The sequence below is a fragment of the Toxorhynchites rutilus genome, chromosome 2, assembly GCF_029784135.1.
Source record: "Toxorhynchites rutilus septentrionalis strain SRP chromosome 2, ASM2978413v1, whole genome shotgun sequence".
Classification (NCBI taxonomy): Eukaryota; Metazoa; Arthropoda; class Insecta; order Diptera; family Culicidae; genus Toxorhynchites; species Toxorhynchites rutilus.
Window position 1 is genome coordinate 147,834,381 of NC_073745.1, and position 72,089 is coordinate 147,906,469.

A 72,089-nucleotide genomic window follows, 5' to 3' on the forward strand; every position below is an offset into this window, starting at 1 on the left:
ATAAAATAAGTAAAAACAACTTTTTAAATTAAACGGTTTAATGTACTAAGAGCTAGAAAATAATTTGGCAAGTGGCATGAAGTAGTTATCACATCCATCCCTTCATTGATCTAGGGCAATTATGAGACTAACATAAAATCGTGGGGTATATGATGAAACAAGTAACTGTGGATAATGAAAATCCAACGTTTATTTCTTACCCAATTTTCTACGGAATATTTTCATGGTGTACTGTATTCTATTAGTCAAATCATTTCATTTGCCCGGTACAGGTCGGACTCGATTATATACAGACTCTATTATATGTGATTCGATTATATACAGTTAGGATTTTTTTTTAAATTTTTTTTTCATATATGACTTATTTCATATAACCTTTCAACGTTAACGTGAAATTGAAGTGACTATTACAAGTACAGTGGGGTAAAAATCTTGATTTTGGAATATTTAGCTTGAATTTTCTCCAGCAATTGTTATATCGATATTGCAGCCAAATTAGAAAGATAGAAGTTGGGCGTCAGAGAACAAATTTTAGAGCAGTTAGAGAGCTTCAACTAATTGATAGAAACAATCTAGTTAAATATAAATATAAAATAATAATAGAATCAACAATAACACATTAAAAATTATTAAATTTTAAGTTTTTTTGTTCCGAAATGTTATTAAAATTGACCAATTTAGATGTTCCACTATTATATCCTATAAATTTCCTCATCTTTCAAATGAAAGTAACCGAATCGTCTTCCGTAGCGTATTTTTGTATGTAGAGCCAGTTTGAGGTAACAGAGTATTAAACAAACAAAAAAACTTCTCTAACTCTGCCATTGTTGAAATTGGAACATATGCATAGAAGAATTTTTTCCATAGAAAATGATCGTCTATCACCTCCTGAGAGAATTTGGATGAAATTATTTTCTTTGGATGAGAAAGGTATTTTCTGACCTTAAGGGGATGAATCAAAAATGAAATACATGTTTTTTTTAATAAAAAAATTAAAAATAAATGCAAAAAAACGGATAAAGAAATTTTTTTTTGACTCGATTATATACAGGATTCGATCATATACAGTGAAAGATATCAGAAACTCTATCTAATCGAGTCCGTCCTGTATTGAGGGAATTGCAAAACATACATAGTGAACCATTTAGTGGCGGCGACCTTTTTGAATTTATGTTGTTTATTATGTTTCGAGTTCTCCATGTCAAGTCATTCAGCAATTTTTTTAGCGATGGCCAAATTGAATTTTTCAAGATCATAGAATACATAGTTTGATAATGATATATAACAATATATATATATATATATATATATATATATATATATATATATATATATATATATATATATATATATATATATATATATATATATACATATATATATATATATATATATATATATATATATATATATATATATATATATATATATATATATATATATATATATATATATATATATATATATATATATAATATGTTTTGTAGAGATTTAATATGTTTTCAAAAAAGGTGCCTGGGGAAATCGTCTTGCAAGTACGTGTATGTCTGGGACATACGATTAATTCTAGCAAATCATCATATCTCATTCCACTTCGGCTTCTTCTATCATGATATGCATCATCCAACAACTAATCACCATCCTTTTGCCATCATCAGTCGGTTCTAATAGTGGTGGATGTAACAAGCAATACCAAATAACCAAACCAATCGTGGTTCAGTTTTAAAGAACCGTTGATCCTACGCTCGTTCTGACGAACCAGCTCAAATGAGCGGCTCGTGAGCGCTCGCCCGTCTCTACGTACAATAGACCTTGTTCCTGAACCCCTTAGGTATGTTTACATATGCCTTAGCAAACTGTAGTCGTTTTTGTCATATTCACCTTTGAGATGAAATACTTTCCACGACCAACACGACCTTTCAGATTGTTCCTGTATGGTACTCTCCGGACAGTGTCTGTGGTGACAGGTCTTCCAATAGTGCCGGTAATTTCGGTAGTCAATTTAGGAATGTTGGTTTTAAGGTTCTTTCGCAATGTTCGCACAATTATTCGTTCATCATCAGAAGATAGGATCCGTTTGCGTCCTCTACCCGGGAGACTTTCCATGGTTCCTTTGCATTTCCACTTGATTATGATTTTCTTTACTGTAGAGTAGGTTCATCCGACAGAAGCTGCTAAAGGGTGCCTAACATCGTCAGGGAGCGAATTTTAATAAAATTACAACGCTCTGTACGTAAGATGACCGCTAATCTCAATGTTTCGCAACCGACAATGTACAATGTGCTCAAAATAGAGCTGGGATGTCAATCTTTTAGGAAATGTTATGTTGATGGAGCTTCGGAAGATTCGAAGAAGAAATGGTTTGAAAAGGCGGGAAATGGCAAATGAAGGCTTCTCCTTCATTCCGTAGTTCCGAAGCGCAATCAGGGATGTGATTTGCGGAGGTAATTTCAAACGCGACAAACTACCACTTGTTTTTATTGAGAAAGACGTTACACTTAATGCTTTATATTAGAAAACGGATGTTTTGCAGAGTGTCGCAAAATCTAGCATGGAAAGATTGTACGACAATGATCATTACGTGTTTCGGCAGGACGGAACGCTTTTTTCATACTGCACCCAAAATAGAATTTTAGCTCATGTTTTGTCATCCCGATTTATGACATTAAATGAGACATAACATAACAGAAAGACAAATAAGCTTTCCGCCTACTTTGCCACATACACGGCCCAGACCGAGATAGATATTGTTCTCCTTCATGCGCTCCTTTTTTACTCTTAGACAACACTTACCAACTTCATTTTATAATCAGGTGCAATATTATCACGTATTTGCTAAACAACTGCTGAAGCATCATTAGCCATGTGGATAACGGTCGTGTAAAATAGCTTCCAGAATTCCAGCCGGCCTTGGTTCGATCCCCATTGACGTCGTATGGATTTTTTTTGACACAATACTGTAACCGTTCGAAGTCCCGACACGCGAGTTTAGCTAAATCAGGTGGCTTTAGCGCCACTCCCAAAGGGAGACCACCTGTCGTGTTATTTACCCGACTAACTATTGGAATTTCTCTCAGGGGTAAGCTAGCCTCGAACGACCACGCACGATATAGGGAAAAGGTCACGGAACCTACGTGAACTTCCCTGCAAAAATGCGATAACCCAAAACTCCGATTTCCGTGAATACCTGAATTTTCAGGAACCTTCCCAATTCGATTAGGTAGCGTTAGGAGATGGAATCAACCAGAAAAGATTCCGAATAAAAATTAACCGAAACGAAATATTATTTCGTGAAAGAAACAAAAACTCATTTACTTCCCTATTTACAATTTATTTCCTTCTCCCTTCATCTTCCTCTATTTCCCTACTCAAATCCTAAACTCTCAACAAAAGCTCTCTCTTCCCAACACACTCAATAAAACTTGAAATTTAGTAGCGTTACGTTTCTACGCTATGGCCATGCGTTCACTTTAGTCACCTACCTGCGCGCAGGGTTTCTACCGGGCTGATAGCGTGCGATGAAAATGAGCTGGATACAGTCGCAGCTGAATTTGCTGACGGTAAGCAACCGTTGTTGCTTGTTGCTACCAACCAGGATTCCGCGGTCAGGAAACTCAAAAACGCAGCGTAACTGCACCAATGGAAAAATCTAGTTACAATAAAATAAACTGATTACACTACTTTTTTTCTATTAACGAAATACTATTCCACTAAAATACCTTTTTGTCCTTATTCGCACTTAAAGAAAAACGTTCCGCTCTCTGACCGCTTCGCAAACGAAATAGCCGAGAGTTCCAAAAAATTACAGGTTCTAACTGTGGTATGCCAAGTGGCCATTGATTTCCGCCCGTGAAATTTCTTGCAAAGAAATTCGCCGAATATTCCCTTCTCGTTTGCAATTATTTGAGAGGAGCTGGATCCCAAAGAAATAGTTGGGAATTACGACGCATAGATGGCATTGCGTATTATTAATTCCGCACTGGTTGCTATAATTTATTCATTTAAATTTTTCATTCATTTTTATTTATAACAACCGGAAAACGTTACATCACCCCTCACAGTTTTATGAAAGTTTGATAAAAAAAAATGAACAAATTTTCATAATTCAAATTTAACTTAAATATTTTTTTTAACATTGTATTTTCAATCACATACTTCAAATCAATCACAAGGTTGTATGCTACAATAATTTTAACGACATATCTCATAACGTAAACTTGACTAAACTGAAAACTTTCTCACTGTTATTCGTATGAACTGAATTTTTTCCATCGAATTACTACTTTTCGATCCATCCAAAATTCTATGTTCTTCGAAGAAAACTATCTACTAAGATTGATAACCAAATTTTGAATACTTAAATTCTGCTTATCAAATATCGATTTGACCTAAATCAGAACGTAAACTAGAAAATACATACAGACTACTTTACTGTATAATTGACAGCATAACTTTATGCAACCCTGCGATCGAAAAATGAACTGTCATTGGTACAGCTGTCATTGCGTTACGTGAAAGTTATTTGGAGCTCTGGAGTGATGCACATGCCTATAAGGAAATTTTAAAATTTGAGAAATATTGTAAAAAAGGTAAGAGTTCTATTTGATTATCTGTATCATTGTGTTTTTTTTATGTTTACTAATATCTGCTTTATTTTTCAGATCTTTTCAGGTTCTCTTTTCAGGTTTTTTTTTCATATTTTTTCAGGTTTAGAACAAAGGGGATGGCGTAATATCGACTACATCGATACTATCAAAGAACACAAAAAAACATGGACATCGACTATATCGACACTTTTGTTATGTTTTCATGTTCAGGTTGGTGAGCGATGCTAAAAAAGTGATAAGATTAGATTTGCATGATTGATATTGTAACGATGTTTCGCTTCGGCGATGATATCGTTAAGGTTAGGCAATGTAAACAAACAAGGCTAACATAGGTTTACAAATCCAATTCACTCAATCTACCTGACATATTTTCTTTCTTTCTTGTACATTTCCATCTTTGGATAATGTCATAGCTTAATCAACTTTATCTAAAACTTTTTTAAATAATTGGCATGAAATATACCAAGATTTTTATTATTCTCGTCTACCAATTCATAGCTATCTCCTAAACACTTTCTCACAAATGCTACCGTGTATTTTGGTCCGAGTTTCGCACAGTATTCGTAATCTTTGGCTTTGCTTGATAATATTGTGGATCTTTTAATATTTTCTCCCCCACCTGATATGTTGGTGCGTTTTTATTCGATCTTAGATTATAATATTTGGATTGTTTTTGGTATGCTTTGGCTAAGTTCTTCCTGACATCTGACAGAAGATTATCCTGTTCTCTGCTATCACCGGAGATTGGTCTCTCTTATTTTCTCATATTCGATTCCATTTGTAATCTGATTGCGACCGAACATTAGGTAAAAAGGTGAGTATTTTGTTGATTCATGCACTGAGTTACAAAGCGAATTAGAGATTTGTTATAAATTGTCGGACCATCGTTTATGATTATCTTTAATAGATGCTCGAATAGCAGTCGTTATGACTCTATTTATTCGCTCGCTATTATACACCTGTGGGTGGTAATAGGGTGTGAGCCAATGCTTCACTCCATAATGTTTCAGTAGATTGCTGAATTCTTTTGAACAGAAATGCGTTCCGTTATCTGACAACACAACCTCTGGGACACCGAATAGGAGGAATACGGATTGCTCGAGATATTTTACCAGTGAAGAAGCCGAACCATTTTTAAGCTTTTAAAACAGCTCATTATTTGCGCATTTGACTCTCCAGCATCCAGCAACGAAACATATGCTGTAAATGATCAACATAATATTACTATGTTGATTTATCAAATAGATCGAATAGATAACGGTGGTGGGGGAACAAACATGTAAACGCCGCTACATGCCTTGACAATAAGGACACAAAGTGCAGCACATTTCAAGCCGGATGTAAAGAAGGTATTTTTCAGCAGTAAGAGCCAGGGCTCGGCATAGCCATAGTCAACTGAGGATAGTCAGCTGACTGTCTGTCTGACTATATTCATATTCAGTCGGAAATAACTTCTGCTTCTTCACGCAGTTTCTCCGCCAAAACGACTAAACAGTCAGTAGGGTGTTTAGTCGCTATCTCCCTCTACCGACTCGACTATATCATTTAATTCTTCTCAGTCAATTTGTCTTTTTTTGTGTACACGAAAATTACTCACACGTATAGAATAGCGTGCAGTATGTGTGCGCTATTTTGCACGCTATTAACTAATACTAACGCAAGGACCTTTATAGCATACTTGAAAAATGTCTAAGTTCGTTGGTTTGAGTTCACGATGGGTAGACAATAACCGTCCATTGATGGGGTAACTACTTTTTTGCATTAGAAATCAAGTTTTCGTTCTTCTTTATATGGACGTAAAAATAAGATTGCGTACGTGGGTATCAATTTAGTTCCTAGGGGATTGAAGCATTGAAGTCAGAGGCAGATTTGTATTCATTAGTCGCGTCAGTTAGAATAACCACTGACTGGACTATTTCAACAGTCATCCTCACTGGTCCTTCGCTCCGGATTTTCTGTTGCCGTTCTCAGTTGTCTTTGAAACGTTGGAAATGTATTTTTGGTAAGAGATACTGAAAAACTACTTGGATATGAGATAAGTTCAGTGTTTCAGACAGCGAGCGCCCAACTAGACATTTCAATTCTGAGAGTTAATTGGAAATTTAGCTCAAATTGGCGTTTTATTGCTTCGCGGGATGTTCGTTCACCTCACTCATTGAAAGCATACTTCGCCCCTTGTCAGTGCTGTATTAAAGAGGTTCATTCTTGACTATAAACTTACTATGAACGGTTAAAAATACATAGTTCTACGTTAACCATGCGGTCGTGTCTTGGACACCATCCTTCTTTTTTTTTTGCGGTCCGCGACACATTGGCTAACACGTGTTTGTGGTCCCTATGAAAAAAGTCACAGAAGGGTTGTGTCTGAGACACGACCGCATAGTTGACGTAGGATTCCGTTAGGCTATCTGTTGATTTTGGATATGTTTGAAGAATTACATCGTTAACCTCTTTGATAATGATTTGGTGGCCTCCTGGAAAGAGCCGTTTTGTTTGGTTGTTGGGTATTGGTTGTTCACTCCACCAGTTTTTACCGAGTGATGATGACAGAAGGATGGTAAATAGTCGTTGGATGGTGCGTATCAGATAAGATATCGAAGTGGAACGAGATATGATGAAAACCGCCCTCTGTCTAAACGAGATGCCTCCTGTGTTATGTATGGATGAAATAAAGAAAAAAAAAACTCACCAATGTAATATAAGATAATTACCAATACCGAACACAATTATCAATTTTTCTCATCAGTAAAAACATGTTACTTTAATATAGAGAAAACATATTTGAAATGGAAAAGGTAATTTTCTTTTATTATTTTTACTTTCAGAGTGTTTATTCAACCCAATGCGAATTTTAATTGGACCAACAACACCTAATACTATAAGTACAGCAATCACTTTTTCTAATATTTCTTAACTTTTAAATTTTTCTCGCCGTATAAACTTTCCTTGGGTGAAAATGAACACAACTAACAGACAGCTTAAATCGAACGACCCGTTCTCGTGCGGGAACATACCTTGGTTTTTATTTATGACAATTGAAATAAATCGTTTTATATATCAAGTCATTTTTAACACAACTGCAACCATATACAATTTCACACTTACGCTAAACTTTTCACAATACACGACCGGTCATTGATATGAAATTTCACGAAGCAACCAACATTAAAGTTCCAAATTTGAATTTTATTTGCTAGAATTAATCGTATCGCTCACCTAACTTGCAATATAAAATGCCCCCGACTTTCATATATTTGCATTGTCGATTTCCCCCAGGCAGCTTGGTTTTGATGTCTCTTTTGGGGAACACATTCCGGTGGGAGCAAAATCTTTCCCTACTTTTATGTATCTGCAATGCCAAATTACCCCAGGCAGCTTGGTTTCGATGTCTCTGTTAGGGACCCGTCGCATGTGTCATCAAGCTCGACCAATCAGATGTGGGTATTTCCGTTAGGATAGGGGTTGAGATTTTTCAGTTGTTCAATAGTTAGTTTCATGACATATATTATTTTCTTCACTATAAACAATTGTTATGGAGTGCCGAAATCGATTGAAGCAAAAATTTTATCAATCCATCATGAAATGACTGAGCAATAAGCGTTTGAAATTGGACAATTTTCACGATGTGCTCGATTTTCAATTTGTACCCCAATGTGTTCCCGAAAAACATAATCCTACGTCAAAAAAGAAGAGTACCACTGTTCTGAACTAATTGTTGAAAAAAGTGTTCACGAAACTCATTTATTGATATTGTGCTAACGTAAGAACTGTTGTACACACGCTACACGCGGGACACGACAGGACACAACACTTATACTTCTTACAAACGTAAAAAGGACGTGTTAATTTACTTTTTACCGTCCTTTTCACGCTTATAAGTACTACAAGAGTTGTGTCCTCTCGCGTCCCGCGGGTAGTTTGTGTCCACAAAATATGAATTCTTAGAGGGTACTGCTAACTCCGAGACGAGTTGGCGCGAAATCCATCATATAGCAGAATTATTTTCTTTAAAATCTTCATTTCTAAAAATAATATTTTGTTGTTCATTGCATTGATCAATTTCGCCTTCTAGTGGCTTGAAAAAAATTGAAAAATGAGAGTCATAAAAAAAATATCATCCGTTGCTGTGTTTACCATGTTAACTGGTCTCAACGAGTCAAAAGGGTTTCTACCATCATTATCCACCATATTAAACATAGCAATGGAAAAACCCTATTCCATCCCAGAGAGTAATTCGAACGAACTGCTCATAACCTGCCACCACATCGCATCGGCTGATTTAACCCAAGGATCCTGTTCCCTGTACAAAATGTTCCATTCCTACAAATATTAGTTACCAGTTCGATTCAAAAATTAAAGATAACCATGAAATGCCAATTCCATACAATACCTCCGAGCTAGGTTCGATGGAACCCGGTTTCGGAGAATTTGTCAATGCTGGCGTACAATATTCACGATCAGAGATAGAAAGTCAAGTAAACCCACCCATTATCCGCCCAAGGCAGGGTTAATTATTCTTGCCTCTTTTGGCCTATCCACGTGCTGCTGCTGCTGCTGGATTTATTTATCTTTTCTTTTTCTGCCTCGAACAGCCTAGCGCCAAGCATCGACGGAACGATGGCACTCTGCTCCGGCAGAAGTCGGTCCGTGGGTTGGAACTTATTATCATCACAATTGGAGAGGTGATAAGGTGCGGCATATGACAATGTTCTTCTCCGCTAATGCCGGTTGATTTGTTGCCTTTCAAGAGTTCATTAAGGGCTTTGTTAGATGTGTCATGGCGGGCGGGTAGTTGTTCAAGTTATTTCCAGGGCGGACCGTGTTCTTCAGTGGAACTCCTGGAAGCGCTTGCGGATGCCCGTATGGGTTGTTAGGAAATTTGAATGATACCCGCTTATTTCAAACTAACGGGAATACCTATGGAGTTGTTGAAATATTGAACACTGACCGGACAGATCTACTTATGATAGTAAACGAACGTGGTTAGCATAATTCTAGAGAACAAAAAAAAAGTTCCCATTCGACATTTCTTTGCTCTTGGCACAAATCTAAAGTGACAACTACTGTAATTACATTACCGGTGAACAAGTTATCAACATTAAGAGCTTGTATCACTTCTCATTCGTTGACCGGTCCATTCAGCATTATAGGCGAATGGTCCAGGCGGTCAGTACCTGGAGGAAAAAGATTCCCCTTCGGGAGGAAAGTGAAATAAGATCTGGCCGAGGCAAACATTTGCATTCAAATAAGCCGTTCGCGAAGAATCCCTATGCGGGGGAAGAAGGAGCGTCCGAACATCGTGCAGCCCACACACGATGTCCCACAGAAAGAGCATAAGAATAATCGTGTAAGTACGAGTGAAGTGGATACAAACGTAAAGAACATGGAAATGCAGCGCAATCGATCTGTTGCAACGTTGGTTTGGGAAGCTGTGGGGGAGCAATAAGCAAAACGAATGGGAATCAATTTTAATTAAACAGATGTTTATTCGCTGTTGCTCTTCGAAGTGTGGCACCTCTATCTCGTTGTGTTTTTATGTTTTTACCCGGATGTAAATGATTTGTTTATATCGAACGGAATAATTATACATAACGAGCAGCGTTTATTGGGTGTGTACGATTCGGCTTCGGTGTGAACAGTAATGGATGATTAATTTGATTCCAATTGTAGAGAAAATTATACTAATTTTATCCCCATCCGTTTGAATTATTGGTTTGATAATTGAATTCGTCTGTTTAAAGAGATATTGTGAAACATTGACAACTACGAGGACTAATCATGAAACAAGGAACGATTTGGAGCAATCTTCTATCATCTCTTACGACTCCCCCAAATTCACTCCCTACCCGACCAAATCCATCAATCAGCAATACAAACAAACTCATTGAATCCGACAAACCGCGAGTTACAATTTACCACTCCTTCGCCCTTTGGCGTGCGGTGTTAAACGCACATTACCTACACGTCGGCATTATCCCGGTTATCATGCGGAACAATCATAAATCTCGACCTCGTCACGTTATGGAAATGTAGCGCTGCCGAAGTTTGCCGCCGCTGTAAATGTAAATATACAATCCCAAAATTATAGGTTTGCTCGACAGTGGGAGCGGAGGCGCACCCCTTGGCGCCATTTGTAACGTTTCGCAAACAAAAACAACGCTTCCAACGTCCCGTTCACGGGTGCTACGGCTACGGGAGCCACCGAGATTAGCTGTGATTTTCCGGTAATTTTCCACTTTGCTTAGTGAAACCTTCCCGACTTCTGGCGTGGCGACCGCGGGGTCCTCGGCCACACAAGATGAGGAGACGTGTTGATGTAAGATTTATGCTGCTTTTCCTTTGCTAATTGAAAAATGAGCACGAAGCTTCCACGGGTGTGTGGAACGAAACCTAGCGACCGCGAGGACGATGACTTTCATTGTCGCCAACGGAACTCATTAGGCGTGTAAGAGTGTTCGTAGGTGGTTTCTACATCATCTCGCAGCAATTTGTTGGCAAGGGTATTAAATCTGTGATTTTTTTTGAGTATTAAATCTGTGATTTCAAACATGACAATTGAAAATTTTCGGAAAACTCTGAAGGAAAATGGGAAAATTTCAAAAATTCAATTCGTATGTGCTCTACGATTACATATTGACAAGCGTTGTTAGTTCATTTGATGTTTGCGGTAACGAAATTCATTTTCGTTCGAAAGTAGAAATGGATTTAGATGTGATGAAACGCACTCCTATATCATCTTCTATCTATATAAATGAAAATGGATCGCCAGATGTGTTGATAAGAGCAAAACCGAAGAATGGAATTGTCCGATTTAGGGCTGTCTTCATTCTACCATATTTTTTGTATCCAACATTTATACCATACCATGTAACGGAGAAACATGTTATTTGCAAGTGGATGAAAAATCTTGCACGAGAATTGTGTCTGAAAATAATTTGATATTATAATGTCGAGTTTTGATAGAAGTACTGAAATTTTATAGTAAAAAAAAACTATGGGTGGGTTATACCTATGATATAACCGCAAGCTTGACGTAGGACTGCCGTTGGCTTAGTAATCATTTGTGTTTTGTCAGCTATAGCTGCGCAAAGCTATCTTTTGTGTGTATTGATTGAATTATTGATTAAACTAGTGAATGAATGAAACAATTTACGAATTCAATTGAAAACAAATCCCAATTTAGGTCAATTCATGCATTATGGCAGTGGTTATCGCAACAAATTGTTATCAACATTTTGCCTGATCATCAAACGGTATGTCACATAATGTGAGCTGAGCTGACGACATGAAGGGATATCTTCCAATGTAGCCTTGAATAACCCAGCCAAAGCGTTGTATTTGTACTCGCTCACTTTTGTAGACCGTGTTAGCAAGACGACTTCTGGAGTGTAAATAAGCGTGGGAGTATAAAAGTACTGCCGACTTGCATGTATCTGCAATGCCGATTTTCCCGATTTTTTTTTCGACTTCTTGGTTTCAGAATCTGTGTTGGGAAAACACATTCCGGTTTGCAAAAATGCAAGCGAGTACAGAAGTACTCGCAGCTTGCATCTAATTTACAATGCCAATTTCCCCAGACTCCATGGTTTTAAAGTATGTGCTAGGGAAACTCATTCCATTCGGCAGAAATGCATGAGAATACAAAAGAACCCGCACCATGCATCTATTATGCAATGCCGATTTCCCTTGGGTCATTGCTTTTAATATTTGTGTTGGGGAAACTCAAACTGGTCCGCAGAAATGCATGCGGGTAGAAAAGTTCCCACTCCTTGCATCTATTTTGCAAAGCCGATTCCCCCTGGCTCCATGGTTTTCAAATTTGTGTTAGGGAAACATTCCGATCTGCAGAAACGCAAACGAGTACGAAAGCATCCGCAGCTTGCATCTATTTTGCAATGACAATTTTCCCAAGCTCCGTGGTTTTGAATCCTGTGTTAGGGAAACATCCATTCATTCCAGCGATCCTACCTACATCGTTGCGCAATCATAACTGAGTGGATTTCCGAGCGGTGCTCGCTTATATACCGTTTGGTGGTATTTCAATAGCCTGTTTTGAAAGCAATTCTAAGACTATTGAAACAAGTTTTTAGATCAAAAGGTGACATGCATATAACGCGTAGTCATTTTTTCTTTCGAATGAAGTATTTATCATACCATTTCGTTCAGTTGTTTAGGAGGTATTAACGCTCAAAATCTCGTTGCTCCGGCGTAACGCTTTCATTTTCGAAACTTTGAACTTACACCCCAGTATAGAAATGAAAGACGTAGTCCTACGTCAAAATAATTTTCAAAAGATCAATCAATGAACAGTTCGGCGATTGGACCCATGAATGTGCGCTTAGTAAGAAAACAAGGGGGTGGCAACAACCCATAAATTTTGGGCGGGACGAAGTTTGCCGGGTCAGCTAGTTTTCCTTATAAAATTCGAAATACGTCAAAATGTCGCGTAAACCTAGTGTTGAATTTTGCAATGGATGGAAAACCGCTGTGTGCTAATTTCAGAAACGTTGATCGCTGTCCTCTGTTTCACGCACAGTCAAAACTTTTGTAAGTGTCGACACTGTGCTTTCGGTACCTACATCAGGGCATACAGTGAGCGACATCTATATAAATGGAATATTTCTGAAACGGCCAAATAATGTTGAATATAATCATTGGTGATGTTTTTGTATGTGAACATATATATTTATTTCATTGCTTTCATTACTTTCATTTTGCAGTTCTCCAACTCCCTGCTGCACCGATTCTTGCCAAGTCCTGCTCCACGTGGTCCAACCACCTCGCTCGCTGGGCTCCTATCCTTCTTGTTCCTACCGGATTAGATGCGAACACCATCTTTGCAGGGCTGCTGTCCGACAATCTTGCAACATGCCCAGCCCATCGCACTCGTCCAGCCTTGGCGACTTTCTGGATGCTGGGTTCGCCGTAGAGTTGTGCCAGTTCGTGGTTCATTCTCCTTCTCCATACTCTGTTTTCCTGTACACCACCGTATATAACAACCGGTCGAATTAGGGATTGGTACATGGTACATTTCGTACGGGGTCGGAGTTTGTTGGACCTCAAGGATTTGCGGAGCCCATAGAAGGCACGACTTCCATTGACTATGCGTTTTCGAATTTCACGGCTGTTGTTGTTGTCAGTTGTTATCAACGAGCCAAGGTAGACAAATTCCTCCACCACCTCGAGCTCGTCGCCGTCGATCACAACTCTACTATCAAGAAGAACTCAGTTGCGATCAGTCTCTTCAGATAGCATGTATTTAGTCTTAGTCGCATTGATCCCAAGCCCAATCAGCCCTGCTTCGTGTTTCAGTCGGGTTCGTCCATGATCCTCCATAGCTGTCGTCGGTCGATTGTATCATATGCGGCCTTGAAGTCGACGAAGATGTGGTGTGTAGGGAACTGATACTCGCGGCACTTTTGGAGGATCTGCCGCAGTGTAAAAATCCGGTCCGTCGTCGAGCAACCGGGCAAGAATCCGGCCTGATAACTTCCCACAAATCTACTTACTATTGGCGATAGACGGCCGAAGACGATCTGAGACAAAATTTTGTAGGCACCATTCAGGATTGTGATGGTTTTCTAATTCATAACTTTGGAACTCCTGACCAATTTAGACGATCGGCATATCGAATTGAAGTCAACGAGCTATTCTTTTTAATAGAAGAAATGCGATATTGTTTTCGTGATTATTGATTGTATTTGTTATTTATAGTTTACATGGTTAAAGATAGGGAGCGCTATATTTTTTATGTTTTTTTTTTGAAAGCTGAGGTTTTTTACATAAGATCATAGATATGATATTTTTCAGTTTTTGAGTTATGATTTTTCAAAGTTATGTAAAAAAAACTTCAGCTTTCAGAAATAAAACAAATACAATCAAAAATTACAAACACAAAATCCAATTTTCTAAAAAGGAATAACTAATTGGCTTTAATTTGATGTCGATCATCTGAATCGGTGCAGTAGTTCTAAAGTCATTAGTTTTTGAAGAAAATGTATTTTTGGAAAATGAGGAAAAAGTTGATTTTTCGGACCACCTCAAAATGAAAATGCGCACCCTAATAAAAAAATTAAAAAAATGCGGGTCTAATATTTTTCAATAGGAAACAAAACTTCTACTTTTCACGAAAATCTGAGAACCACTATATCGGCTTGGCATGGAATGGCTGTATAATGAGAGTTAGTGTTCTACACAAATGTAATAATAAAAAATTGCATATATGGAAAAAGTTCCATAGGGAACGTTAACGCCATTCAATATATAATATATGGAATTATATCTCACAGAACAAATGTTCATAAGAGTTCAATCAATATTTTATTCATCAACCGACTTGTTTTGAACATGATTTCTTTCATGAAACAAGGTTTTTGTTTAGGGGCCTTTACGTTGATTGAAAGAATCACTAATGTAGAAACATAATAATCTGAATAGATGTCGTAGTTCCAATGCCATTCAAGCCGAAACTAAATCCCTAAATATCAATATGAATCGTATCATGTTTTCATTTACATCATTACCCTCCACTCACGTCAAATAAACATTTGCTGTCACTCATCCAATGATGAAGCTTCGTTAATGTGACCCTTCACCCCAGAAATGTCTCTCATGATGATAATGTTAGTTATGAATGGATGAGGAAATATGCGACATTTACAAATCGCAAGAGCAGATGCATGTGATTTTAGTGAGTGGGGAAGCAAGCATTCATTGATCACGATTTCGTTTATAGTTCCATTTATGATGAATTAGAGACAATCCAGATCAGGGTCACATTTGCTGAGCACACGATAACAATTAACGAGATTGGAGATGACATGAAAATAAAGTAATTGGAAAAATAGTCAAGTGTATGAGTAACGTGTGAGTAACAAAAGTTGTCCGACAAAAGCAATAAATTGTCGATTGCTGAACATTCCGCACAGTGTATCATCCTCTGTCAACACACGTTTGTCCCATGACTAACATCTTCCCCATTTCCGGACGGTTATTTCGCTACTCGCGCAACCGTCATTAATACCTATCATCGAATTAGCCGCCGCACCGCGAAAAGGTTAACCAAACTAAAGCAATAACAATTAATAACACCAAATCCATAACGCATTCCGACCGTTGATACTCCCCACACAATGTGAGCCTCTGGATGGGAGTTTCGCGTGGCCTGTGTTCGGAGCCGGAGTTCCGGAATTTTATTACCGTCGATTAATATCTGTCATTACAACAGAATTAGCTAAATGGACAATTTAACGTTTACTTTTCCGAGAAGCACTATCGTAAAAAAAGAATTGCCCCACAGACTTTGTCGTGATCGGTTCGATGTGCTCCTCTGCTGTCGTCTTTATGAATCATGCCATTGGCGCTCTTCGGGAAGGTTCCGCGGATCCGCAGAAAACGATCGCACGAAGCACAACCGCAGAGGCGGCCAAAAAGCTAGCGATTAAAAAGAAACTAATGAGAAGTGGCTCCTTTGTGGATTCGGCCGGCCGGGAGAGCTAATGCGTCATTCGATTTATGATAGCTCCCGGACTGAGGAGGGGAGTGCAACGGGGCGAGGGACGAGTAAAAGCGCAATAAATTGAATTTCGATGCGCCCTGTTGGAGTTTGTCCAACCTCTCGGAGGGTTTCCTCGTGCAGAAGGTTCTATTAAAGTTTTATATCACTGCTGGGCATGAATCGGAGTCTAGACGACGGATCAATCGATCGATCGATGTATTGGAGGATACCTCCCCAGGAGGGGCCTATCACCGAAAGAGATTTTGTTAGCGGGAAAAAGTGCAATTATTTAATTCCACTTTCGGTCGGCTGTTATATGATTTACGACGGCCGCGAGATTCGAGTTGAGCACGAAATCGTGTTATGCAATATAAAATGATAAATTACTATTTGTGTGGTATCACGATTTTGATGGGATAATGACGCGTTTAGAAAAGTCTGGTTTTTGATAGCGGCACTTTTCCCTATTGATTAACGTATCATGCCGTGCAGTTTATGGCAGCAATTTCTGTCGATAATTTGTTCACAAAACAAAACAAATTGGAACGTTCCCAGCTTGCGTCTCTCTGTTTGATTAAATGTATCAATGATAGATGTGTGAGATTCAAGCTTTTTCCTTTATTGAAAATTCAACTTTCATTACATCCAGTAGCATCGAAAAAATGTAGCCGACGATGAGATGAAATTCACTTCAAGTCTCCATAGCGACCGGTCAGAATGAGCCAATTAGCGCAAATGGACGCACCAATAAAATCTAAGTACACTTTGTGCCATAAAAATAGAGAGCGAGTCGGGAGAGAATTTCATAATATCGAAACTCGTAAAAAGATATTCATATTAAAAAGTTTCCCATGCATTCACACAGTCTGCCAAAGTTTAGCCAGTAGATGAAGCTGGGCAAATTTCTGCTCATTTTTTTCATTCTCTGTTGGTACCGAAGCATTCTGCAAATCACCATCATCATCCTGTCTGATGGGCATTTCTTGACGGGCCGGGGAGGGGACCGTAATAAGTGCTTCCACACTTTAAGGTTCTATCTCCCGCCCACACAAACAAAGTTCTCAAGTGCTCGGCTGGAACGGTGCAGGTGACGTAGAATGACTCCTTCCCTCCCACCATCGCCATTGGTGCCAAAACGGACAGCAGCTTGAATTAATTTTTTCCTAGGGAGGAAATCCAATTTCCTAGTCAGCGGGTTTCGGTACGCTAAGGAGTTGATAGCCGAATGGAGCTCGGCGAGCTATTTCTTCGACTATCCTAGGCTAGGAGCGACAAAAATGAAAATATAATATTGATACTCTACACAACTTGCTAATGTAGCGTGTCTAATTCAATTATGCAAATAGAAATGAGAGCTCCTTATTCTGGAAGAAGCACTGTTCGGTGCACAAAAAGTGCTATACTTATGAATTTGTCACTTCCTCTACTCCTACATCATGTGCCGTTCACCCAGCAAGACGGTAAAGTAGACAGTGTCAGACCTAGGATCGATGCTGTTTTCCTATTGAGCTGCTACTTTTATTTCTTTTATGCTTATAGTGAGTATTTTGATGTACAAACTATTCACACTTAGAACTGAAAGACAGAAAGGAAAGAGTATTTCTACTACTTCAGTTATCATCGTGGGAAAACTTTAAACAGGTAAACTTCGATATAACGTACATTTCACTTTCAAAATTGGGCGTTGTATCGAATTGTACGTTATATCGAAGTATAATAAAGTACTCACAAACGTAGTCTATAATACATTATTGTGTTGCTGTTTTAGTAAAGTAAATGAATAACTTTTATCAGAAGACGAAGCCAGCCTTTCTCATGATATTTCCCTTCGTACTGTTGATTAAAGCTTGATTCATTTGGAATCACAAAACCAGCTGTATTTCGGAATTGATTGAAGGCACAAAACTTGTTTTAGCATCACAATATGGATAATTCATTGTTCTATCAGAAAAAAAGTATTGAAAAAAATGTTCTTCCACACTTTGGAAATGTGTACGTTATATCGAGGTAAAATGTACGTTATATCGAGTGACGTTATATCGAGGGTACGTTATAACGAGGGTACGTTATATCGAAGTTTCCCTGTATGTAGGATGATAACTTATTTTACAAAACTGTACTAATACAATTGTTATCTATTTTAGTTATTACTAAGGAAAGATTTCGACGTTTAGTTTTTCGTAGATCAGTTAGTATTCCTTCATCCTTTATCTGATAGTTTCAAGGTATAATTGCAAACTATCCACATTCATCATCGTAAATGTCTAGGATTTCATTGGACAACCCTTCTAATTGAGTATGTTCAAACATGGGATCAGGTGGCCGTTAGTATCATTGAATATTACAGGCTAACGATATTCGAAGGGTTCCACAAATCATTATCTGCAGAGTGAAGCTTACTTCTTAATTATTTTGATAATATTATATATTATACTTTTTTTTAACATTTTGTGTCATTCTAACCAACCCTTTCATGCATAGCTACATAATTTTTAGAAGCTAGAATACCTCGCATCGAGGTTGCCAAGTGTTATTCAACAAAGTTTAGCTGTTGAAGAACAAACAGTCTGGATTTTCTGTATGTCTTAATTTTTAACGTTTTCATTATCTGCGCTTTAAGTTGCGATTTTTGTTTGAATACTTTAAATATCTGCACGATGCAACAACAGATACATTTCATGATGAAAAATTAATGACTAGCTTCTCCAAGACAGCTTCAAATAATGTCTATGATGACATCATATTAAAAGGAAGTATCTTCTCTACCAGATCTAGTCTATTTACTTCGGCAAATAATCTTGAACATTTCTTTTTTTTTCGTTGAAATATAGTTTATTTATTAGCAGTATTTACATCACAGATTTTTATACATGATTAGTTGTTTAAACTCAAATAGAAATCAAGTTCGTTGACATCAATTTCATGATTGTTATTAATATAACTTGTGTATTTGATAAAAAGCGTTAAATTTTCATTTTTTTTTTGTTCTGATGCTACGTTGCCCAGTACCGGCCGGAGGAGTTCATAAAACGTTAGTCTCTGCCACCCATTGAGTACTGTACTTTTGTTGCATGCGCCTCCATGCTCTCATTATCTGGGACACTCAGAAAATTCATGCATTAGTGTCTCAATTTGCGTCCGGAAGTGCTGACAATATGGGTCTTTACTGCCGTAATCTCGCAAAGTGACGCAAGCGTCAACATTGACATTTTACGTTTTTTGTTATAGATCGATAAAGAATACCAAATCCGTCCAAACAATTGTGAAAATTTACAGAAATGTGAAAAAATGACCCCGTAAAAGCTTGAAAACGGAGTGGCGCAAGCGCCATTTCCACTGTGATGTGGCGCAAACGCCATTTCCCCTATGATGTAACGTAATTTGATAGTGATGCGATGTGATTTTTTGATCTGTTCTGATAGACGGGCAGGGACTAGGATTGGGCGATCTTTATAAAAAGATCGATCTTGACGAATCGATTTTCCAAACGGCGTAGGGATCGATCCACTGATTAAATCGGTACCAAAGAATCGATCTTTGCCGAATCGATCTTTGAGAAATCGAAATCCTTTTTTATCAAATTTATCTCCTTATTCTATAGGAGTGTCGTTTTTTTTCAAATGGGGAATGCAAATTTCATATTTATATTCAAACATCAAAAACATTCTGTTTTGTTCAGCAGCATGCAAGCTAAAGTTCAGAAAAATACACATGTTCCAGGGCATTCGTCTTGTGCCGTCAAGGAGTCGTTTTAATACATTAATACATTAATTGAAAAAGTATTATTAGAAACTCAACAACTGGTATCCGTCCAGAACTCAGCTGACAACGATCCCATAAGCCAATCGCGCCATATGCCATGTCTGCCTGTCGAAGCCGGTTCAAACAAACAAGACTACGCCTGGAATTGATGTTAACATCTAGTTCGGTGATCCTATGAGCCACTGTTTACAGTACATCCCCTCAGTTCTGTCTCTGTCAGCATTTGCACGGAAGTAAATCGTAGAAGATGCGATCCACATTAGAAATAGAAATGAGAGCTCCTTATTCTGGAAGAAGCACTGTTCGGTGCACAAAAAGTGCTATACTTATGAATTTGTCACTTCCTCTACTCCTACATCATGTGCCGTTCACCCAGCAAGACGGTAAAGTAGACAGTGTCAGACCTAGGATCGATGCTGTTTTCCTATTGAGCTGCTACTTTTATTTCTTTTATGCTTATAGTGAGTATTTTGATGTACAAACTATTCACACTTAGAACTGAAAGACAGAAAGGAAAGAGTATTTCTACTACTTCAGTTATCATCGTGGGAAAACTTTAAACAGGTAAACTTCGATATAACGTACATTTCACTTTCAAAATTGGGCGTTGTATCGAATTGTACGTTATATCGAAGTATAATAAAGTACTCACAAACGTAGTCTATAATACATTATTGTGTTGCTGTTTTAGTAAAGTAAATGAATAACTTTTATCAGAAGACGAAGCCAGCCTTTCTCATGATATTTCCCTTCGTACTGTTGATTAAAGCTTGATTCATTTGGAATCACAAAACCAGCTGTATTTCGGAATTGATTGAAGGCACAAAACTTGTTTTAGCATCACAATATGGATAATTCATTGTTCTATCAGAAAAAAAGTATTGAAAAAAATGTTCTTCCACACTTTGGAAATGTGTACGTTATATCGAGGTAAAATGTACGTTATATCGAGTGACGTTATATCGAGGGTACGTTATAACGAGGGTACGTTATATCGAAGTTTCCCTGTATGTAGGATGATAACTTATTTTACAAAACTGTACTAATACAATTGTTATCTATTTTAGTTATTACTAAGGAAAGATTTCGACGTTTAGTTTTTCGTAGATCAGTTAGTATTCCTTCATCCTTTATCTGATAGTTTCAAGGTATAATTGCAAACTATCCACATTCATCATCGTAAATGTCTAGGATTTCATTGGACAACCCTTCTAATTGAGTATGTTCAAACATGGGATCAGGTGGCCGTTAGTATCATTGAATATTACAGGCTAACGATATTCGAAGGGTTCCACAAATCATTATCTGCAGAGTGAAGCTTACTTCTTAATTATTTTGATAATATTATATATTATACTTTTTTTTAACATTTTGTGTCATTCTAACCAACCCTTTCATGCATAGCTACATAATTTTTAGAAGCTAGAATACCTCGCATCGAGGTTGCCAAGTGTTATTCAACAAAGTTTAGCTGTTGAAGAACAAACAGTCTGGATTTTCTGTATGTCTTAATTTTTAACGTTTTCATTATCTGCGCTTTAAGTTGCGATTTTTGTTTGAATACTTTAAATATCTGCACGATGCAACAACAGATACATTTCATGATGAAAAATTAATGACTAGCTTCTCCAAGACAGCTTCAAATAATGTCTATGATGACATCATATTAAAAGGAAGTATCTTCTCTACCAGATCTAGTCTATTTACTTCGGCAAATAATCTTGAACATTTCTTTTTTTTTCGTTGAAATATAGTTTATTTATTAGCAGTATTTACATCACAGATTTTTATACATGATTAGTTGTTTAAACTCAAATAGAAATCAAGTTCGTTGACATCAATTTCATGATTGTTATTAATATAACTTGTGTATTTGATAAAAAGCGTTAAATTTTCATTTTTTTTTTGTTCTGATGCTACGTTGCCCAGTACCGGCCGGAGGAGTTCATAAAACGTTAGTCTCTGCCACCCATTGAGTACTGTACTTTTGTTGCATGCGCCTCCATGCTCTCATTATCTGGGACACTCAGAAAATTCATGCATTAGTGTCTCAATTTGCGTCCGGAAGTGCTGACAATATGGGTCTTTACTGCCGTAATCTCGCAAAGTGACGCAAGCGTCAACATTGACATTTTACGTTTTTTGTTATAGATCGATAAAGAATACCAAATCCGTCCAAACAATTGTGAAAATTTACAGAAATGTGAAAAAATGACCCCGTAAAAGCTTGAAAACGGAGTGGCGCAAGCGCCATTTCCACTGTGATGTGGCGCAAACGCCATTTCCCCTATGATGTAACGTAATTTGATAGTGATGCGATGTGATTTTTTGATCTGTTCTGATAGACGGGCAGGGACTAGGATTGGGCGATCTTTATAAAAAGATCGATCTTGACGAATCGATTTTCCAAACGGCGTAGGGATCGATCCACTGATTAAATCGGTACCAAAGAATCGATCTTTGCCGAATCGATCTTTGAGAAATCGAAATCCTTTTTTATCAAATTTATCTCCTTATTCTATAGGAGTGTCGTTTTTTTTCAAATGGGGAATGCAAATTTCATATTTATATTCAAACATCAAAAACATTCTGTTTTGTTCAGCAGCATGCAAGCTAAAGTTCAGAAAAATACACATGTTCCAGGGCATTCGTCTTGTGCCGTCAAGGAGTCGTTTTAATACATTAATACATTAATTGAAAAAGTATTATTAGAAACTCAACAACTGGTATCCGTCCAGAACTCAGCTGACAACGATCCCATAAGCCAATCGCGCCATATGCCATGTCTGCCTGTCGAAGCCGGTTCAAACAAACAAGACTACGCCTGGAATTGATGTTAACATCTAGTTCGGTGATCCTATGAGCCACTGTTTACAGTACATCCCCTCAGTTCTGTCTCTGTCAGCATTTGCACGGAAGTAAATCGTAGAAGATGCGATCCACATTTTTGAAAAAACAACATATTTTGAAAAAAAAATATAGGTGGTCTTTGGTGAGATTGAAATCGATGTATACTGAACACCAAATCTACGAAAAGATCGAAATCTAACATTTAATATTGGACTCCCGGCCCCGTCAGGCTAACGCCACATGTGCCTTAATAAAATATATATTTTGGAGAAAAAAAAATAAGATCGAAAAAATCGAAAGCAAAAGATCGATTCTCTCGATTTTCTCGAGTGAAAAAGATTGGTCCAAAAAATCGGAAATAGGAATGGAAAAGATCGATCTTCTGAAAATCGATCCAAGATCGCCCAATCCTAGCAGGGACAGCAAATTTCACATGACAACATCTTCCGTAATGAACGTTTAGCATAATAAAAGTCACATGCCTTCTTTCTTGTAAAAAAAAAAAGCTTGTCATGCCAAATATTTCAATCTCAAACAGTCCATCCCCATATAATGTTACTTTTATAATAGCAATTTTGTTTCAGAATTACAAATCATGTACTAAGAAGCTCACAAAACCACGTATTTTAAATTCATAAAATCAAACTCATCTTAAAGTAAAGTTTATCCTAGTTTGAAGTGTATTGCTGTACTCACATATAGCTCATAAAGATTAGAACTAAACAGTTCAAACTCATCAATTTAATTGTTGATTACAAGGATTCCCAAATATGTAGTGTCTTTTTTCTCCAGGCATCAAGGGACAAAGCTTCTTGACGATGTTTACTTTCCTCGTCTGTTCAATTCCTCTTTCGGATAAATTGAAAGCTGAGTGTTGATTGAAGGGTAAATGACGGATTTGGTGAACAGCTGCAGTCTTCTAAATGCTCCAAACGAAACGAAACGCATCTTGCAACAAAACTCAAAACATCCTCGCGTAAACTGTATCTGTTTTACTTCGGAGAATTTCGGACGGCTTTATGTTATTTAACACGGATGGTTTCAATTGCATTTTGAATTCGAAAAAATCGGTGCTGTCCATAATTATTACATTCGGGTTCTCAACTACGTTAACCTGCTCGACGCCTGCTACAAAGTTGAGAAAGTGTGTGAATTCTTCTTCCTGATGCTTCCTGATGCTTCCTGATGCTTCGCTCAACGGCAGCATGATGGAGAAAATAATTGGAAACAGATTCTTGCATACTTTGATGGATGAACGCCAATCGGTTGTGGAAACAGCGATTTAAATTTGTGGAAAAAGCGATTTGATTTTGAAAAAAACTTTATTTTTTCAAAAATCAAGCCGATGGCAATGTTTTTCCATCAACAATACACATTTTGTACAGATCAGATTTTCGTAATGTACGCGTATGCTGATTATACATGCAATTTTACAAAAAGTCCCGTACTGAAAATTCTTACCTCTGGTGCCTGGTACCTGATGTGCATTATCTTCGATTTTCTGTTTTCTCATTCACTAGAAGGCAAAGGTAACTACGCTGGCTCGACGTCAGACTTTTTGTAGAACTGTTTCTCCAGATTCGTTTCCAGTTCAGACCCGGCTGGTTTCAATCAACTCTTGGTCGCTCAGTCTGTTTCAGATTTTTTATTTTTTTCCAAAATATATATTTTTATCAATTTTTATCATATGCCGTTAGCCTCACGGGGCCGGGAGTTCAATACTTTGACAATTTTTCTTATTATCTATGTTAGTAATATGTAACCGATTACTCGCGGTTGGCTCGAGGTTAGTATTACAAGTGTCCAGGAATCCAGGATAGAATGGTCACTAGGTCTGTTTCAGATAATAACAGTATATTTGACCGCTCGTGGGATTTTGTGTTATATGGTGCGGCAACAACATCTTCATCATACAAAATTCACAAATTAGGTTACCTGGATAAGATCATAAGAACAATCTTCCACGAATTGTTTACGGTCCTTCCAGTGAATAAACCATCAATTTCCATCAATTTCGGACACATAAAGGGGGTGATTTCTTGCCTGAGAAGTCCGTTGAATTTGTTACCATCGACAGTACATACTTGCCGCGATTCAGTACATACTTGCCGCATAAATGAAGCAATTTCCCTAATTTCTGTAGCCTATTTGTTATGTAAGGCCAAGCTCATAGTGGTTGTTCTGCCGTTTCGACGATGATATAACGTAGGTTTTTTTTCTACATTTTTGCAAATGCCATTCCGTGATGTATTCAAATTATTTTTTGGCGTTGTGGCAGAATGCGAGCAGCAAATGAAATGAGAACAAAAACGTTCATATTCAACAGGTAAAATTTATCAACTTCAGCAATATTGTGTATTTTACTCAAATAAATTGCTGAATAGATTCCCCGTCAAATGGTATACTGTGTAACTTTACATATCTCAATTTTAAAGTTTTGTGAAATAACCCCCAGCATAGAAATCAATAACGTAGACCAACGTCAAAGAAATTCTTAACAGCAGCATGTATGAATCGATGAAACTAATAAACAAAAGCTAGCAGAAAACTAATATCCCAAACAGTTCTCCCTGTTATCAAATTGGTACAGATTTTTTCCTCGTGTGAAATTTCTTGCATTCGAACAAGGTAGCATTCAGGTACATGACGACTTTTACGCCGAAGTATCGCTTGGTGCTGTTGATTCCAATAACATTTACATTACAATAATCGATCAGTTTCATAAGAACGGAATTCCTTACAAGGATCTTCAGAAAGGATTCGCTTCAAACGGTGCGACCGTGATAATGGGTGTTTCAAATTCGGCAATGCGCTTGATAAAAATCGATTGCCCAGATCTATAGGATTTGGTTGTAGTAGTTGTCAATTATTACATATCATACGCTGGATTTGTGTGCTAGTTGTGCTTGTTAGCAAATCTCTTGAGCATTTATTGAGGGACATATCTATATATATATATATATATATATATATATATATATATATATATATATATATATATATATATATATATATATATATATATATATATATATATATATAAATGGATTTCTGTCTGTCTGTCTGTCTGATTCTTATGGACTCGGAAACTACTGAACCGATCGACGTCAAAATTGGTATGTAGGGGTTCTTGGAATCGGGGAAGGTTCTTATGATATTTCCAGACCCCTCCCCCCTCTCTAAGGGGGTGGGGGGGGGTCTGTCATACAAATGAAACACAAATTTCTGTATAACTCGAGAATTAATCAAACAAATGGAACGAAATTTGGCATGTGGAAGTTTTAGGATGTAATAAAAGTTTCTATGGTGGTTAGACACTCCACTCCCTCTCTGAGGGGAGGGGGGGGGGTTGTAACTGCCATACAAATGAAACACAAATTTCTGTATAACTCGGGAATAAATCGGGGGGGGGGGGGGTGCGTTGTGAGGGGTGGAAGTTTCTGCCATACAAATGAAACACAAATTTTTGTATAACTCGGGAATTAATCTGGCAAATGGAACGAAATTTGGCATGTGGAAGCTTTAGGGTGTAATAAATGTTTCTATGGTGGTTAGACACTCCACCCCCTTCTCTGAGAGGGGGGAGGGGGGTTGCCATACAAATGAAACACAAATTTCTGAATTACTCGAGAATTAATCATGCAAATGAAACCAAATTTGGTATGTGAAGGTTTTACGGGGCACGAAAGTTTTCTATGGTGAATACACTGCTTCCCCCCTTCTCTAAGGGGTTGCCATACAAACGAAACACAAACTTCTGCATAACGCGAGAACTAATCAAGCACAATTCGGGATGTGAGGGTTTTTGAGTATAATAAATGTTTCTATAATTTCTATACCCCTCCCTCCTCTGGAATGAAGAGGGGGTCCCATAAAAATATTACACATATTTCAACCAAAAATATTCCAACCAAACATGACAATTGAAAATTTTCGGAAAACTCTGAAGGAAAAAGGGAAAATTCGGAAAATTAAATTCCCATATGTTCTACAATTGCATAGTGACAAGTGCTGTTAGTCCATTTGATGTTTGCACTAGCGAAATTGATCTTTGTTCGAAACTGGGAATGGATTTTAATGTGATGAAACGCACTCCTATATCTTCTTCTATCTATACCAAAAAAAGGATCGCCGGATGTGTTGATAAGAGCAGAACTGGAGGAGGGAATTGTCCGATTTAGGGCTGTCTTTATTCTATCATATTTTCTGTATATAACATTTATTCCATGTAACGGAGAAACATGTTATTCGAAAGAGGTTGAAAAATCTTGAACGAGAATTGTGTCTGAAAACAGTCTGATATTATAATGATGAATTTTGTTAGAAATACTAGGAATTTTAGGGTGAAAGCTAAATTCAACGGGGTCAAATAGAAGATCAATCAATGAACAGTTCTGCGGTTGGACCCATGGACTTGCTCATAGTAAGAAAACGTGAATGTTTCAAGGTATTGATAACAAAAAACAAATTTTTGGCGGGACGAAGTTTGCCGAGTCAACTAGTATACCTATATTTATAATAGCACAAAAAGGTCTTATGAATTCGAGGTATCATAGGAAATTTTGGAACTCAAGCCTTACACTCGGCAAGTTTAAATTTAATAAGAAATATTGGTAATTTTCTGCCAATAATGTAAAATTTAGATAAAATTAGAATAAAATTTTTGTTAGAGATCTATTTTTTTAGTTTCAATTAATAATTTTGTATATTCCAGTGGAATTTCAGTTCGGTTTTGAAATTTATAACGATGAAAGTTGAGTTAAGGCCAGATTTCAATCGTTTTTGGCTTTCTCATTATGCCATTATGTTTTTGGCGTTCTCATTATGCCTCACTCTTCGGCAACTGTCGAGCAATTTTTCCTGAATATAATCAGAACAAAAATAAGTTTGGAAATCGGCTCAGCAAAAAATACGATAAACGCTATTTTGAGATCAAAAGATTTGATTAAACATCTTGAAAATTTTAATAAATGATCGTATGTAATCTAGATTCAGAAAAAGCTATGTTATATATCATCAAACACACGAATGACTCGCAAATGTAAATGTAGTATTTGAAATAAATAAATGAGTACTTTTGAATGCAAATTAAACACTTTTTTTTCTCTACAGCGAATATTTTCGATGGTACAGATTTTTGGACGAAAAGTACAGATGAGAAAGATTTTTAACCCCTCTGGTACTGATGAAAATGTGGCAACACTGGTCTGGATGTCTGGAAGATTAGTAACCATGGCAAATTTTGTATTCTGAAAACATCCGTTGAACGGTTGCTGAGGAATGCGGCAGAGAGAAAGACAATGAGCGTCATAAAAGGTTTTCGGTGTGAGTGGAGCGGAGTAGGATTCCTATAAATGGGAGAAAATAATATGATTATTAATAAAAAAGGAGTAAAAACTTGAAAATTGAATACAAAAAGATAAAAAAAGCTGGATTGAACAGTAAAAAATTAAAAAAAAAACTGAAGATTTTTTCATTTGGCTGTTTCGCTGGCATGCTTAAAAAACTGGAAATATCCAGGAAAAACTGGAATGTTGGCAACTATGAATGGATCGGAGTGCTACATCGAAGATATTTAATTATTCGGGCAGGGGTCGGTTCTAAGTAGATAAGTAAAAAATTAAAAATTAGATACACTAATATTAAGTCCTATGTTTCATCCAATAAAAATGTGACACAAATCCGATACTACATACCTTCCAGTATTTTTTAGTGACACGATAAAAGTCTCAGCTTTCAAACAAAAACAAAATTGCAAGAGGTTGTTGTGTGGATTCCAGAATGCATATTGGAAACACAACCAGCTATAATAGTCTCGCCATCAGGAATGCCAGGAGATTTTTTCAAATGTCTGGTACGAAAAAATGTCTTCGAATCATATCGCATATCTTAGCTACTCGCTAGCCTAATTTTATATTCCCCATATATGTCTTCCTTCTTGAATGGCGTTATCGTTCCCTGTGGAATATTTGCCGTCTCAACGTATGCATTAAGGGGGTATTCTAGTGTAGAGACACTAGAATTTCGAACGTTTTTTAGAGCTCCGTAAAAATAAAACAAAGAATATTTTTTCTATCCATTATATCATTATTTGTTCATCTATCTTTTAACAATAAAACAAAACTTGAACGGAGAAAAAATATTCATAACTAGAATAGTTAAGAGCTGATAAAGTGAGGGGGTTCAAAAAAAGTTGAAAATCATTTTATTTAGTGAGGAGGTAAAGTGACCACTCGCACATATTACGCATGAAGAGATAGATTTATGCGTGTTTTCTTGGCCAAATTTGTTTAAATCATTATTGAAATAGTAGGTATATGTATGAAATGAGCTAGGCCTATTCACCTAGAGTTGTAATTGAAATTTTCTCATACGTACAAAAACATAGTAGGAAACACATAACGTTTTTCATGATGAGGCTTGGTTTTGGTTGGGGTGGCATATCTTTCCTGGGTCAAAAACACAAAAGGGAACCCTATAGAAGCAGAAGGTGATAAGGTATATCAGCTTTTGAAAACAGAACATTGTCAGTATTAATCCTCCACTGACCACTTTACCCCCCCAAACAACGGAATACAAAATATGTGTGGGGGAGTTGTGGGTCCTTCCTTCGATATTCCGGTGGCTTCTCCCTCACATAGATGGGGATTGATAAAAGGACTCTTCCGCAATTTTAGAGATTCACACACTTTTTATTGCTGCACAGTTTTACATAGAACTCACACACTTTTTATTTTTACAGTTAACATTTAATTTTACATTTAACATTTAGAAACTATTTACAACAAAGAATAATTAACAATATACAAAATTGTTCTGTGAGCCTGGGTCCTGGGTTCCGTGTGGTTGGTTTGGCGGTGCTAAGTCAACTCAACTCTATCGTTCGATACGAGTTCTCCAGGACCTATCGATTGGGTTTTGCGATGTTTTTCTCGTTGAGATTAGCCGAGGATTTTTATCTCTCTCCGATCGATCTCACTGCTGCTAATGCGAATTAGCGGCAGTTGATGATTGTGCGATGATTGTGGTCATCTCTCTCCTATTGCGTTACGTAGTTTGGATGATGAGATATATCTACTCGTTCAGGGCCGGATTCTTCGCTAAGCTGGGTATATGTACTTGCAGACATCCTGGCCCACCCAGAAATAGCCGTATTTCTAAAAAAAGAATAAAAGAATTCCTCTTCGATTGGGATAGGAAGGGAAGGGTAATGACTGGTTTATTTATTTGATTATGACTTCCTTCTCGTTATCTGGATCTGGCAGGATACAGATCTTCTCCACTGGACGCTTCAGCAACCCTGTTGCCGTCTTGACGGTGACCACCCGGACCACCCCGTCGGTGCCTGGATGTAGCTCCTGGATTCGGGCCATCTTCCAACGGGTTGGAGGTTGATTCTCGTCACAAAGGACTACAAGTTTTCCGATCTCGATGTTTACGGAGGCACGCCACCGTTTCGATCGCCCTTGAAGTTGGCTGAGGTATTCCCGATGCCATCTGCGCCAGAAATCTTGCAGACGACGTTGAACTAGTTGCCAGTGCTTGAGCCTATTCACTGGAATCGTTTGGAAGTCCTGATCTGGAAGCTGCTGTATGGAGGCTCCAATCAGAAAATGTGCTGGAGTCAATGGCTCCAGATCGTTGGGATTGTCCGATAAAACTGTCATCGGCCGTGAGTTGAGGCATGCTTCTGCTTGCACTAATAGTGTCTGCATGTCTTCGATGGACACAGGATGATTTCCAATCACCCGCAGGAGATGAAATTTTGCACTGCGAACGGCTGCTTCCCACAGTCCGCCAAAGTGGGGCGCACTAGGGGGGTTGAAGTGCCAATTGATGCCCTCAGCAGAGCACTCCTTTTGTATAATTTCATGGTGATTACGGTCTTTCAGCTTGACTAAAAGCTCTTTCAGCTGATTTCGGGCTCCGACAAAATTGGTGCCGTTGTCGGAGTAGATATCAGTGCACCGACCTCTGCAACCAATGAACCTTCGTAACGCCTGCAGGAAACGCTCCGTAGACAAATCTGATGCCAACTCCAGGTGCACCGCTTTGGTGCAAAGACACACAAACAAGGCTACGTATGCCTTGACCGCTGTTCGTCGTGGCCCTGGTCGAATATAAACGGGTCCGAAGTAATCGACGCCCGATTTTTGGAAAGGCCGCGCTGCTGTAACGCGTGGCGAGGGTAGTTCACCCATCAGTTGTTGAGTGGCTCGTGGTTTAACCCGGAAGCACGTTCGGTATTGGTGTATTATGTGTCTCACTACACTTCTGCCACCTAATGGCCAAAAACGAAGACGACAGGTTCCTAGTAACAACTGAGGACCCGCATGCAGTAATTTCTCGTGGTAATGACGAAGCAGTAGCCGTGTAAACCTATGTTTAGCTGGAAGAACCATTGGGTGCTTCGTTTGCTCTGACTCCGCAGAGTGTTTGAGCCTTCCGCCGACTCGTAGAACTTGATCCTTATCAATAAACGGATTAAACCAACGTAGAGGGGATTTTCCGTGGACTAACTTTCCATTTCTGAGCGCCTTGAGCTCCTGTGCGAACGTCTCTCGCTGAACGCACCGCACAAGCGTTGATTCTGCTTCTCGCAGTTCAGATGTAGTTAGAAAACCAGCGCCCTTTGACTCCTTTTTCTGGAGTAGCCTTATGAACCTTCGGTATATCGCAGTGCTCCGTATCAACTGCGTGTAATAGTTGAATCTTGCAAAAAACGTTTCGTTGAAATCTGCATACGGGCAAGCTATCGCTGTTGCTACATTTCCTCTCTCCCTTCATCGTCTGGCATATGATTCGGTAGGGATGGCCAATTTTCTTGGTCCATAGCCAACCAGCTTGGACCTTTCCACCATAAGCTGTTGTCGCGAATCTCGCTAGGCATGAGTCCCCTGGATATTAAGTCAGCGGGGTTGTCGATCCCGGGAACGTGTCGCCAGTGAAAATCTTCTGTAGCCAACTGTATCTTGGAAACCCGATTTGCAATGAATGTAACCCATGTTGCCGGAGGTGATTGAAGCCATCGGAGGACGCAGGTAGAGTCTGTCCAAAAGAATGCGTCTGCTTGTATTTTGAGTGCATGCTGTACCCTTTTGAAGAGCTCAATACCGAAAAGTACACCGCAAAGCTCGAGTCTGGGGATTGTCTGCACTCTGAGAGGGGCAACCTTGGACCTAGAAGTCAACAAACGTATTAGAGCGTTGTTTTCCTCATCTCGACTACGCAAATAAATGCAGGCACCATATGCCTTCTGCGACGCATCAGAAAAGCAGTGAATTTGGAAATCCACTGCATTTGGTATGACAACACATCGATCGAATTCAATGTCGTTCAGCAAAGGGAGTTGTTGTTGATATTTTTTCCAGTTTTCGCACACTGTGGGAGGCAGTGGCTGATCCCAGTCCAACCGATTTCCACCTTGATCGGTCAATGTCCATAAGGATTGCATACATATTTTGGCAGTTGTAATTACTGGACCAATATCCCCTTCTGGGTCAAAAAGAGTAGCAATTCGGGATAAAATAAGCCGTTTCGTAAGAACCTCGCTATGTTCCACCGGAGGTATAGTGAAATGAAATTTGAAAACATCCTTTTTAGGTATCCATATTAGACCCAATGTCTTCACAGAAGGATAAGCGTCCAAAACTATGCCCGTTGAGTCGGGAATTGCCAAGTAACTCTCAGGAACATCTCTTAGAACATCTGGGTGATTTGACGCCCACTTTCTCAATCGAAAACCTCCACTTTCCATCTTCTTTTCCAGTTCGAATCTCAGTCGCAACGCTTCTTCAACGTCATCAGTACCTGTTAACACGTCATCCATATACGTGTCCTCGCTAGCGGCTCTTGCTGCGATGGGAAATCGTTGTTCCTCCTCCATTGCTAGCTGTTTCAGCGTTCTCGTGGCAAGAAACGGAGCTGATTTGGTTCCATACGTCACCGTGTTTAGTTCGTAGACTGATACCTCTTCGGACGGTGATTCGCGCCAAAGGATGCATTGTAGTGACCGATCTTCTTGGTGTACATTGATTTGGCGGAACATCTTTTCCACGTCCGCAACCAGCATGATTTGCTTGATTCGACAACGTAGAATAATGGACCTCAAGTCATCCTGTATTATTGGGCCCACCAAGAGGCAATCATTTAATGATTTTCCGGATTTCGTTTTGCAGGAGGCATCGAACACCACCCTAACCATAGTCGTTGTGCTTGCCTCCTTGATGACTGGGTGATGTGGCAGGTAACAACGCTGACATGGATTAATTTCCTCACCAACTACCTTCCGCATGTGTCCAAGCTGCTGATACTCCGACATAAACGCGATATACTGTTCCCGTAATCCGTCATCCCTGGCTAACCGTCGTTCGGTCCCATGAAGCCGTCGCAAAGCGATGTCCCTCGACTCGCCTAACTGCGCCAAAACGTCTCCATTTCTCGGTAGCGAAACAGTAAACCGCCCATCTGTCTCTCGCCGTACCGTATTTGCATAAAACAACTCGCACCGTGTCTCCTCCGGTGAAAACCCTTTGCTTGTCCCAACCTCCTCACAGGACCAAAATCGGGCCACAAGCTCCTCCAATTTTTCAGCCGTAGACATATTGCAATTTATGCGTAAGGGATGATTTACTACGGACAGTCCACCACAGACAATCCATCCAAAGACCGACTCATTCAGCGATGGCAAATTCTCTCCTAAGCTGATTCTACGACCTGTCTCGAAGTAGTCAAAGAAGGATTCGATCCCTAGAACGACATCCACGCTCTTAGATATACAGAAGGAAGGATCGGCCAACTCTACCCCTTCTGGTATCTTCCACCCAATTGTATTTACATTGGCCGTGGGTAAGTTGACTGTCACTCGAGGTAGTACGAGGAAGTTCAACTCACGGGAAAAATTCGAAACTCTCGACTTGACGGTAGCATAAATGCGTTGATTTACCCTGGTTGCTGTTTGTCCGATTCCTAATACTGAGATGTCCACCTTATCTCGATTAACCTTCAGGAATTGACTTAATCTTACGGAGAGAAAATTGCTCTCTGACCCGGAATCGAGTAACGCTCGAGCTGGATATTGGTTGCCATCGTCATCGACAGCACGACTGCTGTAGCTAACAGGACTTGTGAGGAATATTGCTGTACGGTACCGGAAATCATACTGTTGGATGCAAGGTTTGCAACATGAGTGGAATTCGTTGGGCCCTTGCCCCCAATTGGATTGTTCGAGCTACTGGTTTTACCACTGTTAGCTGTGCTCGTCCCGCCATCCTTCCCCAACATAAAGCACACCAGGGTATGGTGTCGTCCCTTGCATTTGCGACATGAGAACCTTGACTGACAATCCTTCGCCTGATGGCCCGTTCTGAAGCAGTTTCGACACAAAGCGTGAGTTCGCAGAAGTGCCTCTCGATCTGACACGTTCATCTGGAGAAATGTTGAACATAGGTGTAAAAGATGATTGGAAGAACACGCTATACAGCGAACCACTGTCGCCGTACTGAAACTGGCCTTCACCCCAGCAGCTTTCGGTTTGGTTACAGGTTGTTGTGAGTTGGAAACGGTCTTCATAGGCATTGACTCCAATACGTGTATCCGTCTTCGAATGAACTCCGTGAAATCAGCCACGGTATCTCGTTCCTTACTAGCCGTGAATTCCTCCAAACCTCTGCGTGTAACAGGGTCCAACCGTGACGTCAGTATATTCACTAGCAGGAGATCTTTATATTCAACCTGTTGGATAATTTGATCTAACGTCTGCATAGTCCTTTCAAAACCTTCCAGCAGCTCATGCAGTTCCGCAATGGATTCCTTGTTGATTGTTGGTAGCGAAAAGAGTGACTGAACCTGGCGCCTTCTTAGCTGTTTGCTGTCATTGTATCGCTTCAGCAGCATCTCCCAAGCGATGTGGTAGTTTGTTGTCGTAATTTGTAGAGGATCGATTAGATTTCGTGGTTCCCCTATCAAACAGCCCTTCAAATAATGAAGTTTTTCTACCTCTGGAAGATCCGGCTTCGAATGGATCACAGAAATGAACAAATCTCGGAAGCTGATCCATTCGTCAATATCCCCATTGAACGTTTGTAATCGGATTTGCGGTAGACGAACGTGCTCATGCGTATGAGGAATAGGATTATCCTCTGAACAGACCGATTGGTTTTTCACTGGTAGATCCGTCATTCCTCTCATCTTATCCTTGAGAAATGATTTGACGTGGTAAAACCGTTCACAGAATTCCTGTCGCTCCTCATCGTAGGTCCCATCGGAGGGATCAAAATCGTCGTGCACCTTGATTTCGATCAGCGTATCACCATATTTTTCCAAAAGGTTTTCCAATCTCTCTAGACGAACCTCCACCTCACCGATGGTTGTATCCTCCTTGTAACGATCAACAAAATGCCCGATGTCATTTACAGTAGCTTGCATCTCCTTCAACTTCGTTGTCAGCACCTTCAACGACGACGGTTTTTTGGATGATGATGTACTCCTCATGGCGATGTGTAATTAAACCCAGTATGGAGAAACAGAAAGGATCGGATGCAGTAACCAATATAGGATGCCTAGCCCGGCTAGACATACACTATTCTTTCACTGACCTGACGAAACAGTCACTGATGCCCAGTTGTAGCAATGCAGATTCCAGTCTCACCAGCGTTAGCAGTTAACGTTGCTCGGGTATCCCCTCAACGTTCAAAAACTCGGAATTTTGGATAGGACGGGGAGAAAAACTTGGTGTAGTAACAATAGAATGTCAGCCTCGACTGGGCATATACCAGTGTATCTCACCTGGAGAAACTAGTACTGCTTCCAAATGTACAACAAACATACAAATTCGATCCGAAATGTGTGTACCCAATTAGCTCTTCATAAATATTGCACAACCAGAATAAATATAATAGGATGTATTCTGCCACAATACTTCCTTTATGTGCAATATCAAGTCTCAGTAGTAACAGAAGGTGATCAGCAGGAAAAGTGAATCGAAGAGGAAAATATTCTCAAAATTGTGTATTTCTCTAAACCTAGCTTGGCAGACATATACTGCTCTTAGACTCACCCAGAGAAATATAATTTGATGCCTCCTCTTCTTCCGGAAATTGTTGGCAATTGTGATTGCCAGCATTCAAGGAAACGCGTTGATAACCAAGATCCAATTGAGCCAATAAATTTGCCAGGAATTATCCGAGTGCCAAAGCTCCTTTCCTGGTTCCAGTATCCAAAGGAGTATTGTCTTGTAGGGTTCCTATTGTTCCTTTGTTCCTATGGGTCCATTCAGCATGCACAATATCGCTTTGTTGTACTATTGTTTGAAGTCACAATGGCTGCCAATTCCTTTGTCCTCATACAATGAACTCACATGCCATCGTTTTCCGCGGGTAGATGGTAGACCATGCAGATGAAATCGAATGCCGGAATTAGAATCTACCTTTTTGCCTAGCTCGGCTGGACATAGGTGTCGGTCCAACTCACCTGGAAAACCTTTTCCATCGACGGATGTCCAGTACAGAGCACCTGATACAAAGCTGATGATATTCTTCGTTGCGCCGTCGGTGTTCTTTTGATGAAAGTATATGAATCCCCTTGATGCGTCCTTATCCGGTTCGAAGGACCAGCTTATGTGGGGGAGTTGTGGGTCCTTCCTTCGATATTCCGGTGGCTTCTCCCTCACATAGATGGGGATTGATAAAAGGACTCTTCCGCAATTTTAGAGATTCACACACTTTTTATTGCTGCACAGTTTTACATAGAACTCACACACTTTTTATTTTTACAGTTAACATTTAATTTTACATTTAACATTTAGAAACTATTTACAACAAAGAATAATTAACAATATACAAAATTGTTCTGTGAGCCTGGGTCCTGGGTTCCGTGTGGTTGGTTTGGCGGTGCTAAGTCAACTCAACTCTATCGTTCGATACGAGTTCTCCAGGACCTATCGATTGGGTTTTGCGATGTTTTTCTCGTTGAGATTAGCCGAGGATTTTTATCTCTCTCCGATCGATCTCACTGCTGCTAATGCGAATTAGCGGCAGTTGATGATTGTGCGATGATTGTGGTCATCTCTCTCCTATTGCGTTACGTAGTTTGGATGATGAGATATATCTACTCGTTCAGGGCCGGATTCTTCGCTAAGCTGGGTATATGTACTTGCAGACGATATGAATATTTGAACAGTCGTCCATTTGCCGGATTTGTCGAAAATATCAGGTCAAATAAATTAAATTGCACTAGAAATTTCTCATATTCGAGACCCACAAAATTTCGACCGAATGTCCAAATGACCGAATGAGAGCGATTTTTATTTTTATGTATATTTTGACATGAAACAGATCCACTGAAGTGCAGGTTGACTCGAAAGTCATGAAATTGTTCCAACATAAGATGACTATCAACACGGTATCAATAGTCAATAGTTATACTACCAAACAAGCAGGTGACCACTTTACCATACGTGACGACTTTGTCCCCCACCTATCCCTATTCCGAGAGGCATGTTCATGAGTATGTGTACTAGTGCAACGAACAATCCCTCAATCAGAGTGGGAATCAAACCAGAAGCTATCCGTACAATATTTGTGACGTTCTCTGTTTGTTCAGTTTTAATTTCAGTAAAAACATTGAAGAACATTTGGTCGATTAATTCGAAAAACAGCATATTGAATTGCAAGTAACCACATTCATGTTTTGGGAAACATGAGTTTCCAAAGATACAATTGAAGTTCTCTTTAACATGTCTGTAATTAAAAATCAAATGTTTTTTCCACTACACCACAATGTGTGATCTCTTTTTATTAAAGTAATACCATAGAAAAGTACATATTTTTAGATTTTACTGTTTTTCTTTAATTGAAATTAAAACCATTTTTCAGACATAGTTGCTATAAATGAATTTACTGCCCAATAAAGTTTTACGAAATTGAATGAATTTAGATGATAAGTGATAATGAATGATTTAAACTATATTTTGGTTCAAAAACATTATCATTTGGTCATGAAAAATGATTAACCTTACTGTTAGATTTTTCGAACGCTTGGCGCAAAATGGGTTAAGCTGATGAAACCTTTCGAACGGATGGGAAGCTGCGATCGTCAGATGATTGTTACTCAAAAACTTTTCGACCTTTGAATTTCAGTAGCGGAAATGCGGGTGAAATGAACATGCGTCTAAATTTCGAAAATTCAACTAAAATACAGTTGCTACTTCTTTATTTCTGCTACTAATAGTCATAGATTGATTTGACTCAGGCTTATATTTATGTAGGTCTTAACTATTTAGACTTGTGTTCAAAAATGATACATGATGACTCTTTGTCTTATTCTGCATGATTGAATAAACAGATGAAAAGGGTAGTAATGGCTTTAATGGTATTTTTGTATACATTTTTTAACAGAATGCGGTACTGAATTCTACCATGTTATGTCATCTAATCCGTTTGAAGGATACAAGTACATACAGGAAATGGTTTTTTCAGGGCATCCCTTCGATGAATCAAAAGAGAAAAAAAATAAAGATTTTGAGCAATGAAAAACTCAATTTAAATGCAATTACTACACACAATCACAGCCCTATGTCAAGATCCCGTCCGTGCCTCTCGAACCTCGGAGGCTCGAACCCATCAACTTTTTTATAATAGAAACCATGAATAAAAATTAGTTAAGAAACAATATTCTTCGAAGAACGGGGATTGTAGCGGTATGTGGACGCAGTAAATGGGCATATTCCGTAGGGTGTTTAGTTTTACGCCCCTATCGCTATGTTATTTTAGGAAGAATACACTTCATTTTCATTTTTACCCTCCTATCGCTATATTATTTTAAAAAGTATACACTAGGGTGGCTGCGAAAATGGTCATGGCGAATTCCAAAAACCGATCATGTACATTTTGTTTATTGGTCCAAAAAAATTACCAGTGCAAAATTTCAGCTCAACCGGGCTTGATTTAGGGTTGAGACACCTCTTGTTATCTAGGAAATCTATTTTTTGTCAAAAATTAATTTGTACAAAAATTTTTGTACTCGGTCATTTTTCCGTCTAAAAAGTCATTTTTTCCAAAAAAAAAATTGAAAAAACAAATCTCTATGTTTCATGAAATTCAAAGACATTTGGCAATTTCGTTTTGAAAATCTATATTTCATGTACTCTCTCCTCATGGGTGATTTTCGAACTCAAATGTTGTCGTCTGCCCTTGGAAGATTTTCGAGAGAAAAAAAAATCGAAGCTTAGAGCGCTTTAAGGGACCCTAAAAATCATGTCCGATTTTGTTTAATCCAGGTCAACTATAGATTGAGACTGTCACGCCAACCACCACGCTTTACATTAGTAGATTTTGATAAATATAGAGAATTTAGTTATTAACCCCTTGCCGTACGATTTAATTTCCAACAACAGGGCCCAAACACGAGCACATTGAGTCGTTCCGATACTCTACTGAGTGTGTGTATTTTAGTTAAGATCATAGCAGCCCGCATCATCTCACGCCTGTAGCATGTATCAATTTCACATCGATAGACCACGAGTGAGGTTCGATGTTGTACGTTCTGGCACAGTCTAATCGCAACGAGTATGGTTCGACATTACACGTGAAGGGGTTGAACCCGTAATGCGCGAGGCTGCTATCCCGATAAGCCGCTCAGAATGAACTATCGATATTGAGGAATTATAGCTCACGATATGATGTTCAAAGTGTGTGACTCGAGAAGACTATCGAAAAATCATTGTATATTCGTCGGAGAACTGAGTACAAGAGCTTGCTTTATGGTACATATTGTTATAGTTTATGTTATAGAGATTTTAATAATGTTGATTTGATCGGTCTAGGCCGTGCTACAGAATTTATCGATTGGTCTTTATTGTACAGCATTTCTGACCCTGATATTGCCTTGGATTTTCTAAATCAAAGATTCGTTGAACTTTATGATTCATTTGTACCTATTAAAATCTCACGGCCAAAGAAAAATCCATGGTTCAACAATGCAATCCAAAATGCCATGGTCGAAAGAAATATTGCGTATCGCTTATGGATTACCACCAGAGATCCTTTGAATTTCATTCAATACAAGCGTTTACGTAACAAAGTAACACAGTTGATTCACGTTGCAAAGGTGAATTATATTTCATCTCGATTGAATGGATCCAGTTCTAGTAGGGATTTGTGGAAAAAGTTGAAAAATATACAAGTTACAAGTTAAAAATAATGATCAGTTTGGATATTCGTATGAAACAATCAACGAATATTTTGATTCTAATTTTATTTCGGATAATACTACTTTACCAGTTGCTCCTAGAAATGAAAATGGTTTCAAATTTTCCCATATATCTGAATATGAAGTAATTACTGCTATAACTTCTATCAAATCCAATGCCATTGGGTTGGATGGAATTCCGCTTAGGTTTATTAAAATGATTTTGGCATTAGTTTCCCAACACATTTGTTTCATAATGTCCGATGTCCAAATATATCTACGCTCTACTAATCTGTCGATTGAAGTAATGGTTAACATTCTAAACGATGATTTAAGAAGAGTTCACATTTGGTCTTGTCGAAACCTTCTTCCTGTAAACATTGAGAAAACTAAAGCGATTCTCATATCTCGAAATCGAAGTCGTTTGCCATTTCCGGATATTCTCCTTGGTCGAAATATAATCGAATATGTTGACTACTCTACCAATCTTGGTTTTACTATTATGTATGGAATTGTCCGATTTAGGGCTGTCTTTATTTTATCATGTTTTCTGTACAGGGTTTTCCATTTCGGGCTACCGAAAGTATACAGCCCTGCGCTGACAACCGTTTGACATAGTTGTCGACTAAAGCGTCATATCGTTAGTTGAATGTCTGCCATTTTACAATATGGATCGTTTTAGCATCGTGTTAATTTTGTTAAATTATACTATAAAAATGATGAAAAACCGGCAAATGTTTTTCGAGCATTACGGACGGATTTTGGTCGTCATGGACGGCCTACAGAGCACACAATCGCTAATGTAGTGCGTAAATTCGAACAAACTGGATCCGTAGCGGATATTGTGAAACCTGTGCATCATCGTAATGTGTGTTCGGCCGAAAATATTGCTGCTGTTGCTGCCAGTGTGGAGGATGACCCGAATGTTTCGATTCCACGGCGTGCTCAGCAATTGGGCTAGTCAAACACATCATTGTGGCGAATTTTGCATTTGGACTTGCACCTACATCCATATAAAGTCCAACTGGTACAAAAATTAGAGCGTGGTGACCATGGAATGCGTCGGGTATACGTCGATTGGGTGAACGAGCAACAGCAGCAAAATGCTGAATTTTCGCATCAAATTTTCTTCAGCGATGAGGCACATTTCGAGCTCGGTGGCTATGTGAACACCCAAAATTTCCGTATATCTTCTTCTTCTTCTTCTTCTTCTTCAATGGCACTAACGTTCCTAGAGGAACTTCGCCGTCTCAACGTAGTATTACTTGCGTCATTTTTATTAGTACTTAGTTGAGATTTCTATGCCAAGTAACACGTCTTGAATGCATTCTGAGTGGCAAGCTTTAGAATACGCGTGATCACAGTGCAAGTCGGAGGAAATTTCTTTGACGAAAAATTCCCCCGACCAGAACGGGAATCGAACCCGAACACCCGGCATGTTAGTTGTGACGCTAACCACTCGGCCAAGGGAGCATTTCCGTATATGGGGTTCAGAAAATCCACACGTGATTGTTGAGAGGCCATTGCATCCGCCAAAAGTCACTATTTGGTGCGCATTATGGTCTGGTGGAGTCATCGGGCCGTATTTCTTTGAAAATGAGAACGGCGAGACGGTAACTGTGAATGGTGAGCGCTATGGCCGCATGTTAACCGATTTTTTTTTGCCACAAATTGAAGATATGGATACGGATGACATGTGGTTTCAGCAGGACGGCGCCACGTGCCACACAACACGACCGAACATGGCCATATTGCGAACGAAATTTGAGGGACGCATAATTTCGCGTTTTGGTGATGCCAATTGGCCGTCCAGATCATGCGATTTGAACCCGCTAGACTTTTTTTGTGGGGTTATGCGAAAGACCGTGTCTATGCCAACTCTCCGCAAACTCTCGAACATTTGAAAGACAACATTCGTGAAGTTATGACCGAGATACCGCCCCATATGTGCCGAAAAGTCATCGAAAATTACCTGTTCCGGATCAAGGTGTGCGAGGAAGCCCTAGGAGGACATTTGAAATGTTGTATTTCACACATAATGGCATAAACCAAACTTTAATTTGAAATAAAAGTTTCATCGAAATTCGAATTCTAAGTGTGTTTTATTTCAATTTACTTTCGGATTTTAAAGTTGGAAAACCCTGTATAAAACATTTATTCCATGTAACGAAGAAACATGTTATTTGAAAGTGATTGAAAAATCTTGAACGAGAATCGTGTATGATAGTATAATGATGAATTTTGTTAGAAATACTATGAATTTTATAGTAAAAGGTAAATCCAACGGGTTCGATTAAAAGATAAATCAATGAATAGCTCTGTGATTGAACCCATGAACTTGCTCATAGTAAGAAAACATGAAAGTTTGAAAAAATTGATAACAAAAACCATATTTTGGGCGGGACGAAGTTTGCCGGGTAGTAAAATAAATAAAAATATATTCCCCAACACTTCGCACATCCAGCTCTGGCAAAGGCACTTGGTCATTTCAATTTTCCAATCCCGTTTCATCCACCCATTGATCATGGCCCAATGCACCTCGTCGCATGAAGTCCGCTCCACTCAACGCCAGTCATCGGCGATGAAAACTGAGTATAACACCAGACTCGTGGAAGATTTTATTTCAGGACAATTTTATTGCCAAAGTTTTATTGCTTTATTGCTGTGTACATTCTTCGAAATTAATTTTCATATTTTCCTGCAAAGTGAAACGGAAAACTTTTCTCTGCCCAGGCGTTAGCGACTCTGAGTGGGAGTGAGGAATACGCACTGACGACGACATGACGGAAACCGCCGTCCGTCAGATATGGCAGCTCTAATTTCCAGCAGAAATTTCTGCCAATTTGCCCCCGTAATGCGTTGTCGTATGCTTGGCAGCGTCCGAAACGCCTGTTTATGTGTTTCTTTTACACATGATTAGATTATATTAACTTACGCCTCTGTGCATCCCTAAATGTAGAACCGCGAAAGTCTGCACAATGGCCGGAACATTGTCGGGATTGTATCCACCCGAATGGATCGTAAATTAGAAATATCAAACGACTGGCGGGCGAGCTGACGCGTGAATTGATGGTATAGAGTGTGTCGGTATAAATCATTTTCAGCTGATCGTGGAACATTTTTGCCCCCCTCGGGTTGTTAATTTTAGTTGGAATTTGAGGTCAAAGAGGCAAGTTGGACGGAGGAAATATAGAGAATGATAATTTCCGCGAAAATTCAGTACCATTACAGGACTTTTTCCTGTCCAAGTTTTCCGGAGAAATTATGTGGAGATGAAGGCAAATAGAATCATTTCTGTTTGCGTAAACACTGGAAATGAACTCTTGAATGCGCTCGCAGGAAAACGACCGTTTAACTCTATTCCAGAATTGTCCGGCGGACATACTGTGATGGGAGGTCTAGGAACTGCATCAGTTGGATTGTGGTATTCAGCCACAACCAGGCAGCAGCATTTTGTGTTGCAATAGCACTGGTTACACACGGATGGACCTTGGGAATGGGCAGAGCGTCGGACTGACCAAGTCGACCCCACTGATGTGCAAGGGTTGTGAGAAGTGTGTGTTGGACGAAGTGTTTATGTGCTACTGTTTCAAATCCCCAGTCGTGTAATTGTAGAAGCCGGGTTGTATTCTGCCGATCTCTTCCTTTCAGCCACATCAGAACCATGTTTTATGATTATGCACCTCGATGAAAATAGGGGAAACTAAGTGGAACATTATTCCTAATGCGAGCGCTAAGAACATCATCATCATCCCCGGAGCAATCGTCGTGAAGGAGAGCATCAGTTCACAACTTGTAGTTTGGTAGTGTTATCGTGCATTCCGGGATGCAAGGCTGCCAGCTTCATTAAGCTTCTTCAGCATCATTTTAATAAATCCGACCAGCTAGCATGCATCTCTATCTGGAAACAGTTCTTCCAGAGCATTGCACATTCTAAATGAACGAACCATAGGACGTGTTGCGCACCAAAACGTTGATATGGTGATGATGATGATGCTAGAATAGTTCGTTGCGTTTGAGATGCATTTTGCTTCCCTCACCACAGAATGATGTGTTATTTATGATTGTGTTGAATTTTTCGATGCAATAAATTAAATGAAATTTATTACAATAAAGCTTTGCTACTATTTAACTCTCGAACTCATCCCAATCCAAACGACGGGGATCGTTCGCTCGGGTTTCGGAAACTGCTGATGCTATTCAGCATCGAGGCCACCGTAGTTGACTCACTTGGTAAAGATGTTCATGAACAAGGGAGGTCATATATTCGTCAAGTGTGGCCGAACGAACGTTCGCAGTTGCTATCAAATCGGCCGATGCAGAATATAATGTTGGCGAGTCTACCTTCTCCCGTATCGTGGAATAATTATTTTCTCATTTATTTTAAGAAATAATAAATCGTGAAAAGCCAGACCGGCCGTGAATGTCATTTCCAGGAGTGTTTGTTTGGAAACTAAAGCTGTAGTGAATAACGCGTTTTATGAAATAATTCTCTGCAGTTATTATAATTGTGCATTTGTGCTACTGGATTATTATTCTTGTGAGGTTCATATTTTAGCGCATACGCCTATCATTCTATACTTTACTAGCTGACCCGGTGAACTTCGTCCCACCAGAAATTAATTTTTTGCTCTCAATACCTTAAAATATTCACGTTTTCTTACTAAGCGCACGTTCATAGGTCCAATCGCAGAACTGTCCATTGATTGATTTTCTAATCGACCCAATTGAATTTACATTTTACTTTAAAAATCCTAGTGCTTCTACCAAAACTCATCATTTTAACATCAGATTATTTTCAGACACAATTCTCGTTCAAGATTTTTGAACCGCTTGCAAATAACATGTTTCTTCTTTACATGGAATAAATGTTTGATAAAGAAAATATGATAGAATAAAGACAGACCCCTCCCCTCTTCTCCCCTTAGAGACGGAGAAGAGTGTCTATTCACCATAGAAACCTTTCGTGCCCCTAAAATCTTCACATGCCAAATTTGGCCACATTTGCTTGTTTAGTTTTCGAGTTATGCAGAAATTTGTATTTCATTCGTATGAAAATGAAATTGTTTCATTTGTACCATAAGAGAGGGGGAGAAGTGTCGAACTACCATAGAAACATTTATTGCATCCTAAAACCTCCACATGCCAAATTTGGTTTCGTTTGATTGATTAGTTCTCGAGTTATGCAGTAATTTGTGTTCCATTTGTATGGGACACCCCATTAGAGAGAAGTATCGAGCCACCTTAGAAATGTTTCTTCCAAAAAAACCTACGCATATCAAATTTCGTTTCATTTACTTGAATTGTTCTTGAGTATTGCAGAAATTTGTGTTTCATTCATTGGCTGCCTGCATTACTCAAGAATTAATCAAGTAAACAAAACCAAATTTGGCATGTGGAGGTTTAGGGTTTAATAAATGTTTATATGGTGGTAAGACATTTCTTTCCCCCTCTCTAAGGGGGTGGGGGGGTCTATACATACAAATGAAGCATAAATTTCTGCATAACTCAAAAACTAATCAATCAAATGTAGCCAAATTTGGCATGTGAAGATTAAAGGGGGCACGAAACGTTTCTATGATCAATAAACACTCCTCCCCCTCTCTAAGAGGGGGCTGCCACACAAACGAGGCATTAATTTCTCCATAACTCAAGAACTAATCAAGCAAATCGAGCCAAACTTGGCATGTGGAGATTTTAGGGGGCACAAAACGTATCTAGAGTGAATTGACATTCCTACCCCCTCTCCAGAAGGGGACTGCCATATAATTGAAACCCAAATTTCTGTATAACTCGAAAACTAATCAAGCAAATGGAACCACATTTGGCATATGGAGGTTTTAGGTCACAATGAACGTTTCTATGGTGGTTACATACCTCTTCCCTCCTCTCTAAGTGGAAAACTGCCATACATATGAAACCAATTCTGCATAACTCATGGACTAATTCTGTAGTACTAAACGTCTCAGTACCAATCTGCAGACTGCTTATTGGGCTCAGGAGTGTGGCAATTGATCCACGTTTCATCCATTGTCACAAAACCTCGAAAGAAGTCCACTTGATTACGCTTCAACAATTCCGAACCGCCTGTTGAATTATCAACGCGCCGCTGTTTTTGCTCGACGGTCAGCAAACGCGGCACCCATTGCGTGGATAGCTTTTTCATGTCCAAAATGTCGTGCAAAATGTATCCCACTCGTTCTTTTGAAATACCTATGGCCTCAGCTAACTCGCGTAACTTTACTTTACGATCGTTCTAAACGAGTCGAAGCACTTGTTTTACGATTTCTGGCCTTTTTTGGTCTTCCAGAGCGAGGTGCATCTGCGGTGCTTGTACGGTTCATTTTGACTTCATTAAATCACCGATAAACCGTTAGGAGCAGAAGTGGATTAACATTTCGTTAACCACTGCATTGATTGTTCAGTAGTATTTCCCATCAAAAAACAATGTTTGATCAAAATATGATATTCCTCTTTTTCCCTTTTCTATACGAATGCTCAGACAGTGACACATAAACAAATGTAGTTTGTGAACAACAAACGAAAGGTCATGAAATATCACACATAAGCTATTGATAGATGAAAAGAATCTTGTTCATTTTTTAGTGGTTGTTGAAAAATTGTGGGGCTTTTCAGCCGGTGTAATTAGTATGTTATGAAAATAAATTATTTTTCTTCCTTCTTTACATTGACAAAAATATAGTCCGAATCGTTACCTTAGGGAAATACTAGTTTCCAGTAAAGTAAAGAAGTAAAGTAAGGTAAAGAATGGGAGGAAGTTATTTGGATGGGGATAAGAATTTTTTTGATATTTGCTCCTCTTCCACGTTGTCGATCGCGAACAACTAATTGCAATGCAAAAATTATAATTTTTGAAACAACCTTTATGATTTCTTAAAAAATCAATGCCACGGTTTGATGCATATAGCATTGGTTATGCGGTTCAAAAACAAGTTTTGGAGCTTCCGCGTCTAAGAAGAGCGGTAGCCGTATTGCTATCAACTAGATCTTCAAGTGCCGAAAATAATCTGGATAAAAATCAAGATCAAATATGTCGACAGGGGAAGATCATCAGATCTAATTTTGTTTACCTGAAACCGAAGAAATTACGAAAGTTGAAACTTCAAAATGATGTACATCCCATCTTTATGTGTTGATTTTTGACGATGTTATAGCATTTCAAAAATCACTCAAAAATTTCGACTTAGCACTCTACTTCTCAATTGTTTTGTCGAGTGTATATTCAATTCCCCCCTCTGAGAAATATACTATTTTCAGGCGAAACCTGTAAAAGGGTTCGCTAGGTGTTGAGACCCGAGACCCCAACAGTTTTTTTTGTAGAAAACTCACCATTTTTGATACAATGTACTGAAAATTCTGGAAGATATAATTTTTTTCGTATTTCAGATATAATTATTTTACAAAGTTTTTTGGCGATTTTTCCGTATGTACTTATTTTTAATCCTCAGGTTGTTTCATGACAATCTATATTTTGAATGCTGCAAAATTGTGACAAATGGAGACAAAAAAATTATAGGAGGTTGTGTCCAAGATACGACCGCATTGTTGACGTAGAACTACGCTGTTATTGTATATAAGTCGCGTGTTTATACCTTCGGATATTATTCTATAAAGCTGTGAAATTTTCGAAACAACTGCTTAGTTAATCTCTGAAATGTTTCTTTCATTGTAGAATCAGTTGACGATAATTGATTGATGATTCATTCTTGCCCTCGCAAAACAATACACTAGCTGATCGTATGTCGCAATTTATTTCATGTCAATGCATTGTAAATTTACCTCGAACGCTATTCCGGTGGTCTTTTTCACAATTGACATAGACTCGGCTACAGTCGATTATATACATGTTACACCAGCACCATTATTCCACATCTCATAACTACATCAATATATCTTTGGCACTGCGAGGAAACAACAACAATGACAACACTTGCAAGTATCAAATATCATGCTACATGTTATTTAGTCGCACCTCTAGGCAACAAGCGTTCACTATAGCATGCATACAGAACCATACATAGGTGGCTTGAAACTACTAGGAATATAAAGACTTCTCATCATTTTGCGCTATTCTCAAAAGAAACGCATGTGTTAATATTACTGGCCTCAAAAAAAAGTTCCATTACTTTCTCATGCTCAAGAGAAGCGCAGCTGTCACCCTTAGTGGATGAATTTTTGCTACTGGCAAGCGAAACCTAATCACATACAAAATTCCAGAACGACATTTACTTTCTCGGTGACTAAACAAGCAACTCTTTTTGTTTATATCAACAACCTCGAAAACAGTAGCAATGCTTCATTATGATCAATATTAGCGCAAATGCAATCCTAGTTGAAGGCAGTTTTGCGACTGGCACGCGAACCTAAATAACATATAACATTCCAGTAAGACATTCAACTTGCTTGGTATTCCTCAAATATTTTTTTGAAGCACAACCTTAACGCCTGCTTCGCCATAATGTCAGTTTAATGCATTGATGCATTCTCAAAGGCACCAAAGAAGCCCTTATGATGACGGAAAACAAACAATGTTAACTGATTGGAAAAAGGCTGAATCATGCCACAGAGCTTGTACTCTGCTGTAACATCCATCGATGCGAATTCGCTGATGAGTTTGTCAAGAGCGACCGCCTTCACCCTCAGCGGGAGGAGTTTGATTTTGGTTGCTGCCTGGGTAACGGCGTTTACATTTTCGACCGACGCGCCGAAATCGCCTACTTCGTTGTTGATCGACGCGGTGTCACACTCGCGAAGGCTCGGTTCAGTGCGAGCGCTTCTCACTGCACCAACATCGCGTGCATCATTAGATGACGCTTGCCTCGAAATTTCATTGCCCCTGGCAATGCGTTCGTTCAGGGCTCGAGCCTGCCTTCCTCTTCTTCTTGCTCATCACACACTACGCGAAGCGTCCAATTTATGACGCGGGAAGAAAAACACACGATACGAATAACGAATAACGAACAGAAAAAGCAAACAACGATATCCAAGTTGGATTACCACTGGTTGGGTCCAATTTTAGATCGAAGCGCAGCGAAAGCAAAGTGAACTGGATTGCTCAACAGTCCAATGCCGAATGAAAGTTTGCCTCAGCGAGATCCACTGTTTATACTCTAGAAAAGTATTCCTCTTCATTCTTCTACTTTTCCTTTGTTCACGGAGACTTTAAATCCTACGATTTCCCCTTCGTTGGTCGTCGATAAGTTGCTCGTCATTGACAGCTCTGTTCGGGAAAGCACACAAATGGACAGAACAAATGTATGGGAAAATGGAAACGCTTAAAGTTTTCATGAATCTTAACCATTTACTAACAAAGGGATTCTAATGTATAGCATATTAAACAAATCTTAGGGAATTTCCGATTCGTTTAGTATGTAAGTCGCCAAAATCCGTTCACGGCAAAAATGATTATTAACGTTAACTTTATTTCATAAAAACGTGACTTGTTTTCTGATTTGGCACCCTTAATGAGAGACGTAGTTCCACGTCGAAAAAAACTTCAAACGCATCAATTCCGTGAATTTATATCTGTAAAATAAGTAAAAATTTGAGCATCCTGTGACGAAATTGGTTCTCAGATTTTCGTGAAATTGATAGTTTTGTAGAATAAAATAATATATGAAAAAATATAACAGTTGAACTAATGTAATGTAATAAGAAACCGTAAGCTTGTTTTATCAAAATATTCAATCTAATCAATATGAATGTTTATATGGAATTCCTTATAATCCGGGAAAGATGTATTACACAAAATAAATCTAATTAATTCATGAAATACACAAGCAATGCAAGCGTCTACGTATAAGGGGCTGTCCACATACCACGTGGACAACTTTAGGGGGGTAGGGGGTACAAAAATGTCCACGTTTGTCCACGGTGAGGGTGGAGGGATTTCAGATAATGTCCACGTGGACACGTTAAACAAAAGTTTTTTAAAAGCACATTCAGATGTGTTTTCAAAAATAAATGAAATTTTTTCTGCAGTTTTAAGAATGTTTAAAATTTCACCCATTTTGAGTACTCCATAATTATTCATAAAATGGTTATTTCGAATATTTTTCAATATTTTTGAACTTCTCCGCTCAAATATGTATTCTAAATGCAACTCACATAAACGGTGAGCGATCAAGTTTCCATTGGAAGTAGAGGATCATTGTTTTCAACTTCTAAGCTACGTCATTTTAGCATAAAATGAACTTTGTGTTCTAGGTTCAAGTCTACGGAGAATAAATTTGACATGGCGAACTGCTGATACATTTTTATCTGCAGAGTACATGTGGGGTGTTGATAACATGATGAAATGACCGGAATATTTGGAGGATTATCTAAATAATTTGGGAAGGACTTAGGGAAACGGGTGCTATACAAATCTCTATACCTACACTTGTGAAATAGAAGAAGCAGATTCAGTCCATCTTTTCTAAGTACCTTCGTTCCCGAATATTTCCCGAATTTTGCGACGTTATCTTTAATACAGCTGAGTTACGCATGTTCAGCACTGGTGAGCGGTTTTTTTGCGGATCACTTTGTCCTACCGAACGAAACATTAGGATGTTACAAGTGAGTTTTCCGTTAATTAGTACATGTTATTACAACATTCGTGTTTTTTTCCAAGAGGCTTTGAATCCGGGATTAGATCACATATTTTGCACCACAGCCAAGAGGAAATTGCTATCAATTAGATCAATGGCATAGTGGAAATCACAAGCGATAAGTCTCCCTATATTTGAAATCGAACTTGACAATTCCACGTTTTATGGAATCAACCGCATCGAAAATATTTTTGTTTCAAATTGGAGCATTTTAGGTATTCAAAATATTGTTTCATTTGTTCTAATTTTCGCTTCATTATCCGAACTTCCCAGCAAACATTAAATCGTATAATTTTGCACGTGCCAAGTCTTACAAGAAATCCGAATAAATCAGAATCGCATATAATATCAATCAAAGTATGTATCGTGTATATTTGAAATCGCATAAAATGTAAAAATTCGATTTTATATATCATTATCAAATTAAGTCGCAATTCGGTATAATAAGCATCAATTTTATGATGTATATTGTCGTAAAATATATTTAATCCGCATCATATGCGTATATTACGCTGATGCAGTTTATGTGTCGTATAAGCGTATAATTTAAATCGATTCAGTACTGTAGTAAATCGTGTTGCATGCTGAAGAAAATCATGAAACAGTAATCATATTAGATCCTAATAAAGAACATATTACATCATATTGAAATGTCAATGAAATGCTGATGCACTCGAAAGTTTTAACCGCTGTTGAATTAAATTTCAGATAGCCGCGCGAGATAGCTGGTGGATGATAATCCAGACACCCACATCGGAGCAGTTTCCACCAAACATCAATCTTCGTCATTTTAAACATTCATATTCCACTCCCACCATAAGTCAATCAATCAATTATTATTTCTACGAACATAAATACTCATATATAAAAATGGCGATTCGAGAGGTTATAATAAACATTTCACGAAAATATTTTGCGCCATTTGTTTTTTTTTCTATGTCTGTAATAAATCGTATATGAGTATAGCAAAAGTCGTATTTGGTGCTGTGACAATTCATAAATATATTCATATTAGATCGCAATTCAATTCCAACATAATCGCTATTTTAGCCAGTCAAAGTTGCATATTCATCCAAACAAATTCGGTAAGCATTTGCCATGTATGTATATGACCTCCACTTTTGCATGCATATGCCAGTTAGGCGCATTATATGCCAACCAAACTTTAGGGCATGTGATGTTATATATACGCTTGTTATGCGATTTAATGTTTGCTGGGTTGTATCTCGCTGTCAAAGTTCAGTAAAGAAGTATGCCGAAATCCATTGATTGTTTCTCCATTGGAATGCTTTCGAAACATTTTTCCTAATAGTATCTCGATTAGCTTCATTCAAAACAACATTCAATCGTGCTAAATCATTTCAGAAGTCTTCTGAAAAACTATGTTCGATAGACACTTGTTTGTCGGAGATTTTCTGCAGGCGAATGATTCTATTGCCAAATAAGTTTCTTTAGATGTTATTTCATGTGTCATTTGATTAAAGTTTATTGATTCAGCTGTGATTTTACGATTACAAAAAAAGTTTTTGCTAGATTGTGCAGTTCTACTGCCGTACCGTTTTAACACTTAGAAAAGCAGATATGCATTTGTTGTTGGTTTTCTCGAATGTTCTCGAAAAACGATTTTGAAAGAGTAATATTTTATGCATAATACCAGTTATTCAACAATTGTCTAGTGTAATTGTGCCTCACGAGCACTCCGAGAGAAATCTGGATATTCAATGCAGAATGGTCGCTAGGAATTTCTATTAAAACAAGTTTTTAACGCGAAAAAACCCAAAACAAAGGATTTCTTTTTTTTAATTGTTTTTTTTCTTTTTTTTTTTTATCACTATAAAAACACAAAAAACTAAGACTAATTTAAAATTGAATATAAATACAATGCAATTATTTATTTTTTCCCAATTAAAATATATGGGAGAATGTCCACGTGGACAACAGGGGAGGGGTATAGTCAATGTCCACGCTTGTCCATGGAGGGGGAGGGGGGAGTCTAAAATCGTGCTTTTTCTGTCCACGTGGTATGTGGACAGCCCCTAACATGATAGTATAGGATTAGAAATTATAATGAGTATTGATAATGTTACAGTCGCTAGAAATCTATGTAGACGCATGATAGTCTAGTCGCATAGGAATATTGAACGAAGACAAAAAACATGTTAATTTTGAAAGCTCCTAACATGGAAATGGGCACCCTAATGAAAAATTGAAAAATATGGGTCTGACGTTTTGCGATAATAAATAAACCTACCAATTTTAACGAAAATCTGAGAAGCACTATATCGGTTTGGACTGGAGTGGCTGTATAAACACACAAAAGACAAATGGCTACGTGTTCGTTCACTGAACGAACGATCGTGAGTTCAATTTCTTTTTTTGACGTAGGACTACGTCTAACCGGAAGATATAGGGGGTGAAATGGAAATCTAGGCACTGAACAAGTAGGAAAAAATGCAAGATTTGGAACGCTTATAACTTGAGCATTTCTCAATAGATCGCAAAGGTTTTTGCATCAATTGATAGGAAATATATCTACGCATCTATCATAACGAATAACATTTCATTTTTCTTGAGATAAATAATTGAATAATTGTGAAATATCAAACATTGTCAAAATGCACTATGTGCCCATTTTTGATTGGTCCATTTTGTGCTCCTCAAATCGAACCGACCAAAACGGGCAACCAGAGCAGCAGCGAAATAGAATGAACCACGATTGGAAAGGAAAAAGAAAAAAATGAACGAAACATTGGTCGCAGTCTCACACATGCGTAATTCTCAAGCCAGCCAGTCAGCTTAAAAATCCTCGCTCCGCTGCCGTAACGATCATTCTCATTCAAACCGTACACCACATCGGTTCGCATCACAACACATTAACAAACCAACCCAAGCAGCCATGTCTGGACATGCTAAAGGAGGAAAAGTGAAGGGAAAGGCAAAATCCCGCTCGAACCGTGTTGATCTGGAGTTCCCCGCAAGGGTAGCTAGGCCGAGCGCGTTAGTACCAGTGCACCAGTCCACCTAGACGGCGTTATATAGTTTCGGCCGCCGAAGTGATCGAGTTGACTGATAAAGCTGCTCGCGACGATAAGAAAACCCGCATTCGGAACAGAACACATTCGGTTCGGTGGACATCAAGACAACAGGCAGTTGCAGCGAGTGGCGAGTGGCAAACGCAATCGCAAAACGGCATCAGGTAGCAGAAGAAAAAAGTTTGTTCTTTATACACACTGCTTTGGTGGCAAATCCAGAACAAGGCGGCATCGAGGGCGTTCGAAATGGTTTTTTTTTTCAAAACCACGAGTACTAAGTTTTCTAAATTGGAACCATTCCATAAAACAAGGCGCTTTTCAGGCGCCTTCCAAAAAAGAGTTTAGGAAATACAGTTCAATGCTTTCTAAAACAATATCCAAAATAATAATAAAACACAAATTGATTTTTTCATAATTTGTTTGCCAGGATATGATGAGTATGTGAATTTGGCAGTTGTTCTGAGCTTATTGATTTTCACCAATTCTTAAATTGCTTCTAGATTGAAAGTACAGTAATTTACACTTATCTCGACATTTAGCTAATTGGACGGACCAGTAATGCGACATATTTAGTTGGACATTTTTGTAAACATAGAGTTCGGGGTCCAAATTATGACCCCACATTGAAGGTCGACACTATACCACTGTCATCGCAAATGTTCAATTACAGGTTAAAATTACCTCCAATCCGATACTGAGTGGTGGTAATGCGACGTGCCATTGAATGTAATTTACTGTAAAATATGTCACAAGCTGGATGGGAAGAAATTTTCCAACTGTGGAAGCTGTGGCGAGTGGCAAATGCAATCGCTAAACAGAAAGGTTTAGCCGAACAAGATGGGGATATCGAGTGATAACAAAACAATAAACTCTTTAGATTGAAGATAATTTTGTGATCCTGAAAAGGACCCTTTTTAGCCTGCATGTGAATCCAACGAGCGAACAAATCGTAATGAGTGTATTTTTTTGCCATCGCTCTCTTTTAACGCTCATTCGTTCGTCTCGTTGGACTCGCCCCTCTGGCTGAGTCTGCCAATTTGTCTCTATCCTGTGAGTGTGTACCGCTAGAGTATAAAACACGCGGACCCCAAATAAATATCTTATTTTATTTCAAACCGTAAACCCGTGTGGTTGTACGGCATCGGCATCGTGGACGTAACAAAGGAGGACAAGTTAAGGGAAAGGCAAAGTCTCACTCGAACCGTGCAGGTCTCCAGTTCCCTGTTGGTCGCATTCACTGATTGCTCCGCAAGGGTAACTAGGCCGAACGGATTGGTGCCGGAGCACCAGTATACCTAACAGCGATTATAGAGTTTCGGCCGTCGGAGTGCTCGAGTTGGCTTGCAAAGCTGCTCACGACAATCAGAAAACCCGCATCAAGAACAGAGCAGCTTCGGTTCGGCGCTCATCAAGGCAACAATTAGTTTCAGTGAGTGGCAAAGTGTTTCTCCGGCACGTCGCATCAAATGTAATTTACTGAACAACATGTCACAAGCTGGATGGGAAGAAATATTCCAACTGTGAAAGCTGTGGCGAGTGGCGAACGCAATAGCTAAACAGGAAGGTTTAACCGAACAAGATGGGAATATCGAGTGATAAAAAAAAACACAACACCAAAGGTTCTTTTCAGAACCATCAACATATTCATGAAGAGTAAACAGTAAACTAATCCATTTTTAAGGTAGATAGGTAGGTATTCACGTAGGAGAAGAAAATAAAACAATATATTTAAAATATATATTTAACAAAAGCTGTCCCCTTTGTATAGTCCTACGTCACTCCGGTTATGTCCCCGACATTACCCACCCGTCTATTTTTAAATTGTGAATGATTGTGGTTCCGCCTCCTTCCCCTTCAGAGATTTGAGCATGATAAGTTATCCAAAATATATTTTTTCTCAGCATTGAAATCAGTTTATCTAAAAAAACAAACTAATATTGTTTACAGATATAAGCTCAAAAAAACAGGAATGGGTTATATGTATGGTATAACCGCAAGGGTGACGTAGGACTATCGTTGATTTAGAGATCATTTGTTTGAAGTTGAATCTAAATCCATTCTGAATGAATGAATAAATGAATATTTGGGGGACTTTGAAAACGAGAGCGTTACGTTGGAGGCACAAGGTTTTATGCATCCAATATAGGATACGAAAAACCTTGTTCTGAATAATAATCTTCAGAAACTTTCCTGCTAAACTGCACTTGATTGACAAATCACAAACCCAAATGTATTATATGGATATTTTATGGATAGAAAACATTAAAATAAACTCTTTCGCTTGAATGTAATTTTCAATTCCAAGGGGAACTGGTAGATTATTTTCCAGCAATGATTAGATATTTCCACATTTTCCTCGATACTGGAAGCCCACCAGTGGTTTATGCTAACTCGATAACCATCTGTTAATAGCACTTGATTGAAACATATTTGATCACAGTGTTACATGGATAGAAAACATTCAAATAAACTCTTTCACATGAATGTATTTTTAAATTCCCAGAGGAACTGGCCGATTATTTTCCGGATCTTTCTCGATGCTGAATGGCATCCAAACGGAAAGAATTCCGTGCGTGTATGTGTGTGTGTAGCGGCTGCTTCGATGGTCACCTTCTCTTCTCCTGAAGGATCGGCTTCTCTGTGCTCCCTCACAGTTTCAAACAAACTGCTTGCGTTTCAGGGCAGATCTCGATCCTTCGCCGTCCAGCACCTTCAGCAACGATGTTGTCTTGTCGATGTCCTCACGAAAAATGAATGCGTCTCGCCACCAGAATATTAATTCATTATAAGCAATTTGCCTTTCAAAAAGTGTGCCTTCTAAAGCGCCCACCTTAGCTAGCGAGTCCGCCTTTTCATTCCCCGGAATCGAGCAATGAGAGGGAACCCATGCTAAGGTAATCTTGAATAATTTTTCGACCAAAACACGTTTATCAACTTTCATTGAGCGGATTGCCTCTATTGAGCTGAGACTGTCTGAAAAAATAAAATAGTGGTCGATGGGCAATGTTCAATGATCCCTAATGCGTAATATATCGCACCCAGTTCAGCGACATACACGACATTTTCATTGAAGATGCCGAAGCCAGTGGACCCGTTTATGAATGAACCGTCAGTAAAGAACATTTTATCAGATCTAACTCTCCCATATTCTGCCGAAAATATCGGCGGAATAGAATCGGAGCGTAGGTGATCTGGGATTCCATGGATTTTTTGTCGCATGGACAGATCAAAAATGACAGAGGAATTGCAGAAGTATGGGAAGCAAACTTGGTTGGAGATGCCTGGTTGTTTTGTACAACTGAATGAGGTCTCCTGGATGGGCACCCCACCATGTTCCGGTAATTGTTTGGAGAAAATTGATTCTTTGCTGGCATTTCTGTTTCAAATACGCAATGTGTCTCCCCCAGGTACACTTAGAATCAAAATATACACCCAGGTATTTGAAAAACATAGAGTGTTGGATCGTTTTGCCGGATAGGTGAAGCTGGAATTGGGCGGGTTCGTGCTTCCTAGAAAAAACGACCATTTCAGTTTTCTCCGTAGAGAATTCGATACCCAGCTTGAGGGCCCACGTGAACAGATTGTTCAGGGTATCTTGCAACGACTTTTGCAGAACGACGGGATTAGTACCCGTGATGGAAATAACTCCATCGTCTGCAAGTTGTCTCAGCGTGCAGTCTCTAGTTAGACAATCATCCATATAATTGACGTAAAAACTGTACAAGAGGGGGCTTAACAAAGAAAACATTCAAATAAACTCTTTCACATGAATGTAATTTTAAATTCCCAGAGGAACTGGCAGATTATTTTCAGTAACGATTAGATATTTCCACATTTTCCTCGCTACTGGAAGCCCACCAGTGGTTAATACTAATTTGATAACCACCTGTTAATAGCACTTGATTGAAACATATTTGGTCACAGTGTTACATGGATAGAAAACATTCAAATAAACTCTTTCACATGAATGTATTTTTGAATTCCCAGAGGAACTGGCAGATTATTTTCCAGAAATGATTAGATCTTTCCGGAACTTTCTCAATGCTGAATGGCATCCAAACGGAAAGAATTCCGCGCGTGTATGTGTGTGTAGCTTCCCGGGGAACCGTTTGTGGCATCACTCTCCTCCTGATGGATTCCCTTCTGGCCTAGGGTGCACAAACAGGCTCTTGGTGACACCGTTCATCCGCGCTTTCATGATAAACGAAGAGCTTCACCACAACAGCGACAACATGCTCCAATCGCTGTTCAATTAGAACTGAGTGGATTTGCGAGCGGCGCTCGCTTATATACCGATTGGTGATTTCAATAGCCTGTTTTGAAAGCAATTTTAAGACTATTGAAACAAGTTTTTGGATCAAAAAGTAACAAGTATAGAACGCGTAGACATTTTATCTTTCGAATGAAGTGTTTATCATACCATTTCGTTCAGTTGTTTAGGAGCTATTAACGCTCAAAATCTCGGTCTCCGGCGTAACGCTTTCGTTTTCGAAACTTTGATTTTACACCCCGGTATAGAAATGAAAGACGTAGTCCTACGTCAAAAAGAAAAAAAAGTAAAAAAAGTAAATTGTGGATAATGGAAATCCAACGTGCCTCACGATTTTATTTTAGTCTTATCAATGCCCTAGACCAATGAAGGGGAGGTGTTATAACTGCTAACTGCTACTTGCCTAATTTTTTTTAGCTTTTAGTATATTGTTATGTTTAATCACAATTAAACCGTTTAACTTAAAAAGTTTTTTTTTACTTATTTTATTTGAGCTTATATCTGTAAACAATATTAGTTTTTTTTTTTTAGATAAACTGATTTCAATGCTTGATTTTCGAAGATCATGAAATATGCAGTTTTATATTGACTACAGAGATAAAGGTGTGTTCCAAATTTCAGATCAATCTTTCAACAGAAAGGGGATCAAATTTCTATTAATGTGGGTCAGCGCTACAGACAAACACGTTTCAAACATACAAACATACAAACATACAAACATACAAACATACAAACATACAAACATACAAACATACAAACATACAAACATACAAACATACAAACATACAAACATACAAACATACAAACATACAAACATACAAACACACAAACATACAAACATACAAACATACAAACATACAAACATACAAACATACAAACATACAAACATACAAACATACAAACATACAAACATACAAACATACAAACATACAACTGCAGGGCTGTACAAAGAGCGGAAATCACAGTGGGGGACCACACCATTACCTCCAAACGGGAACTTAAGTACTTGGGTGTGATCATAGACGACCGACTTAACTTCAGGAGTCATGTCAGCTACGCCTGCAAGAAGGCGGCAAAGGCCATAACGGCGATAGCCAGAATCATGCCGAATAATGACTGGAATAGTAGCAGTAAAAGGCGACTTCTGGCTTGCGTATCCACATCGATACTCAGATATGCTGGTACAGCCTGGGTGGCAGCGATCAACAATAAACAAAACAGAACGCTGCTGAACAGAACCTACAGAGCTATGGCGATGAGAGTAGCGAGTGCATATAGGACCATATCCATGGAAGCTGTATGTGTCATAGCGGGAATGATTCCCATCGATATTGTTCTGGCGGAAGACAATGCGTGCTATAAAGAGCGTGCTTCAACTGGACGGAATACCAGAGATGCTCGAAAACGAGCAAGAAGTGACTCGTTGAGAAAGTGGCAGCAAGAGTGGAACAACACCTCAAAAGGAAGATGGACCCACAGGCTGATTCCAGACATAACCAAGTGGATTACCAGAAATCACGGAGAAACGAACTTCCAGCTGACGCAGTTCCTGTCAGGTCATGGTTGCTTTCGGGAATATCTCCACAGATTCGGACATGCGAATTCGCCCCACTGCCCCCAGTGTGCACACATAGTGGAAACTCCGTTCCACGTAGTGTTCGAATGTCCTCGATTCGTCCAAGAACGTTCTGAAATGCTCGCATCTGATGTCGAAATCAACGAGAGTAATGTGACCCAAAAAATGTGCCGCGACGAGAGTACGTGGAATGCAGTAACAAAAGCGATTACGCTGATAATGTCAGAGCTTCAACGCAAATGGAGAGAAGACCAGAGAATGGCCCAATGAAATGAGTGCGTGAGCACTGCCTCCCCCTGAAGTAATACCAATGGGTGGTTCCGGGGGGGAAAAAAGGCACAGCGCATAGGAGGTGGTTTTAGTGAGTAAGAATCTCACACTACCCAGTCAACATGACGACTGGGTGTCTATGAAGATCTCCACCTTCTTCACAAAAAAAAAAAAAAAAAAAAAAAAAAAAAAAAACGGATCATCATACAAACATACAAACATACAAACATACAAACATACAAACATACAAACATACAAACATACAAACATACAAACATACAAACATACAAACATACAAACATACAAACATACAAACAGATATCGCTAAATAAAACCGTTCAAAAATTGCAATGTCAAAAGGCATGCCAATACTCAGTCGTGTCCGCCAGAGTCGATATGGTTCCGACAACACCCTTGCAGCCAAGTTGTCCACCAGAGCAGTCCAACCGCCTACCTTTTTTTGGATTGACTATGAGTATCCTTATCCAGAGAAATGAATAAAATTTTCATTTTTTTTGTCTCATCCCTATCCCTCATCCCATCACTCATCATGCCCTAGATTAATGAAGGAAGGCATGTGATAACTGCTAAATGTTACTTGCCTAATTGTTTTTTAGCTTCGTGTATATTTTCGTGAGAAGTGGAAGTTTTGTTCTTTATCGCGAAGTAATAGATCCGTATTTTTTTTTAATGTGCCCATTCTTATTTTAGGGTGGTCCGGATAATCAACTTTTTCTCCTTTTTCCCAAAAATAACTTTATTTAAAAGTTCAAAACTTTTGAACTACTTACAACCAGGTCAAGTTAAATAAATCCTGTTCAATAATAAAAATCGCGATAAATAACAAAAATAAAAGAATTTCCTGAAAAAAAATGTCCTCACTATCCAATGTAGCAGCTTCCTTCCGAGCGAGATCTATTTTTTTCATGCAGTTTATTTCCCTGGCCGCGGTCGATGTTGTAATCTCATTAGCAACAAGATTTTTCGTTGCCTCTGTGTGGGAGGAGTGTCATCATTTGGTATTATTTTCAGCAGACTCAGGCTCCCATAATCTTCTTTGATCATCGCCAGAGTTTCAGTTTTACCGTTTCGCCAGAGTTTCAGCGCCAGTGAACGAAATTGCATCATCACCATCACTATCAGCCGGCAGTCATCATAGTCCCGACGCCTGGTGTCATTGCTATGGATGCTATTCAGGCCAATCCCCTGCAATCTTCCAGTCGGTGACGGGAATTGACCTCGTCGTTTGGCTGAACGTTGCTTGTTGCATGGTACGAAGCGCAAAGTGATGTATCTGCTCTCATCCAGTTCAGACTGTCAGCTCATTTAATTAAATTGGATGGCAAATTTTCCACATAAATCTGTACTAATCATCCGCCGAGAAGCCTGGGTTCGTGTTTCTGTGCAATTATTTATCATACTTAAACCACAGCTCTTTCATGAAAACGAATACCAAAAGTATCTTTACAGTGAAAAATACGAGATGTTTGACGCAATTATCAAAGTTGATACATTCACCCGAATTGGACGTCCTTTTCCAAACAATTTAATCCATAATATCAACCATTGCTTCGGTAATAAAACTTCCATGCAATGTCTGAATTGCACAATACGTATTTCCAAACACATTCTGGGGGATCAGGTCCAGCTGTGACGATATGTTCTCTAGCAGTGGCCAGAATGATGGGTACCTCGTCTCTTGCTTTTGAGTCCTTTTTGGAGTTGGTTGTTATGGTACTGTGTTCGGTTGTAAAGTGGATGCTATGTGACTGAACTTTCAATTATGCCCTTCGTTTTGTTGCTCTTTTGAAGAGTGGAAATCGGTCGATCCAATGGTAGGGGTGCTCCAATGAAAATCGCACATAACTCATAAGCACTATTATCGTTTTGAATATTTACTTGTTTTGAATCTACGTTCTGAATGCATTTTTCACCTCATGTTATTGAATTGTTTGTTTCTTCCAATAGTCAATGTCAATGTGAGATTGCAATTTGTACAGATTACATCAAATTCCGGTGATATAGGGAGGTAATTTTGAGCTATAATAGCTACTGTCCATCGACTTTCACTCAGTTGCCTACAACATAGTGAGTCAGAATGAGCCCACGCATTTTTCGCGGGCCGGATGTCCATTAAGAAAAAACTTATTCAATATATTAGTTTTTCATTATAGAGTTATAATTTCAAATTTCAATCATTGTGAATATCCATAAATTCAATAGCAGTTGGATTCTACACATCCCTAACCACGAAGAAAATATATTTAAACGCTAAAGGATAGCTGGCTTCTCTCAACATTCCTTTTAGTTCTCCCCAGCAAGTTTAATATATTGATGGAAATATCATGTACGCTTTATGTTTATGTATTCGGCAACATGCATGTCAAAACGATGGCTCTATTCTGGCATGACGAGGGAATAAAAATGAGGAATGTGTATATCTAAGTGACGTTGTGTATGTATTACTCGTAATAAAAAAAAAACTTTTATCAGTTGTTAGTGCTTAGACATGGGTGGACCACAATCCTATATTGTTGAAGAATAAAATTTAACCAAATAATTTGATGGAATATTTGACTCCAACGAATAAATTGTGTTTGGTCCCAACTGGACGAAATTTCACTCCCATTAAATTATGACAAAAAACTTAGTGATTGTGCTATAATTAGTTTGTTTGTTGCTCTCGAATTCACCCAATTGCCGGGAGTTACTCTATGAAACCCCAACTTTTTTTCATTCCGAATATATAATATATGTAATTTGCATTTCGAAAATTATATTTCATAGTTAAATATGAACAACTTATTCCAGAAAATTCTACAATTTCACTTGTCGCTGACGCATGAATGAAGTTATCGTGCTGACATATCTTTTCCGCACGAATGTGCTCTGCGCTACCTCCCGAAGCGTTTTGGTCAGTATTTCTACCAACGAATGAGTTCTTCAGTCAGCGACTGTATTTTCAATAGTTTTACCCGGGGCTCGAATGAGGCATAGGATGTTATGGACTCAGTTGGAAACATAGTGGACGGATGATGACGACCAGTTCACGATATGCCCGCAAGCCCGAAAGCTGACAGGAAAATCGTTTTGATTTCGCCATTCCATAAATTACATTTTAATTGTTTTCGTTCAGCGTGATGGCGTTAGAACGGACAGGAGGCTGTTACGAAGGGTTAGGTTATTCGTGTGACTTTCGATACCATGCGGGATAGCTCGGTCATAGGATAAATGTGATCAAGCATGGTCGAAGTAATCTATTTGTGTGGCAACTATATTAAATTGTAATTTGTTCCGAAATAGGGAACATCATTTTCATTTGATGAGTTAAGAGTAATTTGAAACAGCTTTATTGGAGTTAACTGAGTATGACTTGCTATCGGAACCTGAAATGAAGTTTCATAATAATTTTTCTAAAACTAATGCTTCATCTGAAAATTTTGTGGATAAATTGTCACTGCATGTTTTGGTCAATGTTAGTTATTGTTTTTTTCCACATTTTGTCAACGTCTCAAAATTATAATCATTAGCCGCGAAATTGAGTATCAAATGAGTATCAAATGAAAGAAAATCTTTCATTTGATACTCATAATAATAGGGTTTTGAGAAAATATGTAGTTCGCCATTTGGTAGTGACAGCCATCTTGGATTTGCATTTTTCATAAATAACCGTGTTCTACAAGTCAAGCCCTTTCATTTGATACCCATATTAATGTAGTTTTGAGAAAATATGTAGTCCGACATTTTGTAGTGGCAGTCATCTAGGATTTACATTTTTCATAAATAACTGTGTTCTACTAGTTAAGCCCTTTCATTTGATACTCATATTAACAGGGTTTTAACATAATATGTAGTCCGCCATTTGGTAGTGGAAGCCATCTTGGATTTGCATTTTTTATAAATAGTCGTATGAGGCTTGACTAGTAAGCCCTTTCATTTGATACCCATATTGACAGAGTTTTGATAAAAAATATATATATGCCGCCATTTAGTAGTGGCGACCATATTGGATTTGCATTTTTCATAAATAACTGTGTTCTACTAGTCAAGCCCTTTATTTTGATACCCATATTGATGGGATTTTGGAAAAAACCCATATCGATAAGGTTTTGAGAAAATATGTAATCCGCCATTTTGTAGCGGTCGCCATCTTGGATTTACAAGATTATGAAATACGCTGTTTTATAATGACTACAGAGATGAAGGTGTGCTCCAAATTTCAGATCAATCGGTCAACAGGAAGGGTTTCAAATTTCTATTAATGTGGTATAGCGTTACAGACAAACATGTTAGAAACATACAAACATTCAAACTTACAAACAGATTACAGGGCAAGCTAAATAAAACCGTTCAAAAAGTCACAGGAGGGTTGTGTCTGAGACACGACCGCATAGTTGGCGTAGGATTCCGTTACGCTATCTGTTGATTTTGGATGTGTTTGAAGAATTAAACTCTGATAATGATTTGGTGGCCCTGAAAGGGCCGTTTTGTTTTATTGTTGGGTATTGTTTGTTCGATCCACCAATGTTTACAACCGAGTGAAGTTGACAGAAGAATGGTAATTAGTCGTTAGATGGTGCGTATCAGATAGAAGATGCCGAAGTGGAATGAAATATATAGAAATGGAAAAGGTATTTTTCTTTCATAATTGTTACTTTCTGAGTGATTATTCAACCAATGCGAATTTTAATTGGACTAACAACGCCTAATACTATATGTAGAGCATATGGGAAATCACTTTTTCCGAATATTTCTTCACTTCTCCAACTTTTATCGCCGTATAAACTTTTCTTGGGTAAAAATATACAAAACAAAACAGACAGCTTAAACCGAATGACCCGTTCTCGAGTGGGAACACACCTTGGTTTTTATTCATGAAAATTGAAATAAACCGTTTTATATATCAAGACCTTTTTAACACAACTACTACCGTATACAATTTTATAATTACACTTGTGCTAAATTTTTCACAATAAAAGCAACCAACATTAAAGTTCCAAATTTAAATTGCTAGGTTAATCGTTTCACCTTACATGCAATATAAAAATGCCCCCGACTTGCATATATTTGCTATGCCGATTTCCCCGAGCATCTTGGTTTTTAAGTCTCTGTTAGGGAACATATTTCGGTGGAAACAAAAGCTCCCCCTACTTTCATGTATTTGGATGTCGCTTTCCCCCAGGCAGTTTGGCTTTGATGTCTCTGTTAGGGAACGCATTTCGGTGGGAGCAAAAGCTCCCCTTAATTTCATGTATTTGCAATGTTGATTTCTCCCAGGCTTGATTTTGATGTCTCTGTTAGGGACTCGCATGTGTCGTCAATTTCGACTAATCAAAAGTGGGTATTTCCGTTAGGATAGGGGTTGAGATTTTTCAATTGTTTGATGGTTAGTTTCATGACATATATTATTTTATTCAATATAAAAATTGTTATGAAGTGCCGAAATCGATTGACGCAGAAATTTCATCAATCCATCATGAAATGACTGAGCAGTAAGCGTTTGAAATTGAACAATTTTCACGATGTGCTTGATTTTCGATTTTCAATTTGTACCCCAATGTGTTCCCGAAAGATGTAATCCTACGTCAAAAACATCGAAATCGGCTCTGCAACGATACGATGATCGCTATTTTAAAATAAAATAAATATTTGTTTAAACATCATGGCGGCAGCTCGAATATTTTAATAACTGATGGTTCATTTCCACTCGACGCTCGCCGGCAACGATGTTAGGTTGGTGACTACCAAACGAGAAGTGAAAACTTTCCTTAGATGATGTGCAATATTAATGCGCTAGTGCAGAGACGAACCAGCCTACGGCTGAAAGTCTCTTAAATAAAGACAAAAAAAAATGCGATTCTAACCATCATAGAAACATTTATTGCACCCTAAAACCTCCACATGCCAAATTTGGTTTCATTTGTTTGATTAGTTCTCGAGTAATGAAGGAATTTGTGTTTCATTTGTATAGCAGCCCCTTGGGTTTCTATTTTTCATAAATAACTGTGTTCTACTAGTTAAGCCCTTTCATTTGATACTCATATTAACAGGGTTTTAACATAATATGTAGTCCGCCATTTGGTAGTGGAAGCCATCTTGGATTTGCATTTTTTATAAATAGTCGTATGAGGCTTGACTAGTAAGCCCTTTCATTTGATACCCATATTGACAGAGTTTTGATAAAAAATATATATATGCCGCCATTTAGTAGTGGCGACCATATTGGATTTGCATTTTTCATAAATAACTGTGTTCTACTAGTCAAGCCCTTTATTTTGATACCCATATTGATGGGGTTTTGGAAAAAACCCATATTGATGAGGTTTTGAGAAAATATGTAATCCGCCATTTTGTAGCGGTCGCCATCTTGGATTTACAAGATTATGAAATACGCAGTTTTATAATGACTACAGAGATGAAGGTGTGCTCCAAATTTCAGATCAATCGGTCAACAGGAAGGGTTTCAAATTTCTATTAATGTGGTATAGCGTTACAGACAAACATGTTAGAAACATACAAACATTCAAACTTACAAACAGATTACAGGGCATGTTTTCGTACGAAAACATATCCATGTTTTCGTACGAAATCGATCGAACGAGTTTTTTTTATCGGACTTAAAAATGTCAAAGATTTCATGAATCACTCCAACTTCATGCCAAGTTTCATCAAGGCAACGAGAAAAGTGTTACCCATACAATGATCGTTCGTTAACTGAGCCGGAAAATCAACCAAATTATCGAATTTTACTCGCTAACTGGGCAACAAAACAGCGAAAGCAATACTTGAAATTGAAGATGACATCTATTATTGATACATAACTGTTTTGCAGCCCAGTTAACGCAAGTCCTGTTGAAAATAAGTCCAGTTGTAGGAAATCCAATTAGCGAATGACTGATGTATATGGCTCATGTGTTATAGTTAAGCGCGTGTGTTCCGGATTTCGGCAAGATGGGTAGGGGAACCGCGGGTAATACGGACATTGGGGGTAATATGGACAGGTGGTTGATTTTTATAGTTACATTTTGAATTTCAGATTTCTGTTAATGAGAACACCTTCTACATGTTATTCTATGATATTTAAGCCACTCTATGGCAATGAATACTGATCAAAAGTGGAAAAGGGACACAGAAACCGAAAATCAAACATGATTCCGCGTGTGGATGTAATTTTAGCTGCTTCGATATCAACCATTTTGAGTGGTTTAATATCAAAACTCAATTCGCCGATGGTTATATTTCGGTTTGTGAGTTAACAGAAAAGTGATATTGAGTATGTACGGAAAATTAAATTCATTTTTGAGTTGAAAATTTAAATTATTGAAATATTTGTACTGATAGGGTAAAACGAACAGTTGTCAGTGGGAGTGAGATGGACTGTGAAAAGTCTGTTTAATCTATTTCTAAGGAATGCCCTGCATCTATAAATGGAAATTAAATCGCCAATCGTGGACTGTTTAGAAGCTGACTGGAACCAAAAGCAAAATACAGTAGAACCCCGATTATCCGCGAAATAGTCTGGCAAGCTCACCGCGGAGTACGAAAATCGCGGATAACGCAATAAATGCCTAAAAATGAAAACACAAAAAAAAACACATTTTAGCATGAAAACGATGGTTCATCAATACAGGTATCATTAAACTATCCATCTGTAAGGTCGTGTCCAGTCAGTGGTTATTTTAACTGACTCGACTAATGAATACAAATCTGCCTCTTCATTCAACTGACTTCAATCCACATTTCCATTTCCCCCCAATACTAATTTTGTACCCGCGTACGCTCGTCCATATAAAGTGAAAGGAAAACTTGATTCCTGATGCAAAAAGTCACAGGAGGGTTGTGTCCGAGACACGACCGCATAGTTGACGTAGGATTCCGTTAGACTATCTGTTGATATTGGATATGTTTGAAGAATTACATCGTTAAACTCTTTGATAATGATTTGGTGGCCCTTTTTTTCTGTATTATAGTGACTTTCAACTCATTTGGCTGGTTCGTCACTTTTACTTCCATTTTTGGAAGAATGTCGGGAGTGAGAATTGAACTCGTGACCTTTTTAGCGTGAGAGGCATGGATGTTACCACTACGCCAGATCGGCTCCATTTGGTGGCCCTGAAAAGGGTCGTTTTGTTTGGTTGTTGGGTATTGTATGTTAACTCCACTAGTATTTACCGAGTGATGATGGCAGAAGGATGGTAAACAGTCGTTGGATGGTGCGTATCAGATAAAAGATACCGAAGTAGAACGAGATATGATGAAAACCGCCCTCTGTGATCCTAGACGAGATGCCTCCTGTGATATGTATGTATAAAATAAAGAAAATAAACTTACCAATGTAATATAAGATAATTACCAATACCGAACACAATTATCTTTTTTTTTATCAGTAAAAATATGTTATTTTAATATGGAGAAAACATATTAGAAATGGAAAAGGTATTTTTTTAATAATTTTAAATTTCTGAGTGTTTATTCAACCCAATGCGAATTTTAGTTGGACTAACAACACCTAAGACAATATGTAGAAGATATGGGAAATCACTTTTTCGAATATTTTTCACTTTTCCAATTTTTATCGCCGTATAAACTTCTCTTGGGTGAAAATGAACACAACAAACAGACAGCTTAAACCAAACGACTCGTTCTCGAGCGGGAACACACCTTGGTTTTTAATTTTAGGAAATTAAAATAAATAGTTTCATATATCAAGTCATTTTTAAAACAACTGCTACCATATACAATTTTACTTGTGCTAAATTTTTCACAATAAATGATCGGTCATTGATATGAAATTTCATGAAGCAACCCCCGACTTGCATATATTTGCAATGCCGATTTCCCCCAGGCAGCTTGGCTGTTAGGGAACACATTTCAGTAGGAACAAAAGCTCCCCCTACTTTAATGTATTTGCAATACCGATTTCCCCCGGCAGCTTGGTTTTGATGTCTATGTTGGGGAACACTTTTCGGTGAAAACAAAAGCTCCTCCTACTTTTATTTATTTGCAGTGCCGATTTCCTCTAGTCAGCTTGGTGTTGATGTTTCTGTTAGGGACCCGTCACATGTCTCGTCAATTTCGACCAATCAGAAGTGGGTATTTCCTTTTGGATAGGGGATGAAATTATCCAATTGTTCGGTAGTTAGTTTCATGCCATATATTATTTTCATCAATATAAAAAAATGTTATGGAGTGCCGAAATCGATTGACGCAAAAGTTTTATCAATCCATCATTATATGACTGAGTAATAAGCGTTTGAAATTGGACAATTTTAGCGATGTGCTCGATTTTCGATTTTCAATTTGTATCCCAATATGTTCCCGAAAGACGTAATCCTACGTCAAAAAGTGGTTACCTCAACAATGGACGGTTTTTTTTCCACCCACCGTGAACTCAAACCAACGAACTTAGACGTTTATCACACACACACACACACACACACACACACTGCACGCTATTTTATACGTGTGAGCAATTTTCGTGTATGCTACCAAAAAAATCTAACTCACCTGTAGCGTTAGACGAACCACGCTGAACTCAAACATCGAAGCATGCAAACGTGGATGGAAGAGAGAGAGAGAGAGAGAGAGAGAGAGAGAGAAGAACGAATTCGTTTTGGGGGAAGTCACTTCAAAATGTAATGAGGACAATTTGACTGGGAAAAATGGAATGATATTGTCGAGTCGGTAGAGGGAGATAGCGACTAAACGCCCGACTGACTGTTCAGTCGTTTTGGCGGAGAAACTGCGTGAAGAGCCAAAAGTCATTTACCGACTCACTATGGATATAGTCAGTCGGTTAGTCAGTCCACTATCCTCAGTTGACTATGACTATGCCGAGCCCTGCTTCTGGGTGGATTAATTCGGTTTTTTCATCATTTAACGGACATTCGTGATGAGTTCAGACCTTCGTTGAATAAAATGATTCCTCTCGCGATCGAAAAACCTCTACGCTTCATATTTCACAAACCTGTCCATATTACGCCCACTACATGTCTATATTACCCGCATCGAAAAAATGTTGTACTTTTCGGTCTGTTTTAATTTCAGTGAAAAACATCACAAAGCATTTTTGACGTAGGACTACGTCTTACATTAAGGGTGCCAAATCAGAAAATAGGTCACGTTTCATGAAATAAAGTTCACGTTAATAACTATTTTTGCTGCGAACGGATTTTCACGATTTGCGTACCAATTTAATCGGAAACATTCTAATATTTGTTTAATATGCTATACATTACAATCCCATAGTCTGTATATGGTTTAAATTGATGAAATTTGGAAGCATTCCCATTTACCCATACATTTGTTTGTGTGCTTTCCCGAACAGAGCTGTCAATAACGAGCAACTTATGCTTCCGCTGGAATAGAAACAGTCGGAGACGAATGAATCGTTGGATTTAAAATCTTCGTGAATAAAGGAAAAGAAGAAGAAGCAGAATAGAATAGAAACAACGAAGGGGGATAGCGAAAAGAGAATATTTGCGAAGTAAGTAAGCTGTCACTAGCGTATAAGTAATGCATCTCCTCTGAGGAAAATTCTTAGAATATTTCTGTGCTCGACACAACGAAGGTCGCTCATTCTGCTCATTTTGTGTTTTACGTTTCCCCTCGAGCGGTGAACGCTAGCTGTGAATAGCACACCTTCGATACTTTTAGTTGCCATTCGTATTTGCTCTCGTGGGCATCGAACAGAAGATGCATCTCGCTAAATATTCAGTGCAATGCATGCATTGATATAAAGAAACAAATTGCGGCATATGACCAATTAGTGTATTGTTCTCGCAAAGGCATGAAAGAATCGTTGCTTCTCGAAATAATTCTACAAAACCACGCAAGCCATTAAACCTTTTCAGGGTCCCCGGAACTTTTTACTAAAGAGTTATCTATGAACTTTCGACGTATTCTAAAATAATATCCGAAATACTAAACCAACAAATTAAAAAAAAAAGATTGCGTAGTCCTACGTCCTAAGCGGTCGTGTCTCGGATACAACCCCTCGATTTTTTGTAAAATATTTGGCCAATCAGGTAGAAAAAAACACTATATTGAATTGCAAGAATCTGCTTAAAGGTTTTGGAAAACATGAGTTTCCAAAGATACAATTGAAGTTCTTCTTAACATGTCCGTTTTACTCCCACCTCCCCTAATTGTACAGCGAAAATGATATCAATACTAGGAGGATGGCAGCGATTATTATGCGAGGAATTATTGAGATCGGCATTGCATCGCATCACTAATTAAAAATTATATGCTTTCTAAAATGAATCAAGGCCGATTCAATGGCTTGGCAATTCTTTCGATCGAGAAGGAATCACTAGCAGACCTTGATTTAGATGCAATTGTGGATTATTTTGCTTCAGCTAAAGCACACAAGGCAAAGACTAAAGTTTTATTTTTGGGGCGCTGTCTACCCCCACTACGCCGCTAATTACTAATAGTAACTTTCTTAGTTTTCGACCCAATCTCAACCCTATAGACGGTCATTTACTGCCGTTGTTGAATCGAAACCATCGTGATGATTAGATATTCCAACAGAATAACGCATCATAAAAGTTCATAAAAGTCGTACGGTCATAACATTGTATATTGCATATGGAATTCAGATTCTGGACTGTTCAGTTCATTTACCAGATCAAAATACAACTTCACGACGCGACGCGAGACAAGACAAATACCTAAAGTGTATGCCGGTTTCGGGCGCGAAGCTACCCATCTACGGGACAATGTCCGACGAATCAGGAGCTCATAGGGAGTGGTTTTACGAAGAGTAGATGCAAATAACGATCAGTACGAAAGTTTTGAAGAGCTTTTCTCCTGTTGGGTGTGAACCACTGCGTCCATTATTTTGAACTATTGTGGTATACTTTTCTTTTATACTACACTTCAAGCTTATCCACTACTTATTGATGAAGGAGTAGACTGAAAGCTATAGCGTGATAGGTGCCAATCAGGAATAATCTGTTTGATAAAATTTATAATCCTGATCGGCGACGCAGACCAAATTTCCTTGGGCTCCAGAATATCTTTTCAAGGTGTTGAAGTTTGCGTCTAGTTAGAGCTCCGCAATTACAGAGCAAATGTGCTGAGGTTTCGCTTTCGGCATTACAAAAGCGACAAATATCATCTTGTGCTAAACCAATGTTCTTAAGATGGTATTTACTCGGGCAGTGTCCTGTTACAAGACCAGTGAATGTGCTTAAGTCTTTCTTATTAAGTCTTAGCAGCTGTTGAGTAATTTTAATATTCGGCGTAATAATTTTTTTCGCCTATTTGAGTTTTGCAACCATCCAATCCATTTTTTCATCTCACTTTTCAACACACAGTCGGAGAGTCCACAGAATGGTTCTGGACCAGTGAATGGTGAGTTTGAGCCGTTCCTGACAAGTTCATCTGCTCGCTCGTTGCCCTCTATACCGCAATGGCCAGGA

At 38.5% G+C, this 72,089-nt stretch overlaps 2 protein-coding genes across 2 annotated transcripts; both read right to left on the reverse strand.

The window, feature by feature from the left end:
* Positions 1-29,939: 29,939 nt before the first annotated feature.
* LOC129766222 (uncharacterized) lies at positions 29,940-31,118 on the reverse strand. The gene has a single exon (XM_055766735.1). It carries the CDS (start codon positions 31,116-31,118, stop codon positions 29,940-29,942), a length of 1,179 nt encoding a protein of 392 aa, XP_055622710.1.
* Positions 31,119-31,480: 362 nt separating this feature from the next.
* On the reverse strand, positions 31,481-33,319 carry LOC129766223 (uncharacterized). Its single transcript, XM_055766736.1, has one exon. The coding sequence runs from the start codon at positions 33,317-33,319 to the stop codon at positions 31,481-31,483; it is 1,839 nt and encodes a 612-aa protein (XP_055622711.1).
* Between the last annotated feature and the right edge of the window lie 38,770 nt (positions 33,320-72,089).

Coding starts and splice junctions, on each gene's coding strand:
- LOC129766222 (XM_055766735.1), bottom strand. CDS start 31,118: ATGGTTCTTCCAGCTAAACATAGGTTTACACGGCTACTGCTTCGTCAT.
- LOC129766223 (XM_055766736.1), bottom strand. CDS start 33,319: ATGTCTACGGCTGAAAAATTGGAGGAGCTTGTGGCCCGATTTTGGTCC.